This window comes from Eumetopias jubatus, unplaced genomic scaffold (assembly GCF_037043125.1).
Source record: "Eumetopias jubatus isolate StellerSeaLion01/CBP00866 unplaced genomic scaffold, mEumJub1_p1.0 scaffold_5, whole genome shotgun sequence".
In the NCBI taxonomy this organism is placed as follows: Eukaryota; Metazoa; Chordata; class Mammalia; order Carnivora; family Otariidae; genus Eumetopias; species Eumetopias jubatus.
In genome coordinates, this window is record NW_028274811.1 from 7598720 (window position 1) to 7670608 (window position 71889).

General features: G+C 44.1%; 4 protein-coding genes across 4 annotated transcripts in view; 3 read left to right on the forward strand and 1 right to left on the reverse strand.

Moving 5' to 3' along the window:
• LOC114200272 (olfactory receptor 2W3) overlaps nt 1-722 on the forward strand; it is a 945-nt gene extending 223 nt beyond the window's left edge. The window contains exon 1 of the mRNA XM_028092327.1: nt 1-722. This exon is cut by the window's left edge and continues 223 nt beyond it. Coding sequence (XP_027948128.1) covers nt 1-722 — 722 coding nt within the window.
• A 3673-nt stretch (nt 723-4395) lies between these two features.
• LOC114204148 (olfactory receptor 2AK2-like) lies at nt 4396-5316 on the reverse strand. The gene has a single exon (XM_028097335.2). It carries the CDS (start codon nt 5314-5316, stop codon nt 4396-4398), a length of 921 nt encoding a protein of 306 aa, XP_027953136.2.
• Nucleotides 5317-17012: 11696 nt separating this feature from the next.
• On the forward strand, nt 17013-18017 carry LOC148164258 (melanoma-associated antigen 8-like). Its single transcript, XM_088023565.1, has one exon. It carries the CDS (start codon nt 17013-17015, stop codon nt 18015-18017), a length of 1005 nt encoding a protein of 334 aa, XP_087879691.1.
• A 5769-nt stretch (nt 18018-23786) lies between these two features.
• Nucleotides 23787-24779, forward strand: LOC148164259 (melanoma-associated antigen 8-like). Its single transcript, XM_088023587.1, has one exon. The coding sequence runs from the start codon at nt 23787-23789 to the stop codon at nt 24777-24779; it is 993 nt and encodes a 330-aa protein (XP_087879713.1).
• The last annotated feature ends 47110 nt before the right edge of the window (nt 24780-71889 follow it).

Here is a 71889-nt window from a genome sequence, read left to right on the forward strand (position 1 = left end):
GCAGCTCCATCCCTCAGCTGCTCTATAACCTGAATGGGCGTGACAAGACCATCAGCTACACAGGCTGTGCCATCCAGCTCTTCCTATTTCTGGGTCTGGGAGGTGCAGAATGCTTGCTTCTGGCTGTCATGGCGTATGACCGGTTTGTTGCAGTCTGCAAACCCCTCCACTATGCGGTGATCATGAATCCACGCCTCTGCATGGGCTTGGTGTCAGTGGCCTGGGGCTGTGGGGTAGCCAAGTCCTTGGCCATGTCCCCAGTAACCCTGCACTTACCCCACTGTAGGCACCGCAGAGTGGACCACTTCCTGTGTGAAATGCCTGTCCTGATCCGGATGGCCTGTGTCAATACAGCTGCCATCGAGGGCACTGTCTTTGTCCTGGCAGTTGGCATTGTGTTGTCACCTCTGGTGTTCATCCTGGTGTCCTACAGTTACATTGTGAGGGCCGTGTTACACATTCAGTCATCTTCAGGGAGGCACAAAGCCTTCAACACCTGTGGCTCCCATCTCACAGTGGTCTCCCTTTTCTATGGAAACATCATCTACATGTACATGCAACCTGGAAACAGCTCCTCCCAGGACCAGGGAAAGTTCCTCACCCTCTTCTACAACATTGTCACGCCACTCCTGAACCCCCTGATCTACACCCTCAGAAACAAGGAGGTGAAGGGGGCCCTGAGGAGGCTGCTGCTGGGTAACAGAGAGGTAGGGAAGGATTAAGAGTGAGTGGGAGATAAGCATCTCCCTCTGTTTGTCAACTTCTTCAGAGGTTAGTGATGGCATCTGGAACTGTTGGATCAGACCTGCTCTTAACCTGTCTTTCCACATTTATATAACTTTTCCTAAACTTCTACAACTGTTTCAGTTACAAATTATGTTTTAATGAGTGAATTGCACAACACATAGCATTCAAAAACTCCCAAATGATCTGTAATACAGGTCTGAAGAATGAAGTATGATGAATAGTTATAAAGATTTTCACAACTTATACCAGAGTGCCAAATAGGATACTACTTTTCTTAATCAGAATTTTGCCTTTTTGTTGTTTGTTTTTAATTTATTAACAACTTTCTGGGTCTTTTGGTCAGAATGATCATGAACTGATAACTTCTCTTAGCTGACATCCATCAAACATGGGCTATTTTAACACATTGGGTATTTTTTTTTCAAATACTCATCCAAAGCCTTTCATCAAGTCATGCTTTTTTTTTTTTTTTCCTACCCCTTTGTCCCCAACCTTTAGCATTTCCCCCAAGTCTGGCTTAAATTGTAGGCAAAACAAGAAATTAACCTATACAAATGACATATGGGTCATTTTAGTCTTAATGCATCATTATTTTTTAGGTATGCTTTTATTTCATTAGTGAGAAAAACTTGATGTTTATTAATCTCCTGATGTGAGTCAGTTGCTCTTAAATCATTTAATCCTCTAGGCATTTGTCAGAAATCAGCATGATTTTCTTTGTCTTTATTTTACCTATGTGGTACTTGAGGCTTCACATTAAATCACTTTCTCATGAAGAAATGAACCAGAGATTCACTCCAAGTTTTGTCTGACTCCCAATTCCTGCTGTTTCTACTGCTCCATTAATTTTTAAAGAGCAAAAATCCTTAAACATTTAAGTAGTGTCAAAGCCCTTTAGGTCTAAAGAGCAGGACATACTGTCATTCCTTGCATAATACAGCACAGAGTGTAGGAGATTAAAAGGTTTTCCTGGACCCTTTTCATGTCCTGACCGGGTCTGAAAATTAAAGATATATTAATTAGAGAAAAGCATACAACTTTGTTTAATATAAGTTTACATGACATGGGAGACTTCATAAGGAGATAAAAACCCTGAAGAATGATTGTTACACTAGATTTGATGCAGAGTGGACAGTGATGGAGAAAGATGATAGGACAAGTGGGGATATAAGCAAAATGTAATAAACTGGGGTAAACCTAGCAAGGCCTGTGTCATCAGATTCCTCTCAGGGTCCCGGAATAAAGGTGTTCCTGTCCCCTAGGAATAGGGAGCAATCCCACATGAGGATTTTATGACTTGCTTCGGGGAGATCAGAAAGTCCTTCCTGTACATACCATTCACAATTCCTTCATCTCAAAATATTCAGTACACCAAATGATGCACTTTGAGGTAATGTGTACAAATCCCATCAAGGGCTTCTTCCACTTAATGTGCAAATGAATGATCTGTGATCTTGTTAACATGCAGATTCTGATCCAGTAGGTCTTAGGAGGGGCTTGAGATTCTGCATTTCTGCAAACCTCGCAGGGGGTGCTCTTGTTCACAGCTGGTCCTCAGACCACATTTTAACAACATAACATATAGATTACCCTCAGCTCTCTTTGCAAGTATTTGAAGGGTAGACACATTCTAGAATATGCTGAGATGGGATACATGGACCAAGAGGAGATAAGGTGGGGAAGGAATGAGGAAAAGAACCTGGTTAAGGGATGTCATCATTTCTATTCTCAGTGACTAAGCTTAATAGTCTCTCCTCTTTCACAATGGTCCTCTATCTTCATCCTCCCTTTCTAACCTCCTTATTCCTTCACCTTGCCTTACCTCAAATGGCACCAGCCCCAATGAGATCATTTAATTGCAGACAATCCAGGGCCTCCTGAAAGAAGGCATAACATGTTTCAAGGTGACCCTGATCTGAATGTTCAAAACTGCTGTTTTAAAGATGTAGAGATGTGAATGGGTTGATGAGAGTTACCTGTATGACAGGGTTTCCTCCAAAGAGTTATAAAACTCCACAACACCTCCTTAATGTACAGCCTATTGGGCAGTGCTCCCAGGGCTTCTACAAACCCATCTTCATTTTGAAAAGAAGTTGCTTTGATGCCCTGAGTAGACCTGAGGTACAGCCACATGGGCTCTGAAGTTGCCAGTGTTTCTATTTCTGGAAAAGTGTCACAGAGAGAACAAAGAAGATTTGCATAACTCTAACAAATAAAAGTAGTTCTATGGACTGTGGTGAGTAGTTTGGTTGTTTCCTCTGTTAAGAGCAAAATCCAACTGAATAAATTTTAAAGATCTTATTGCTTTATTCAGTGATTCATAAATTGGGCAGCATTCACTCTAACAGTTGGAAAGGAGCCCTGGAGAGCTCTACAAAATGAAAAGCTTTTATAGCAGAAGGGAGCAGGAACAGGGAAGTCATACTAGGCAAAGGTGAACTCATTATTGCAAGGTTGCTTTCCTTATAAAAACCAAACTTCTCACAATGGTCAACCTCACATTTCAAATTCTGTATCCATTAATTCGACTCATCTACTGGAGTCCACCAATTTACTCTTTCATTTTATTTGCCCTGTCCATCATGTTCCTACCTCAAGAAATTTTTATTTGCTACTTCTTTTGCCCAGAATATTTCCCCCCCAGAAGATTCTTTATGAAGTATCGATTTGAATTATTTACTCATCTCAGTTAAATCTTTGACCAAATATTTATAGTTGCCACTTCATGGATTATTTTATATAAAATTACAAAATTCTCTGACTTTCCTTTTTTTTTAGGATTTTATTTATTTATTTGACAGAGAGAGACACAGCGAGAGCAGGAACACAAGTGGGGGGAGTGGTAGAGGGAGAGGCAGGCCTCCCGCGGAGCGGGGAGCCTGATGCGGGGCTCGATCCCAGGACCCTGGGATCATGACCTGAGCCGAAGGCAGACGCTTAACCGACTGAGCCACCCAGGCGCCCCATAAATTCTCTGACTTTCCTTATCCCAATCTCCAGCTATTTTCCCATTAATTCCTCTTATTTTAAATATTACAGTTTTTTTCATATTTATTTTAATAATTTTATATCTCCCCACATTGAAATGCAAACTGAATGAGATCAAAGTTTTCTGTCAGTTCTTATCATTGTTTACTCCTAGATCACCAATGCCTATACCAGTGTCACAAATAGTTAAAACATTAAATCAGTTGTTGAATGAATGCATAAATGAGTGAATTATGTACTTTGCTCTACATTACAATATATATTTACATAGATCCTTTTGATGGTACGTGCTTGTATAGATTATATCTCCTTTTCATTGTGTTTCAGATATTAAGGAGGATATTACAAAATATTTGTTGTTGCATGTTGACATGCAAATACTGAGTTGACATGCATGAAATCTATTGCTTTAGAAGCTAAATAATGTTGACCATAACACAATTTTTCCAGCTTACAGATTGGAAATGCATTCAGTTTCAAAAACTATCTTTAAGCCATTCTGAAACCAGCAGGATTCATGGTATTTATCAATTTATTTATTTCATAAATATTTCTGAGAGTTTATACATTCCAAAACAGTATTCCAGGCAAAGTGATCTATGTTGTTTAATCTCAGTCAATAAGGATTTCCCAAAGTGATATCTCCTGTACAAATATCCATTATACCAACAGTCTTCTCATGGTCCCAATAACCTCTTTATTCCTCAGGCTGTAGATAAATGGGTTCAGAAGAGGTGTGATGATGGTGTAAAACACTGCCACTGCCTTGCCCTGTTCTGGGGAATGCAAGGAGTGTGGTCTGGTGTAGGTGGAGAGAGCAGTCACACAGAACAGGCTTGCCACAGTCAGGTGAGAGAAACAAGTGGAAACAGCCTTTGTCTGTCCTTTACCTGAGCTCACCTGGAACACCACAGTAAGTACACAGGCATAGGATGCTAGAATGGCCAAGAAAGGCAGCAGCAGAATAATAAGCCCACTCAGGAGGACTGTACACTCATACTGGGAAGTTTCCTGACAAACCAGTTGTAAGAGAGATGGAAGTTCACAGAAAAAGTGGTTGATGAGCCGTGATCTACAAAATGGAAGATGAAACACATACAATGTGTGTACTAGAGCATTGATAGATCGACTGGTCCATGCACATGTGACCATGATCCAACAGATCTTCTTGCTCATGAGTACAGGATAATGCAAAGGGTGACAGATGGCTACATATCGATCATAGGACATGAAACCAAGGAGAAGGGCTTCAGTCCCACCAAGGACTATGAGCACAAATGTTTGACTCTCACAGCCTAAAAATGTAATGGTCTTACTATTTGACAGAAAGTTAGTGGCCAGCTTGGGCACTGTGGTGGTGATGTTCATTATATCCATGAAGGAGAGCTGACTGAGTAGAAAATACATTGGAGTGTGGAGTCTGGTGTCCAGTTGAATGAGAAGGATCAGTATCATATTCCCCATCAGAGCCACTGCAAAGAGGATCACAAGGGCAACAAAGAGGAAAGTGTCCATTTGGCCATATTGGAAAAGACCAGAAAGTATAAAATCTGTTTTGATGCTTTGATTTCCTGTCTTCATAGTTTAATCTGAAATATCAGAGCAGATTGTATCTAAAGATTCCATGTAAAGACAATGACTGCACTTCAAGAGAAAAGAAAATGATTATTGTTAAATGCCTTGAATTGCCTCCACACCATTGCCCTAGCCAAGTAAAATATACAGACTGGACACTGCTTTCATTTTCTTTGCAAAATGATTGGAAAACAATGTATCTTATTCCAGTAACTTTCAGAGAATAAACCCTGGATGATGATGATAACTTAACCTATCTCTTTACACACAAGACAACTTGTAGAGAATGTACACATATTCAATTTCCCTTAGCTCTATTGATTATCAGATGTATTACTCACACTCAATTACCCAGTGAATTTATGACAGTATTAAAAGCACTCTGAATTTCTGTCCAGTTTGAAAAATACATGTTTTATCCTCTTTTTTTCCTTTAAATACAGAATTCTTAGGCCTTTTTAAGCACATACAAAGTTATCTAATCATTTTCCCTCACCTCTAACTCTAAAGGGTAATACTCTGGTAAGCATTAAAAACACTGAATGGGACACCTAGGTGGCTCAGTCAGTTAAGCAGCTGTCTTCGGCTCAGGTCATGATCCCAGGGTCCAGGGATGGAGTCCGCATCAGGCTCCTTGCTCAGTGGGGAGCCTGCTTCTCCCTCTGTTTGCTGCTCCCCCTGCTTGTGCTCTCTGTCTCTCTCTCTGACAAATAGATAAATAAAATCTTTTAAAAAATAAAAATAAAAACATTGAATGCTGTAAAAATATTTTCATAACGTTCAGGAAATTAATTTTAGGCTATGCCACATTACTGTATTATAAATAAAAAAATTCACTTTATGGATGAGGAAAAAGTACAAAGTTCATGTTAAGATGAGAAGACCTAAAAGATATCATGCATCTTTCCACCAAGAAAGAAATTCTCTAACACCCAGACACCTCCTCCAACTTCCAAAAGCATTTCCAGTTGTAGATAAAATTCTAAATGTCAGTTCCATTCACATTAATATAAAATAAATATATTGAGGACTGAGAACTTTTATGATAGGTTCATCAATAAAATTTAAAAACTACAATTCCCAACCTTAAAACAATTATAATTATCATGTAGCTCTGGTGCACTAAGTACTGTCTTGGAATTTCAAGTTGAAGTAAAAATATTAAAATAATATCATCTTAAAGTTTGTTTTAAAACCAAACTGGAAACGTGGCAAGAGAAAGGAAGCAATATTAAAGTTCATATTTACCATGCTGGATTTCAGAACAAATTATATGTTATTAGGTCCATAAAGGTTGAAAGTCAAAAATTCCTACCTAAAAAACTTTATCAAATAAGCAATTACATATAGTTATTTTCATCATAATAAAAGCTCATGATTCTTATCATAGTCCACACATATTTTTTAATTGTTTGTTTCCATGTTTCCCTTGAATTTTGAATTCTGCATTTATTAAAAATCTTTAGTGTAAATTTTATTTAAGGGAAAGTTATTAGGTAAATGATATCAGGAGATAGAAACTAAAGAAATGAATAGAAATGGAAGCCACACATATAGAAAATGTGTTAGCACCTCCATATTTTCAGTCAGTAATAAGGTAAATATAAAAATGGAATTATTAATAATAATCAGGACTTGCATGGAACTATACAATTTACAAAATATTTTACTTTAATGAAGGGGGGTATCCAAGGGGGACATGAACCATGAGAGACTATGGACTCCGAGAAACAAACTGAGGGTTTTAGAGGGGAGGGGGGGGAGTATGGTTTAGCCTGGTGATGGGTATTAAGGAGGGCATGTATTGCACTGAGCACTGGGTGTTTTATGAAAACAATGGATCTTGGATCACTACATCAAAAACTAATGATGTACTGTATGATGACTAACATAACATAATAAAATTAAAAACAAAACAAAACAAAAAAACTAAAAAGAACTGCATAAAATTCTCAACATGTTTTTTTTTTACTTCCTGAAATACTTTACCTGTTTTAAATATTTTCATTATTTCAAAAATATTGTTGGATATAAATTTGTGCTTAATATAATGCAAAATGTTATGGTTTAGGGAAGAAAGAAACAAAAATGTTCACTAGCCCCATCAAGGATACAAGGATGTTCCAGGGTCATGCTCTCATACGCAGAAGTACACACTGCTACCAGACTCTGGCCCTATCACACTGTGACAAGGTGGTCTTCATCCCCTTTGTCTTTTAAACCTGGGATGACTCATATGTGATATAAGACCAAATAAATCTCAAATACTTAACTCTATATTCTTTTCACATAAATCACTTATGCAATATGATGATAATATAGCCACCTAAGAAATAGTCCCAATTGAGAAAATGCATGTCAGATACATAATAGAATTCACACTACATAATCATCAAAGTGAAATGTATTTCTTTAAATAGGAATCGCATATTTTCCTTTTTAATATAAGTTGTAGGAAACTCATCAAAGCACTCTAATTTCTTTTTTTATTCTTAATTTAATTTTATTATGTTAGTCACCATACATTACATCATTAGTTTTTGATGTAGTGTTCCATGATTCATTGTTTTTGTATAACACCCAGTGCTCCATGCAGTACGTGCCCTCTTTAATACCCATCTCTGGGCTAACCCATCCCTCCAACTCCTTCCCTCTAAAACCCTGTTTGTTTCTCAGACTCCATATTCTCTCATGGTTCATCTCTCCCTCCAATTCTCCCCCCTTGATCTTTCCCTTCCTTCTCCTAATGTCCTCCATTCTATTCCTTATGTTCCACAAATAAGTGAAACTATATGATAATTGAATTTCTCTGCTTGACTTATTTCACTTAGTGTAATCTCCTCCAGTCCCATCCATGTTGATGTGAAAGTTGGGTATTCAACCTTTCTGATGGCTGAGTAAAATTCTACTGTATAAATGGACCATATCTTCCTTATCCATTCATCTGTTGAAGGACATCTTGACTCCTTCCACAGGTTGGCTATTGAGGACATTGCTGCTATGAACATTGGGGTGCATATGGCCCTTCTTTTCACTACATCTGTGTCTTTGGGGTAAATACCCAGGAGTGCAATTGCTGGGTCATAGGGTAGCTCTATTTTTTAATTTTTTGAGAACCTCCACACTGTTTTCCAAAGTGGCTGTACCAACTTGCATTCCCACCAACAGTGTAAGAGGGATCCCCTTTCTCCACAACCTCTCCAACATTTGTTGTTTCTTTCCCTGTCCATTTTTGCCATTCTCACTGGTGTAAGGTGGTATCTCAATGTGGCTTTGATTTGAATTTCCCTGATGGCTAATGACGATGAACATTTTTTCATGTGTCTGTTAGCCATTTGTATGTCTTCTTTGGAGAAGTGTCTGTTCTTATCTTCTGCCCACTTTTTGACTTGATTATTTTTTTGGGTGTTGAGTTTGAGAAGTTCTTTATAGATCTTGGATACCAGCCCTTTATCTATAGTGTCATTTGCAAATTTCTTTTAACTTACCTCAGAGGACTCAGCAGATTAAACACCTATCTGATAGCTGAGTGATTGTTACTGTGAAGATTCTCTCCCTCCACCAAGACATGTCTCTGAAACTAAAGAAGATATTTCCTACTATATACAGCAAATTTTTCCAACTACATATCCAGCCCAATGCAATCACATCACTGTTCATGGCTGACTTCCTCCCAGCTGGAGGGTAGACTCCCAACCTTACTTAACAAATGCCTGTTTTTCTACCACATGAGACACAGTTTGAATCCACACATTTGGGTGTCTGAACCCAAAAACTGTACCAAGAGAAAGTCAGGAGATCACTTTAGATACAGATAGCCCTTTAAATTCACACAAATAATAACAATATAGACATGGAACAGTATCTGGTTTCCTTTGATCAAGTCCTAGGAAGGGAATAAGAGCAGATGTGTCATGAGGAGAACAGATTTGATAAATCAGTATATCTGATGACATTCTTTCAGGCATACTAACACCTTGCTGACACATCTGTCCCTTGAATCTTGGACAAAACATCAAGACGGTGGGCTAGAATGTGCCAGCCCTCATTTCCCACAGACACTCCATAAAGAACAACATATGGACAAACATAGTTTTGTCAGAACTCCAGAAACCAGCTAAAAAGTGCAAAAGCCAAGTGAATCCTTAACCAAGAAAAAGCCCTTATTCAAAATGTTGGGAAATTTTGTGGAATTGTGCCTCCCCTTGCCATACCCCCAGCTGGAGCCATGTGGTTTAGTCAGGAGGACACTTCTTAATTCTCAGTTCCATCGTTTAGACAAAAGAAGAACGTACTTGCTTATAACGTACTGACTTGTGGAGGGCTTTCCATATGATTTCTGTCTCTCCCTGGCTCAGAACAGTGATGGGGAAAGTGGCATAGTTGGGAGGCCTCTGATGGCAGGGACAGTTGCAGTGGATCATTAAAGCAACAGTGAGCTACAATTTGTGGGGGAAGCAAGACATTAACAAAGAGACATTTAATACAAATCCAAGGCTTCTAAAAAAAATGCAAGGATGAGACTCTAAGGAAATTTAAAAGTGCCTTGTATGTGGGGAACTTGACCAAACACACAGAAGTCCACCTTTACTTCTTTTATAAGATTTGAAAGACCAAACCTGAAAATTATTATAAATACACATTAATGGGCCCACACATACAAAAATCTCATCTAGGATATCAGTAACGTAATGTGTTGTAGAAATCGTTTTTTTGTAATCCACATGTGTTGTGGACTAAATTGGGTCCCCTCTTAATTCATATGTTGAAATCCTAACCTCCATTATTTTATAGTGTCTGTATTTGGAAATAGTACTTCCAATAGGCAATTAAGTCAACATGGATCATATGGGTCACCTTCATCCAATATATGTGATTTCATATAAGTGGAGTTTAAGATACAGACACTTTTAGAGTTACAGCCATGTAAAGACAGACAGAGAAGATGGATGTCTACAAGCCAAGGAAAGGGTTCCCAACAAAATTCAACTCTGCCAACCCCTTGACATCCATCTTGTAGCCTCCAGAAAAGTGAGAAAATTAACTATTATTAATTACAACCCAGGTTGTGATACTTTGATATGGCAGCCCCAGCAAACAAATACACTATGGTAACGACAAATAAAGTATCAATAAACTACAGACAAAAGGAAATAGAAGGTAAATAAAAGCATCCCACTATTAAAAAATCAATAAAATGAAAATGAAGGCATTAAAAAAGGTAACGAGGGACAGCAATAGCTATAACAAGAAAACACTTAACAAAAAGGCATTGAGTTATTTTCCTACCAGTAATCATATTAAATGTCCCATTCAAAAGATAAAGATTGACAGAATGGAATGGATTTAAAAAGAGAAAATAACTATGCTGCCTACAGGATACTCTCCTTAGTTCTAAGGACAGAGATTGATAGATTGTTAATGAAACGAAAAAAAAAAAAGACTGTGCTGAAGTAGTAACCGATTGATTTATACTAATTTATATTTATACTAATTTCACACAAAAATAAAACTGTAAGAAAGGAAAAGGACACATAACAATAATAATGACACTTCACAATTATAAATATATGTATACCAAAACCCAGAGATATTAAATATATATAGAAATTTTGCCATAATTTCTAAGGGAACATGGAACATTTTCCAAGATAGAGCTTATATAAGACCAATAAACATTTATTAACATTTTAAGAAGGATAGAGTCATACAAACTAGCTTTTCTTATCATAATGAGATAAAATTAAAAATTTAATTTTGCTGAAGCAAATTTAAGATTGCTGAAGCAAATCTGGGAAATCGAGAATATACGTGAAAATTTAATTACATACTCATAAACAACAAACTGGTCAAAGAATTAAACACAAGGGAAATTATAAATTATCCTGACAAAAATGAAAATAACACAATGTACCAAAATTTATTAGATATAGGAAAAACAATGTTAAGAGGGAATTTAGAGTTGTAAAAGCTCACTTTTAAAAAGACTGCCAACTTAAGGCTCTATGGAGATGGCAGAGTGGGAGGATCCTGAACTCACTTAGTCCCAGAGACACACAAGATAACAAACACATCCATGCAACTACCTCTGAAAACAACCCAAAGATTGTCAGAACAAACTCTCTAGTTACTCATAGAGAGGAGGCCACATAAAAAATGTCAGGAGAAACGGAGATGCAGTTGGAAACCAAACTCTTCATGAGACTAACCACAAGCAGGAGGTACACTACAATCACGGAGAAGAGAGAATCAGAACCCTCGGCAAGCGCCTCAAGGATGGGTCACCCACATCAGGATCATGGGTCCCTGTAATATATGGCTTTGAAAAACAGTGGGGCTTAACTTTCTGAATTTTTACAATCAGCTGGGAATCACTTGGTATTTTAAAAGTTAGCAGGCTTAACTCTGAAAGATCATGAGGGCAAGAAGAAACTGAGTCCCTGTCCCTAAAGTGCTAGCATAAGAGCATATGAACAGCATTTTGAGCAGCACCTGGGACATAGTAAAGGAGATTTATTTACCACTTCCAGAACACGCTTGGGTGTATGTGTGTGTATGTGTGTGGGTGGATCTATAGCAGACTTCTCCAAGAACAAAAGAGCTGACCAGTGCCATTTCCTCCCAGACCCCAAGCCAAGATAGCAGCACATGTGCAGGAACAAGTGTAAACACTCTTCATCTATCTAGGTAGCACCATGAACTCCACTCCCACATTCTCCTGCAGATCCACACTACCCAATCCCTCCCATTACACAGGTGTCCATCCAAAGCATCTCCTACCACAAAACATGCTGCAAACAGCCCCAACAGTGAGATGCGACACTCCAAACTGACTCTTGCCCTGGGGAGAGGGACAGATACACATGCACACAGGTGTGTCCACAGTCCCAGCAGGCAAATATTGTCTAGTAGCACAGAAAATGTGGACTGCCAATCGGTGCAAGGGCAGCCCTAGCAGGTATGACTGCTATTACTGCCCACTTTGGGAGCCTCAAGGCACACGGCGAGGATATCATCCTTCAAGTAGCCCCTGCACATGAGCTTAGGGCAGGCATTTTGCTGACTGCTGACACCTTCCAACTTCTAGCACATGGTGGAGCAGGCTGGTCCCTTCACAGCACAGGGTCAAAAACCTTCTTGGTGTAACAAGCACAGTGGTCAAATGCAGCCAAACGGACTGAAGGAAACTATAGTCAGTCATGATAGTAAAGTGCACACAATCCACATAGAGACCTCCTTAGAGTACCTGGTTCTGGTGAACAGGGGCATTGTGCTGCTGGACACCACAGGACCTCTTCTTCAAAAAGCCATGACTGTTAAGGTCAAGAAATGTAGCTTATTTTCCAAATACATAGGAAACAAGCACAGAGGGTTACACATAATAATGAGGTGGAGGAATATGTCCCAAAAGAACAAGGACAAAACTGCATCAAATTGCTAAATGAACAGAAATAATCAATATGACTGTTATAAGATCAAAGTAATGGCTATAAGATACTCATAGGATTTGAGAAAAGACTATAGGCTCTCAGTGAGACAAAGACAGAACATATTGAAAAGAGACCCAGTCTTAGATAAAGAACTCAGTAACTGAAATAAAATACAGTAGGGCGCCTGGGTGGCTCAGATGGTTGAGCGTCTGCCTTTGGCTCAGGTCATGATCCCAGGGTCCTGGGATCGAGTCCCACATCAGGCTCCCTGCTCAGTGGGGAGCCTGCTTCTCCCTCTGCCTCTCTCTCTCTCTCTCTCTCTGACTCTCATGAATAAATAAATAAAACATTAAAAAAAATAAAACATTTTGAAAAAAATACAGTAGAGGGAAGCAATAGCATATACGATGAGGCAGAGGAATGGATCAGGGAGCTAAAGAAGGATTAATGGAAAACAACAAAGATGAACAGCAGAAAAGAAAGAAAATAAGAATAATAAAGTATGTGACAAGGTGAAGGGAACTCAGCATATCATCAAGATTAATAACATTCACTTTATAAAGAATCCTGAAGGAGAGAGAGAAAGAGGGGCAGAAAATTTATTTGAAGAAATAATAGCTGAAAATTTCATTAATTTGGGGAAGGAAAGAGGTATCCAGCTCCAGGAGGCACAAAGAAACCCTTCCCCCAAAAAATCAACTCAAGGAAGTGCAAACAAAGACACCTCATGGCAAAAAGTAGTGATAAAGAGAGAATTATTTAAAAAAGCACTAGAAAAGAAAAGTTACATATAAGGGAAATGACATAAAACTATCAGTAAATTTCTTAGAAACTTTGCAGGCCAGAGAGGTGTGGCATGTTACATTAAAAGTGCTGAAAGAAACAAGAAAACTTAAAAAAATATATTTATGCACACAATATAGGAGCACTGAAATACATAAAGCAACTCTTAAGAGTCATAAAGGAAGGTAATCACAGTAATACAATAGAGGACTTCCAAGACCTCATTCACATCAATGGATAGATTATCTAGCCAGAAAATCAACAAGGAAACAATGACTTTGAATAACACGATATACCAGATGGACCTACTGGATATATTCAGAACATTTCATTTAAAAAATATTGGAATACACAGTCTTTTCCAGTACATGAAGCATTCTCCAAAATGGATCCTATGTTAGGCCACAAAAAAGTCTCAAATTCAAAACGATTGAAATTGTATCATGCATTTTCCTCACCACAATAGTATGAAACTAGGAAGTAATTGCAAGAAAAAAAGATGGAAAGAGCGCAAATACATGGAGGCTAAATAACATTCTACCAAATATTGAATAGATGAAACAAGAAATAAAAAAGGAAATCAAAAAATATATGGAGAAAAATGAAAATAAACTACAATGATCCAAAATCTTTGGAATGCAGCAAAACTATTCTAAGAGGAGACATTATAACTATACAGGAATACATCACAGAGCAAGACAAATATCAAATAAAAAACATAACATTACACTTAAAGGAACCAGGAAAACAAAAATGAAAACCAAGCCAGTAGAAAGAAAAAAATAAAGATTACTCAAAAACAAATGAAATTTAAACTAAAAAGAAACAAAATCCAAGAAGACCAAATTAATGGTCTGTTTTTGGGAGCTGTTTTTGTTTGTTTGGTTTGTTTTTTTAAAAATTTTTATTGTTATGTTAATCACCATACATTACATCATTAGTTTCTAATGCAGTGTTCCATGATTCACTGTTTGGGCATAATACACAGTGCTCCACGCAGAACGTGCCCTCTTTAATACCCATCACCAGGCTAACCCATCCCCCACGGCCCTCCCCTCTAGAACCCTCAGTTTGTTTCTCAGAGTCCATCATCTCTCATGGTTCCTCTCCCCCTCCGATTTCCCCCCCTTCATTCTTCCCCTCCTGCTATCTTCTTTTTTTTTTTTTTTCTTAACATATGATGTATTATTTGTTTCAGAGGTACAGTTCTGTGATTCATCAGTCTTATACAATTCACAGCGCTCACCATAACACATACCCTCCCCAATGTCTATCACCCAGCCACCCCCTCCCTCCCACCCCCCACCACTCCAGCAACCCTCAGGCTCCTGGGATGCATGAGCCCACACAGTGCATGGCCACTTTGGCCTCAGGGCCTCCGAGACCCCATGGTGTTTGGATGGAGCACTGCCTCAAGTATGGGGTGGGGGGCAATGGCCCATGTGTTGCTGGGTGGAAAGGCGAGGACCAGAAGGAGGACTGCGGGAATGGGGACAGCGAACAGATTCGGTCCCGGGAGGCCCCAGGGCCAGATGGTCACCTAGGGCGTGCCCTGACTTCCCAGCCACGTCTCCTAGAGCCTGGGGTCTGGGTGGAAGGAGCAGGCTTCAGGGCTGCCCAGGCCTACCCCGGTCCTGCCAGGATGGAAGGGGAGGACCAGAGGGAGGACAGACTGGGCCGCAATACACTCAGGCCAGGGAGGAGGACCCTTGTGGAGAAGGAGCCCATGCCTCCTATCTGGAGGCCCACATGTGGCTGCTAGAGACTGAGGGCCTGTGGTGAGAAGGAGCGGGCCTGGGGTGTAGCGGGCCTGTGTGTGTGTGAGGGTGGAGGGCGGGGTCGGGGGGAGCGGGGCACAGGTCCGGTTGGGAGTCAGGGTGAGGACCCTGGGGGAGGACTGGCCGTACCCCCTCCACACCATCTCAGCAAAGAAGCAAAGTGCACCGGAGTCTGGCCGGGCCCGATTCAGGGAGGATCGGTCAGCGGGGGCCCAACCTGGCACCCATGCTCACTTGTCTCATGGGCCAGAAGGCGGGAGTCCTCGGGGAGCAAGGTCTTGGTCTCAGGGGCACATGGCTTCTGTCTCACGTTGGGGACCTGGAAGAAGGGCAGGCCCTCCAGGAAGAAAGAAGATTAGCGTCCTGGGGGCCTGAGGGCATCCCCACCCCAGGACAGAGGGGCCGGTCCCTCTTACCGGCCCTTTGGGATCTTGCCGGGGGGCTGAGGGTGGGGGATGGAGACGTGGCCGTGGACGAGGACGTGCTGGCTCCTCACCCTCCTCTCGGAGCTCTCAGGGAGGTGAGGACCATGCTGGGAGAGGTCGGGGTCAGGTCAACTGGGGGAGCCCATCTGGGAGACACACAGGAGTCCCTGCTCCTGCCGAGAGTCAATGTGGGGACACCCGAGGGAGGAGTGAGTGACTCCCCACCCACCCCTCAGGACAAGGAAGGGATGGCCCAGAAATCTGTGCAGCCCTTACCTGGCTGCCCTGGGAACCCTGGGTGCGGCCTGTCAGGCTGAGTCCCTCCTCCTCTCCAGATCCTTCCTCTCAGGATGGGGAGGGCCCGAGCCTGAGGGTCTGGACTCAGGTAGCAGAGGAGGCAGGTGCCCTGCCTCTGGGTCTGGCCCTGATGGTGGGGGGGAGATGAGAAATGAGGGGATGCCTCCCACAGCAGGATCCCTAGGGCCCAGGCCTACCCTGCCACTTCTGCCAGCCCTGGGGAGACGGGCGATCGGTGGGCCAAGTTACTGCTCCTGACTTTTCCTTCTGATGTCTCCCAGAGATGAGGCCTCGGCACCAGGAGGGTGGCCTCAGGTCAACACAGGGAGTTTTCCCAGGCCTTCCGTGGGGTCAAGGTATAGACGGAGAGGTGCGCCATCCCAGCACAGACGGAACCCGAGCTTGGCCATCCCTGGGATTCCGTGACGAGCCGTTAGACCTTTGGCAGGCGTGGGCAGAGGTGGGCCCCCTCGCTTACCTTCTGTGGAGTCTCAGGGCTTCGTGGTCTTGCTGTGGCCCTGTGGCCTCAGGCTGCAGGGGTGGGGCCCAGGCCCTGCAAGGGGAAATAGCAGTCCCCTAAGAGGCCAAGGAGGGGACCGCCCAGCTTGGACTGATGGCGACCTCACAGAGTCCGCCCCAGCCCTCCTTCCCCACTGAGGGCCGGGGGCCGTGCTGTGTCTGCACCCCGAAGTGACTCCTCCTTTGCTCCTCCAGCAGCTTCAAGAACTCAGAGTTGAGGCCTAGCTCTGAGGCAGGAGCCTCTAAGTTCCCAGAGCAGGGGAGGTGCAGGTGAGTGCGAGTGGTCAAGGTGAGGTACTTGCTCTGAGCATGGAGCCAGGGGCTCGCCCATCCCACCCAGAGGGGACCACTCAGCACCCAAGTCCGATGCAGTGCACTCTCAGCTCCGGGACTTCAGGCCTCTGCTGCCTGGGCTGGAACCTGAGGATTCATCGCACCTCTTTCTTCAGGTTCAGCGGGACACAAACGCCATGCCCCTGGGTCAGAGGAATGCGCTCTGGAAGCTGGAGGAAGACCCAGGCCCGGCCCAGGGCCTGGTGGAGGCACAGGTGTCGGGGGTTGGGGAGGAAGAGGCCCCCCGCGCCCCCGCCTCCTCCTCCACCTCAGCCTCCTCCCAGTCCACCGCCCCATCTGTCTCCTGCTCTGCCCTGTTTCTGGTCCCCTCAGAGGAGGGGTCTGCTGCTGGGTTCCAGAGTCCCCCCCAAAGCTCTCTGAGTGCCTGCCTCTCCCCCACTGCCCCGGCAGCCAGTGCCTGGAACCAGCCTGACCAGGGCTCTAGCAGCTCCGATGAGGAGGGGTCGAGCACCTGCGAGGAGCCCAAAGAACCCCAGCCAGGGCTCCAAAACATAATCCAGGGGAAGCTGGCCGACCTGGTGGAGTTCCTGCTCCTCAAGTATCACACCAAGGAGCCGACCAGCCAGGCAGAGATGCTGGAGATCGTCGGCAAAGATGACCAGGATGCCTTCCCTGTGATCTTGGGCCAGGCCTCCAAGTGCATGCGGCTGGTTTTTGGCATGGATGTGAAGGAAGTGGACCCCAACGACCACTCCTACATCCTGGTCCCCGTCCTGGGCCTCACCTATGATGGGATGCTGAGCGGTGAGCAGGGAGTGCCCAAGACCGGCCTCCTGGTTTTGGTCCTAGGGGTGATCCTCCAGCATGGCGACCGTGCCCCCGAGGAGGAGGTGTGGGAAACGCTGGGGGTCATGGGGGTGTATGCTGGCCAGGAGCATGACATCTATGGGGAGCGCAGGGATCTCCTCACCAATGTCTGGGTGCAGGAAGGGTACGTGGAGTACCGGCAGGTGCCCGGCAGTGACCCTGCCCGCTACGAGTTCCTGTGGGGTCCCAGGGCCCACGCCGAAACCGGCAAGTTGCAAATGCTAGAGTATTTGCTCCGGGTCAATCTCGGGCAGTCGGCTTCCTCCCTGGCCCTGTCTGAAGGGGCTGTGAGAGACGAGGAAGAGGGGCCCTGAGCCCCGGGGTCCGCCAGGCCCTTTCCAGGCTTTGCTGGGTTCGGCAGCTTCTCCTGCGGGGTGCTGGGCATGAAGTGAGGCCGCTTGCTGGTTCTTCCCTGCGTGTGTGTGTGTGTGTGTGTGTGTGTGTGTGCACAAGCGTGCATGAAGACAGAGTCCTGGGCGTTTGAAGGAGTGCAGGGCCATGGATGGTTGGGAGAAGAAAGCAGGGCAAGGAGCCTCCTGGGGTGGGGGGGTTGTTCCCTGGGATGACTTCCACATCCAGAGCTTGGTGTCTTTGAGGAAGCTCTCCTGTGGGGTTCCTTGCCATAAGTTTCATCCGCTTCGGCGGCTGATTGTGTGAGTGACATCCACCCCGCAGCATTTGTTCTTACCCAGTTCAAGAGTTAAGAGTTTTATCATGTTCTGGGGGCGCCTGCGTCCTCTGTTGGTTAAACATCTGCCATCGGCTCAGGTCATGAGCTCAGGATCCTGGGATCGAACTCCACGTTGGGCTCCCTGCTCAGTGGAGACTCTGCTTCTCTCTCTCCCCGTGTGTGCTTTCTCTTTCTCAAATAAATAAATAAATACCTTTAAGAAAAAGTTTTTTTTTCATGCCCTGGACACCAGCCTGGACACCTTGCCTACTTGTTTGGGCTCTGGACCGAAATCACAGGGCATTGGTCTAGGGATGGTTTGGAAAGGCATAAGAACAGAAGAAGCAAGGGACGGGGTTCAGAAGCTGGAGAGATAGAAGTTTGTTGGTTCTTGCATCTGATGCCTTCCCGACCATCATTGTGCAAATGCCAAAGGCAAGCACGTGCACACAACTGCTCCTGCATTGGTCTGGTTCTTCCAGAATGGAGGGGAAACCACCTCCCAGCAGAGAGGGAGCCCTGCTCACTGGCTCCTTGAGTCCCTGTCATGGGCTGAGCTCTGCTCTCTGGAAGGCCCTGTGCATGAGCAGTGAGGACACTTGGAGAAGCAGGACACGTCCCAGCCATAGGGGACTGAGTCTAACAGCCGCACTCCTGGCAGGAAGGTGGGGAGTGGTGCCCTGAGACCTACAGAAGAAGTGGAGCCAGGGTGAGGGGGTGTGGCTCCCGGGGCGAGCACTGCGGTGGATTAGCCCCCGGCCCAGCCCATGGAGGGGGGTGTGTGAGGTGACCAAAGGGTCTCCGTGATTGCTTCTGTGCAACTGGTCACCGGCAAGCTGGGTGGCGACACTGCCGGACTCCAGTGTCTGCCTCCGTGTCAGGGAAGGCGGGGGACAGGGTGCGAGCCTATGTGTGGGGTGCACAGGCTCGGGCTCAACAGGGTGCCGGGGGTGGGGCCCCCCTACCCTCCGGGGCGGGGTCCATGTGAGGAGCCCGGGGAGGACCGAGGGACCCCCGGCCTGCCCGGTCCCCTCTCCTGCCCCCACTTAGCCCACCCCGGAACCCATCTCCGCCCGACGTGCTGTCAGCCCTAGGGGACCCTTCCTATGGGGTCCGGATGTGACGAGGGCCGACTTCCGCCTCGGAGGCCTGAGAGACGACAGGACCTCCGTGAGTGGGAGCACGGATCTCGGTCGGGAGAGGCCAGGCGTGCAGGTAGACCCACCCGTGAGGGAGCACAGAGTGGGGGGGACTCCCAGGAGCCAGGTCGCCCATGCCGGCAGCCCCGAGAGACCCCGGCAAGTGATATCGTCGTCCCGCTGAGCCCCTCCCGCCGGGGCCCGGGGCACTGGACACGGGTCCCCAGATGGACGGGCCGGGCCCTCCCTGGGGCGGGTTCCGGGGCAGAGCGAGGACTGTGGGGGCCACTCTTCCCCGCTCAGGTCCAGCGCTCGGACCCTGCCGCGGCCCGGCCCTGAGGGCCCCCCGGGGGAGGGTGGCCACCGGTGGCGTCGTCCGGTGAAATGCGCCTCGGAGGTCTGAGGGAGCTTAGGACCTTGGTCGGAGGGGAAGGATGCCAGGTCGGGAAGCGGCAGGGGCACAGGCAGCCCCAGGGAGTCCGGGTGGGGATGGGGTGGGGATCGATCGGGGGCAGGACCGAGGGAGTCAGGAGCCCAGGACAGAGGGGACCTCACTGAGGTCGGGCCCCAGGGTGAGTCCGGAAAGGCCGCTGGGCGGGATGGGGCCAGGCGGCCAGCGCCGCCGGACCGGTGCATCCGGGTCTCCCGAGAGACCAGGGGCCTTGGCAGAAGGGGCAGGGTCTCCCTCGGGTGGGCAGAGGGGCGCGCTCCGGTCCTGCTGGGCTTCACGCTGAGGATGCAGAGGGAGGACTGAGGGACCCCGCACCCCAGCCCAGAGTCAGTCACAGAAGGTGTGAGGGAGGATGGGAGCAGGTGGTGAATCCGTGCTTCCGCATCCGGGTCTCAGAGACGCTGGGGGCATTGGCAGAAGGAGCAGGGCCTCCCTCAGCTGGGCGGAGGAGAGGGCCCAGCAGTAACCGGAGTCAAGGTAGGAACTCTGAGGAAGGACAGAGGAGGTCTCCCAGAGGTTGGGCCATAGCGTCTGTCTAGGAAGATCTCTGGGGTATGGGGATGCGTCGCGGGTCCGACTTCAGGTTCTGGGTCTCTGAGTCAGGAGGTCTGGTGTAAGGAGCAGGGCCTCTAGTTGGCAGGCGGCGGGCGGGGGCAGGAGGGCCCAGGTTCTGTCAGGAGTCAAGGTGAGAACCAGAGGGAAGAAGAGGAACCTTGGACCCAGTAGGGAATCAGTCCTGGGAGGCCTCTGGGGGAGACAACGGTGACCTGAGGCGTGTCCTGACTTCTGCTCTGGGTCCCAGAGACACTGAGCGCTTGTTGTGAGGAGTGGCCCTCAGGAGCAGGGATGAGGGCACCGGCCATCCAGGGAGTCCAGATGGGGAGCAGAGATAGGGCTAAGGGACCCGAAGGACCCATCTCGGGGAAGCCCTGGACTTTGTAGCCTGACGCGACGTCCCACAGTCCTTGCCCGTGGCTCTCAGGGCAGTGAGGGCTTTGGTCGGAGGGAAGGGGCCCGGAGACAGCAGAGACAGGGTCACCAGCGGTGCTGCGGCGCATGCTGGGCTCCCTGAGGGAGGGCTCAGGGAGGGACCTGGACTGCAGAACAGGGACAACGCACTGAAGCCTGCCCCTGCTGGCCGCCCTGGGAGGCCTGTTTGTGCCAAGTGCACAGGCGGTGTGCCAGGACGTCCACATCCAGGTCTGACAGAGCCTGGGGGCCTGGTTTGAAAAACGGGGGGTCATCACTGATATGAGGAATTCTTAATCTCAGGAAACAAACGGAGGGTTGCTGGAGTGGGAGGGATGGGGTGGCTGGGTGATAGACATTGGGGAGGCTATGTGCTATGGTGAGAGCTGTGAATTGTGCAAGACTGTGGAATCACAGATCTGTACCTCTGAAAGAAATAATGCAAGATATGTTAAGAAAAAAAATGAAGAAGATAGCAGGAGGGGAAGAATGAAGGGGGGGAAATCGGAGGGGGAGACGAACCATGAGAGACGATGGACTCTGAAAAACAAACTGAGGGTTCTAGAGGGGAGGGGGTTGGGGGATGGGTTAGCCTGGTGATGGGTATTAAAGAGGGCACGTTCTGCATGGAGCACTGGGTGTTATGCACAAACAATGAATCATGGAACACTGCATCAAAAAAAAAAAAAAAACTGGGGTCAGGAGCTAATGGGACTGGATGTGAGGACCCGGCGGGAGGGCATGAGTGACCCTGGACCCCAGAACAGAGTCGGTCCTGGGAGGCCCCTGAGCGGGAGGAGAACGAGTGGCGTGTCCAGACTTCCACATCCAGGTCTCAGAGAGGCTGGGGGCTGGGGTAAGAGGCAAATCCTCAGGTCAGCAGCAGGGAGGACTCAGTTCCTGCTGGAATCCAGGTGAGAACACTCAGAACTGAGGGGACCCCGGGCCCCAGGACAGAGTCATAGATGGGAGGCTCTTGAGCAGCTGTCCGCCTGAGTCGCACCCCCGAATTTGGTCTTGGATCTCTGGGATGTGCGGGGCGGTCAGAGGGGAAAGGACTCGGGACAGCAGAGGGCAGGAGCCCAGGTCTTGATGGATCCAGGAGGGATGCAGGCTGAGAGTTGAGGACCTTAGAGCCTGAAACAGACAATGATTTTGTTGCCCTTGGGCTCCTTCTTTGAAGTCCCCCAAGGTGGGGGAAGCAGCTGAAGTGTTTCCTGACTTCTGTACCCAGGGTCTGAGGGAGGTGAGCCTTGGTCTGAGGAGTGTGGCCTCAGGTCAGCAGAGGGTGGAGTCCCAAGACCCTGAGAGAGGACTGAGCAGACACCCACCCAGACATAGGGGTCCCAAATGAAGTCCTGCGAGGCCAGGCCAGGTGTCAAGAAAAGTAAATGTCCCACTTTCTCCTCTGGGTCTCAGTGGGATGGTGGCCTTGGCCTGCAGGATGCATCCTGTGGTTAGCAGAAGGGATAGTTCCAGGTCCTGCCAAAAGTAAACATGAGCACCTTGAGAACAAAGAGTAGACTCCCGCCCCAGGACAGAGGGGCCAACCCCGATCTCACTCTTGTGAGAGAGAGAGTAATTGTGAATTAGGTGGGATGCAGGGGGAGGGTTTGGATTGCTGCCTCCTCACTCTCCTCTCGGAGCTCTCAGGGAGGTGAGGACCATGCTGGGAGAGGTTGGGGTCAGGTCATCTGAGGAAGCCCACCTGGGAGACACACAGGAGTCCCTGCTCCTGCCGAGAGTCAATGTGGGGACCCCCGAGGGAGGAGTGAGTGGCTCCCAACCCACCCCTCAGGTCAAGGAAGGGATGGCCCAGAAATCTGGCCAGCCCCTACCAGGCAGCCCTGGGAACGCTGGGCAGGGCCTGTCAGGCTGAGCCCTCCTCCTTCCCAGATCCCTGGTCTCAGGGAAGGGAGGGTCTGGGCCTGAGGGTCTGGACTTAGGTCAGCTGTGGAGGCAGGTGCCTTAGCTCTGGCTCTGGCTCTGGCCCTGGCAGGGGGGAAGGTGAGAAATGAGGGGATGCCTCCCACAGCAGGTTCCTTAGGGCCCAGGCCTACTCTTCCACTTCTGTCAGCCGTGGGGAGATGGGGGATCGGTGGGCCGACTGATTTCTCCAGACTATTCCTTCTGGTGTCTCCCAGAGATGAGGACTTGGCACTAGGAGCGTAGCCTCAGGTCAACACAGGGAGTTTTCCCAGGCCTTCCGTGGGGTCAAGGTATAGACGGAGAGGTGCGCCATCCCAGCACAGACGGAACCCGAGCTTGGCCATCCCTGGGATTCCGTGACGAGCCCTTAGACCTTTGGCAGGCGTGGGCAGAGGTGGGCCCCCTCGCTTACCTTCTGTGGAGTCTCAGGGCTTCGTGGTCTTGCTGTGACCCTGTGGCCTCAGGCTGCGGGGGTGGGGCCCAGGCCCTGCCAGGGGAAATAGCAGTCCCCTGAGAGGCCAAGGAGGGGACCGCCCAGCTTGGATTGATGGCGACCTCACAGAGTCCGACCCAGCCCTCCTGTGTGCACTAGGCTTCTGCGGCCATGCTCTGTTTGCACCCTGAGGTGCCCCCTCCTTCCCTCCTCCAGGGGCTCCAAGAACTCAGAGTCCAGGCCTCTGTCTGAGGCAGGAGTCTCTAAGGTCAGAGACCAGGGGAGGTGCAGGTGAGTGCCAGTGTTCAAGGTGAGGTACATGCTCTGAGCATGGAGCCAGGGGCTCGCCCATCCCAACCCAGAGGGGACCCCTCAGCACCCAAGTCCGATGCAGCGCACTGTCAGCTGCGGGACTTCAGGCCTCTGCTGCCTGGCCTGCACCCTGAGGACCCGTCCCACATCTTTCTGCAGGTTCAGCCCGACACAAACGCCATGCCCCTGGGTCATAGGAGTGAGCTCTGGAAGCTGGAGGAAGACCCAGGCCCGGCCCAGGGCCTGGTGGAGGCACACCTGTCCGGGGCTGGGGAGGAGGGGGCCCCACAGGCCCCCTCCTCCTCTTCCTCCTCCTCCTCCTCCCCTTCCTCCTCCTGCTCTGTCCTGTTCCTGATTCCCCTGGGGGAGGGGTCTGCTACTGGGTCCCTGAGTCCTCCCCAGAGCCCTCAGAGTGCCTGCCCCTCCCCCACTGCCCAGGCAGCCAGGGCCTGGAGCCAGCCTGACCAGGGCTCCAGCAGCCTAGATGAGGAGGGGTCGAGCACCTGGGAGGAGCCCGAAGTCACCCAACCCTCTCTCCAGGACAAACTCCACGTGAAAGTGGCTGCCCTGGTGGGGTTCCTGTTCCTCAAATACCGCAACAAGCAGCCAACCCGCCAGGCAGAGATGCTGGAGATCGTCAGCAAAGATTACCAGGACGACTTCCCGGTGATCTTGGGCCAAGCCTCTGAGTACATGCGGCTGGTCTTTGGCATGGACATAAAGGAAGTGGACCCCAGCGACCACTCCTACGTCCTGGTCAACGTCCTGGGTCTCACCTGTGATGGGATGCTGAGTGGTAAGCATGGCATGCCCAAGACCAGCCTCCTGGGGCTGCTACTGGGGGTGATCCTCGTGGAGGATGACTGTGCCCCTGAGGGGGAGGTGTGGGAAGTGCTGGGGGTCATGGGGGTGTATGCTGGCAAAGAGCACATCATCTATGGGGAGCCCAGGGAGCTCCTCACCAAAATCTGGGTGCAGGAAGGGTACCTGGAGTACCGGCAGGTGCCTGGCAGCGACCCTGCCCGCTACGAGTTCCTGTGGGGTCCCAGGGCCCACGCCGAAACCAGCAAGTTTCAAGTGCTGGAGTATTTGCTCCGGGTCAGACGCGGGCAGCTGGCTTCCTCCCTGGCCCTGTCTGAAGGGGCTGTGAGCGATGAGAAAGAGGGGGCCTGAGTCCCAGTGGTGGCCAGGCCCTTTCCAGGCTTTGGTGGGGTCAGCAGCTTCTCCTGCGGGGTGCTGGGCATGAAGTGAGGCCACATTTTGGTTGTTCCCTGTGTGTGTGTGAAGAGAGAGCCCCGGGAGCTCTAAGTAGGGCCGGGCCAGGGAGGATTGAGGGAAGAAAGCAGGATGAAGAGCCAGCCTCTCTGGGGGCCTGTTCTCTGCGGTGACTCTGACATCCAGAGCTTGGTTTTCTTGAGGAAGCTCTCAAATGTTGTTCCTTGGAGTAGAAGTTTTAACCAGCTTTGGCGGGTACATGTGTGCGTGACTCCATCCCACAGCATTTGTACTTACCCAGTTCAAGAGTTTTAAGAGTTTTGTCATGTTCTGGAAATAAGGTGGGAGATCTTCCCTCCTTGTTTGGGTTCTGGAATGAAATCACAGGGCATTGGCATAGGAATTTGTTGGAAAGGTGGAAGAATGGAGCAGTCAAGTGACGGGGTCAGGAAATAGGGAAATAAAAGATGATTCATTTTTGCTTCTTACTCTTTCTTGTCTGTCATTCTGCAAAAGTAACATAGATGTGTGCGCCTTCATTCACTTAGTTCTTCAAGAAAGGAGGAGAAATGACATCTCCCCACAGAGGGAGCCCTGCTCATTGGCTCATTGGCTTCTTGATTCCCAGACATGGGCTGAGCTCTGCTCTCTGGAAGGCCCTGTGTGTGAACAGTGAGGACATTAGGAGAAGCAGGACACGTCCCACCCTTAGGGGACTGTCTAGCAGCTGCACTTGTGGCAGGAAAGTGGGGAGAGGTGCCCTGAGACCTGCAGAAGAAGTGGAAGAAGGGTGAGGGAGTGCAGCTCCCGGGGCAAGCACTGCAGTGGAAGTGCCCCTGGCCTGGGTGGCTCGGGGTGTCGGGTCACCGTGCTTCCTTCTGTGCAGCTGATCACCATGAACCTGGGGGGTGACAGTGGCCCTCCTTGGAGACAGTGTACCTTAGAGGTGGCAGCAAAGTCTGAAATGGATAATTGCTCTGAGAAATTCCCTCTGGATCATGGACAAACCAGAGAGAAATCTCCTCCTGGGGCAGGAAAAGAAGGTATCCTGCACTCTCATCCCAAGGCAGTTGAACACAGTGCACAGACTAGGTGTTTTATATCCGTCATCTGCAAGTATTTCTGGAGGAATACAGTGATATTTCTTTGAAGTGGAGCCCAGAAGACTCTAGACTGGCACTCTTGTCCTAACCATGCAAAGCCAGAACCCACTGCATTAAAAAGTCATTTTAGTTTGATTATCTGGAGTGTAATTTGGACAGCTGTAAGTAAGCAAGGTCTAGGTTTTGGTGGGGGGAGAAATGAGTGAAAGGAGTGGTTTGGTGGAAGAGCAGCTGGGAGAGAGGGAAGGAGCTGGTCTTTGACTCACATTCTGGGAGCTCTGTATTGTGTCCAGCTGGGACAATTCCCTCACAGCTGAATGCCACACATATTCTCATATATCTCACGTATATCCTCTGATTTAGAAAATGGATTGAGTTTTACTTATGAAGCACCCTCTTTGGCTGATTAGCTATTCCATGTCCTATTGAGCTGCACATTCTCTAACATGACCTGGGTAACAAAAAAAATACCCCAGAGGAGAGAGTGGAAGGCTCTGGGATCAAAACAACATTTGAAATCACTGCCGTTCATCAAAGTTCCAATATGTGCCAGGCACTGTGCAAGGTGCTTTCCATAGATTACATGCATTCCTGCAGTCCTGCAAGACGGGGCTTATCAAACTCACTTAACTTACTCGCTTCAGAAAGAACCTGAGGCTCCTAGGACTTAGTCATTTTCCCAGGATCACATGGCTAGTGAGTGACAGGGCAGAGACTAGAACCCAGGTCTGAATTCATGTAGAGTCTATGCTGTGCCCACTCACTGCAGCCTGTGGCCAACCTTCTGAGTCCTACATCATTCCTGAGGACAGCATGCTGTCTTCCAGGTGACAAAAAGAAGGATGCTGTGGCTAAGGTACTAAAAAACCTGTTGCTAAGGAAGGAAGGTGACAATGAGAATCAAACAGGTTTTGGGTACTGTCTGTGGGCTTTATTAACGTAGAGTTCTTCCTGAACCTCAGAGTTCTTTGAAAACTGACTGCCCAGGCGCTGGCATTTTTTCCAGACCTGGCACTTTCCCGAATTACAGCAGCCTTTCCCTGGTATTCCCCTGTGTGCTCCTCTGTCTAACTCTTGTACCTGGCCTGCTAATGAGCTCATCACTGGTCCCCATGGAACAGCTAGGAATCACCTTCTCTCCCCCAACATAGAACCTTACTCTCTGTAGTAATCCTCTGGTCACTAAATGAATCGTTTGAAAATTAGATGTCATCCTGTATTTGAAAGTATCTGTCACACAGGAGATGCTTGAAAAGTTCAAAGAATTCCAAGGCAAACTGACCTCAAAAACTCCTCCCCTGGGATGCCTGGGTGGCTCAGTCAGTTAAGCATCTGCCTTTGGCTCAGGTCATGATCCCAGGGTCCTGGGCTTGAGTCCCACATCAGGCTCCCTGCTCAGTGGGGAGCCTGCTTCTCCCTCTGCCCACTGCTCCCCCTGCTTGTGCAATCTCTTTCTCTCTCTCTCTCACTGACAAATAAATAAAATCTTAAAAAAAGAAACACTTCCCAGCAATAAAGTCAGTCATAACAAATTATAATATTTGCATTTGGTTAAGCCCCTACTGTGTAACAATACATGGGAGAAACTTTAATGTTCATCCATAGTGTGTCTTGCTTTCCTTCCAGGATACAGGGGACACCACCTTGCCAGTCCCCTTGTAGTTAGGGAGGGTTGTGTGATGACCCTTTGCCATGGAGATGTGAGCAGAAGCATTGTTTCTCACATCCAGGCGTTTGCGAGCCAGTATGTCCATTCCATGCTGTCTCCCTTGATTCACCAGCAAACATGGTGACCCCGTGTTGAGATAGGGGAGCCACAAGATGAAAGCAACCTGGACCCAGGGTCTAGGAAAAGCAGAGGGCCCCTGCCAAACTGTATCAGAATTTGTGTGCCCAAAGATGCACTTCTGTTGTGTTAGCCCTTCAAATGTCACAGTTTGTTGCATCAGTTAACAGTTACTTTCATGCAGCCGCCTTTTTTGTTGTTAGGCTTCTCTAGCAATTTTACTTAAGAAGGTAGTAGTACATATCTTCCTATTGCAAAAAATTTCTAAAAATACAGATGAGTCACAATATCCCCTTTTCAAAGTTCCTCCACAATTCAGCCTCCTCCTCAGAAGTCACCGTGACTAACAATCTAGTGTGTGTTATTTTTATTTTTTTAATTTAAAACATTTTCTTTTCTTTGAGAGAGAGAAAGAGTGTGTGAGTGGAGGGAGGGGCAAAGGGAGAGAGAGAGAGAGAGAGACTCTCAAGCAGGCTCCATGCAGAGCCCAACTCGGAGCTTGGTCTCAGGACCCCGAGATCATGACTTGAACCGAAATCAAGAGTCGGACGCTTAACCAGCTGAGCCACCCAGGCGCCCCTAGTGTGTGTTATTCTAAAGGTGACTATGGCTTTTTCATAGATATGCTCTACAAATATATTGTTTTTATTCAACCTAACCCATAATACAGTGCATATTGATCTGCCACTAGCTTTTGTCACTTAATAAAATGGATGCAGGATCTTCCCATAACAGCACATATAGATCTACCTCACTTTTGAAAGTATTCCCCGGAATGTTAAAGTTTGTATATACCATAATTAATCACATAAACAATTTTTTCCTGGTGGAAACAAGTTGTTTTCCCTTTATCGTATGATTAATAAAATGAAAACAACATCTTTGACTATGAATCCTTGGGTAGATATGAATGTTTTCTAATAAGATATACATACTAACATAGACATTGGGTTAGAGTGGAGAGGGTGTGAATTGTTTAACATTTCATAAATGCGTCTGAAATTTTATTCCACAAGTGCTATACCAGTTTGCGTTCTCATAAAAATTGGAAATGATTTAAGATTCTGCAATATCAACAAGACATTTCCCCCTCTACTTTGAGAAAGAGGGACTTGGCCAGAATGATCAGCAGCCGGGGAGGAGACCAGCCAGGACACCCTCAGCTAGTGAGGGGCACTGAGAGCATCCTGGGGAAAGTGATGGCTAGAGTCCATGAGAGAAAACGAGTACGAAACCAAGTCCAGAGAGCCCCAGGCAGGCTGGCAGTCAGGGCTCTGAATCTAGAGTTCAGCTTAGGGGGAAAGGGACCAAAAGGAGAGACGGTGGAGAGGCGGAGGGATTCAGGAGAAAGAACGTGGATGGGCTGGGGAAGCCTCTGAATCCTTATCACCAGCTGGAAGTTGTGGGATGGTCTGACAGGGCAGGTCTGTTGCATGAATGGATCAGCAGCATGCCAGACACCCCACTACTGTAGAGTCCCCCTACCTCTGTCAGGAAGAGTACATTTGTCTCCCTGCCCCTGAATTCAGGTGAGCGACATCTCTTGACTACTCTAGTGGTCCAGGGTCCCAGGGCTGGGAGCTGTCGTGATGCCTGCTGGAGTCAGGGGGCTTTCCCCCTGGGTGGAGTGCAACCCCACATAGAGGGTGGGGCTATGTGAGTGAGGGGTGGGTGACCGAGGAAGGACAGCTGAGATAGGCCAGGAATACCCAGGAGCAGTGGAAGGGAGCGTGCTGCTAGCTGCAGGCAGGGTGAAATTGGAAGGAGAAAGCCCTGGGGCTAATCACCTCAGACTCTGCAGATAAAGGGCTGGGCACGGACACACTTGAAAGCTGTCCAAATGGTGTCCACGGCTCAGACTGCCTTCCCGGGCTCCTGAGGTCGTGGCATAGCAGGGGCGGGGGTCCTGTCCTGTGGCTAGGACGGCTGGCCTGTGTTGCCACCAGTTTGCAGGGTAGGCGGAAAACCTGTGGAGATGGCTTTTTCTTATTCAACTGATAAGAAAGTGTGGGCTCCAGTGCAGGACAAGGAGCATAAATGGGTTGGGGAAATCTGATAGACCATGTTTCCTAGGAAGGAAGCACCACGGACCATCCTGTTGAGAGCATCCCCACCTCCAAGATGGTGTTTGGACCTGGGGAGGAGACGTCCATGGTGACACCCTCAATAATAGTTTCCCATAGGAATTCTGAAGTTACTTGAGCAGTTGGAGAACTGTGGGTTTCAACCGTGGAGGTGGAAGGCCCAGGCAGGGGGCAGGCTCCACATTTTGAATCAGGGAATGGCACCCTCCAGCAACTTGATTCATCCAGCAAACATTTACTGAACATATGCTGAGAAAGAATATCAAGTAAACAAAACAAAATAACATGACAAAGCACTTAATTCAGCCTGAATGGGAGGATGGTGAGAGATGTGATGTACAAGAGTTTTAGGAAGTTAGGAACTTTGAGATGGCAGGTAAAGTCTATAATGACCCTGAATTCCGAGATTTCTCCATTGGCAGAAGCTTTTGCTCTCATCTGAGATTGAGTATCAGGGAGGAAGAAGTGGTAGTAAGTTAATGAGCAAAGGTGTGGAGGATGCAGTCAGTGTGAGCCATGTAAGCAGTGAGCTTCTGCCAGCTGTCCAGGTGGGGCTGTCCAGTGGGTAGTAGGAAACATGGGTCTAACAGGAGAGGAGCTTGGGCTGGGCATTTTTAGGTTGCATCAGTAGGGGTAATTTGAGACCTTAGGTTTAGGTTTAAAAAAGTGTTGCATGGATAGTGGCCTACATGCTCTAGTAGGCCATCTTCTCTCCAGCAAACACAGTTGGAAACTAAAGGCACATATTAAATTTAGGAAAGACTTTAATGGGAGAAAATATCCAACCGGAAAATCAATTACAGAAAATTTTTATAAAATATATATTCTGTGTATTTGTGGCTCCTATGTATAGTTTTACAATAATGACCTTTCAATTTCACATCTGCTGTGTCAGATCACTTTTAAGGAATTTACTCTTGACAGCCTTTGGCAAAACTGAGCTTACTCTCTGCCTCCCCCAATATCCAGACACTATCTTTTCAAGTCTGGTGTGTGAGTTTTAGGCAGTTGGCAGCTCTTCAGTAACAAAAGTCGCTCATAATAAACAGATCAGGGGTCTGGAAGCACCCTTCGACTCAGATATCTAGAGGCTGGGATTCCATGATGTGTCATTTATCTAGTGGACAGTGGTCATCAAAATTTTAGGTGTAGGACCTCTTATTTCCTTCCACAGAAGAATCCCTTCCACAGAAATCCACTTCATGAACATGAGCAAGGTAGAGCACTCTTGTTGAATGGTTGAAGTGAGGACTATAATCCTAAAGTCCTTCCTAAACCCTCAAAGAAGTGGACCTTGCCACCCAGACACAGAATGCTGGGGTCCTCCTGATCACAGATGGGAAAGCTGTGTGCCAGAAGACCCTTCTTCAGACATGGACTCCCTCATGCTCCTGCACAGACACCTATCTGTGTGGACTCCAGTGCGCCCAATGCACTGACGGTGCTTTTGCTGTCTGGGTTTCCAGCGCTGCCAACAGCAAAAGGTGCCCTAACCACTATGCTCTCAGCATAACTTATCATCCCATTTATTTTCCAAACTCCTCATTGGCCACTGCTCCCCTACTCCCACTCCAATCCAGACACACATTGGCACACATTATCTTTCTACCCACTTGACTATTCTCTATTCTCAGCACGGAATTAGCTGCCCTCCCTCTAACTCACCAAACCTTCTTTCCAAACCTGCCTTAAATTCTCATTTGAAAAGAGGCCCTTACTAGTGCTTTACCTGGTAGCTCTCCACTCCAAGAAACACAGTGGGCCTTCTTTACCTTCTTTTTCATGCTTCCTTCTTTTAAACGTATCCTCAGATCACATTCAAGCACCCTCAACGAGAGTATGGAACTTGGCTCATTTTATTTACACCTATTGCTTCCGCTTCCCCAGAACACTGCAAAGATGTTTTGTTTATTTCTGTCATTTACCCAGAGAGGAGTGTTGAGTCTCCACATGTAATTGTTGATGTGACTATTTCTTCTTTCAGCTCAATCAGATTCTGTTTCTTATATTTTGAAGCTCTGTTTTTAGGTGTACACACTTAAGATTGTTGTATTTTCTTGGTGAATTGACTCTTTTATCATTATGTGATGTTCCTTTCTATCCATGGTAAATTTCCTTCTTATAAAGTCAACTTTTTCTGATATTAATATAGTCACTCTAGTTTTCTATTTTTCTTATTTTTTTAATTTTCAAACTAAAATTGTTTTTTCTTTTGGTATACGGCTAAAAGTGTTATATAGATTCATGTACTCACAACCAAGATACAAAACTGTTTCATCACGCTCCCCCCCAAAAAACCTCTCATGTGCTATTCATTGTAGTCATACTTTCCCCTGATACCTAACCTTGACAGCCACTCATGTGTTTTCTATCACTGTAGTTTTGTCTTTTTCAAAAATGCTATAGAAGTAGAAGAACAGAGCATGTAATTTATCGAGCCTGGTTTCTTTCACTCAGGAAATTGCATTTGAGGCTCATCCAAGTTGTATGTATCAATAGTTTATTACTTTTCTGTTGCTGAGTAGTAACCCATTGTACGGGTGTACCACAGTTTGTTTATCCATTCATCCATAGAAGGACATTTGGGTAAAAACAAACAGATTTTAGCAAATATGAATAGCTGCTATAAACATTCACAGGTATGTTTTTGTGTGAACATAGGTTCTTATTTCTTCCAGGAGTGGCATTGGTGAGTCATATAGTGTCTATATGTTTAGAAGAAATGACCAAATTATTTTCCAGAGAGGCTGTACCATTTTACATTCTGACCAGTAATATATGAGAGTTCAAGTTGCTCTTTATCCTTGTTAACATTTAGTAATGTCAGTAATTTTTAAAATTTCAGTCACCCTCAAATGTGTGTTGTGTTACCTCATCTTAATTTTAATTTGCATTTCTCTTCATTGATGTAGAACAATTTCCATGTGCGTATTTGTCATCCATATGCCCACTTTGGTGATGTGTCTATCAAGATCATTTACCCATTTTTAAAAGCCAAGATGTCCATTGACAAATGAATAAATAAAGAAGATGTGGTATATAAATATACAATGGAATATTATTCAGTCATCAGAAAGGATGAATACCTACCATTTACATCAGTGTGGATGGAACTGGAGGGTATTATGCTAAGTGGAATAAGTCAATCAGAGAAGGATAATTATAATATGGTTTCACTCATATGTGGAATATAAGAAACAGTGCAGAGGATCATAGGGGAAGGGAGGGAAAAACAGAATGGAAAGAAATCAGAGAGAGAGACAAACCATGAGAGACTCTTAACTATAGGAAACAAACTAAGGGTTGCTGGAGGGGAGGTGGGGGACATGGGGTAATTGGGTGATGGGCATTAAGGAGAGCACATGATGTGATGAGCACTGGGTGTTATATGCAACTGATGAATTATTGAACTCTACATCTGAAACTAATTATGTACTGTATGTTGGTTAATTGAATTTTTTAAAAAAGACATTCAAAAGCCATGAAAAAAATTAAAAATGGGTCATTTGTTTGCTAATTTTTGAGTTTTGAAAAACTTTTATGTATTCTGGATACAAGTCTCTTGTTGGATATATGATTTGCAAATACTTTTTAACAGTCTGTAGCTTGACTTTTTATTCTGTTTTTCTCAGAGCAAAAGTTTTTAATTTTGAGGAAGTCTAACTCCGGATCATGAGATTTTCTCCTATGTTTTCCTTAAAAATTTTATAGTTTTCACTTAGCATTTAGATCGATGATACATTTTAACTTGATTTTGTACTATAAAGTGTTAGGTTTAAGTAGAGGTTCTTTTTGTTTCTTTTTTTAAAAATATGGGTGTCCAATTGTTCTATTACCATTTATTGAAAAGACCAACATTTCTCAATTGAACTGTCTTACTCCTTCATAAAAAACTCTACTGGTCCTCTTTGTGTGGGTCTATTTCTGGACTCTAATCAGTTCTACCAATCTATGGTATATCCTTTAGCTAATACCACACCATCTTGATTATTATAGCTTTATCTTAGAATCAAGTAGTGTGATTCTTCTGACCTTATTCTACTTTTTCATAGTTGTTTTAGCTATTCTATTTCCTTTGCCTTTCCATAAACTTGTTGAATCAGCTAGTTTATATCCAAAAACATCCTGCTGGAATTTTGATTGGATTGTTTTGACTGTATAGATCAATTTAGTGAGAATTGACATCTTCACTATGTGAGTCTACCAGTCCATGAACACAGTATATCTCTGTACTTACTACTTAAGTCTCGATTCCTTTTATCAGCATTTTGTGTTTTCAGCATACAGATCCTGTGCATATCTTATTAGATTTATACCTAAGTATTGCATTTTTGGAGATATTGAAAGTAAGATTTTAATTTTGGGTTTCCAATTTTTTAAATTTTAGTTTTATGTAAATACAATTAATTTTTGTGTATTATCTTGTATCCCGCAACCTTGCTGAACTTATCGTTTCCTTGTGATATTCCCTAAGTGCCTCCCAGGCTATCTGATATGAAAAGATCCACTGAGTGCCTGCCAATTCAGCAAATGTGCTCCATGCCTTCCTAAGCTGGCTAGAGGTTCTTACTACTCACTACTAGCAGTTCTTCCAGGTGCCACAATGCCAAGTGCCTCACCCTCTGAAAAGACCATGGACTGGGACGTCTGGGTGGCTCAGTTGGTTAAGCGTCTGCCTTTGGCTTAGGTCATGATTCCAGGATCCTGGTATCAAGTCCCACATCGGACTCCCTGCTCCATGGGAATCCTGCTTCTCCCTCTGCCTGCTGCTCCGCCTGCTTGTGCGCTCACTCATGCTCACTCTCTCTCTCTGATAAATAATAATAATAAAAAGACCATGGACTGGCCAGACAGAGACCTGTCCACTCAGCCTAAGCCCTTTGACCCCAGGAGGTAGAGGTTAGAGTCACGATACATTGTTTGCACCAGAGAGGTGACTTAGTGCAGCTGTGTCCAGTACCCACTGTGTGCTAAACTCTGGTGCCTAAGAAGGCTGCTAGATGTTGGGGGGAGGCAGAGTCAAGGCTGCCCTTTGACTAAGGCAAAGTCCTGGGGTATTCCATTCCCATCCATTCTGGACCCACTGCAGCCACAGCCTCCACTTTAGTCAGCTTCCATGCAAAATAGTGGGAAGAGAAAAGTGGTAAAAGAAAAGAGGAAGGAAGAGTAGACCTGATCTCTAGGCTGCAGAAATAGGCCAACTATACAGAAGCATTAGGGAAGGAAATGAAAAGCAATCCCTTTGTATGTAAGAGGGGAGCTGATAGTCTCTGCTGTGGTTGTATTTCAAATGCAGAAAACTGATTAAATAGCATTCTGAAGGTGCTGCAAAGGTGAAAGTAAGGATCTCTGAAAATCAGAGAGACAGCAGGAAAGCCAGAACTGGACAGTTAGCCCAGACCTGGTTCTCTAAAAAGAACACACGCCCCCAAGTTGGGGAAAACATTACTGTTGGGGTAATATCATCCTGCAGGGCACCCACTTGCTTAAGGCCCCATTTGCCTTCTTAGGACTACCTGCAATGCAGCAAGACTTCAGGCATTAATGGATGGGTTTCTCCACACCCCCTACCCACATCACGTGCTCTTGAAGGTTTCTTCTCTCCCTTCATCCAACAGCTAGACACGAGTCACCCCCTAAATAATCAGAAACAAAGACTGCAAATACAAGATAGACTATTAAGGAGAAAAAAAAAACAAAACAAAACAGCGGTCTTTGATCCAAGCACCAGACAGAATGACTTCAATGCATACTTCCCACTTTGAATGTAAAGACACTCAACTCTGAGGAGAGGAGGAAATAAGATTAAGAAACCAAGACACTCAGTTAGAGGGTGCAGAGCCTCAGACCTGTGTGGAATAGTAATTGCCTAACCCTCTCCTACTCCCATTCTTGCCTGACTTTCCCCTATCTCCTGCCAAGTCTGCAATCCTCACTGCCTATGATGCCTGTAAAGCAAACCCCAGAGGATGAACTGGAGACTTTGAGGAATGATGAGGATTAAAGGGAGAGTCAGGCCTTGATTACAGTAGACTATAAAGAACTGGCTGAAATCACTCCCTGAGAAAAACCTTGTTTTTTTAAACAGGAAGGAAGGGGAGGGAGGAAAGAAGAAAGGGAGGTAAGGAGGAAGGAGAAAAGGGAGGAAAGAAGGGAGGGAAGGAAAAGAAATTACTTATAAATTCAAGAAGCAAATAATTGACAGGGCTTATTTGGGGGGGGGTGTTGGTGGGCGAAAAGAAGGGGAAGCAGAAGAAAGTAAGAAGGTTAATGAAAAACCATCCAGTGACAGAAGCCTTGGACAAAGGGTTAGGAAATTCACGTTCTAGTCACTGCTCTACCACTGACTTACTAAGTTACAAGTGCAATCCCTTCTCTGGGTCTCAGTCTCTTCACCTTTGCACCGGGGGTATGTGGAGACAGTGCTGCCACCAAGGTTCCTGCATGCTTTGCGGTCATGGGAGAAAGGTAGACCTGCTAACATAGAATTAGGCTATCAGTGGGGATATATAACATTTACTCAAATTAGTAATGGAGTCAGTAAATACAAATGTCAGCTGTTTATGAGAGGTTTCTAATACTCCCAACCACCCACTACTTTACATAAATCTCATCATATTGCTCATATTATGCTGCAACTTGCCCTTTTAAAAAACAGCTTTATTGAGATACAATTCACATACCATAAAATTCACGCATTTAAAGTGTACAATTCAGTGGTTTTTAGTACATTTACAGTTATGCAACCATCACCACAGTCAACTTTAGAACATTCCCATCAACCCAATAAGAAACCCTGTATCCATTAGTATTCACTCCCCATTTCCTCCCAATCCCACCCCCCAGCCATAGATACTTACCTAGTCTACTTTCTGTTTCTACAAGTTTGTCTATTACAGACCTTCCAGATCAATGGAATCATACAATATGTGGCCTTTCATGTCTGTCTTCTTTCACTTAGCATGTTTTCAAGAGCTTCATCCATCCATGTTATAGCCTGTATCATTACTTCACTTTGTATGGTCAAGTAATAGTCCATTGTATGGATATGCCACACATAGTGTTTACCTATTCACCCACTGATGAGCATTTAGGTTGTTTCCAACTTCTGGGTATTGTAAATAATGCTACTGGAAGTATGCACATTCAAATTTTGTGTGAACATATATTTTCATTTCCCTTGATTATATACCCAGGAGTAGAATTGTTGGGTCAAACAATGACTCAATGTTTACCTTTTTGAACAACTGCCAAACCGTTTTCCACAGTGGATGCACCCTTACACATTCCCATCAGCAGGGCATGAGTGTCCCAATTTCTCCACGCCCTTGCCAACAATTGTTATTACCTGCCTTTTAGATTCTAGCTATCCTAATGGGTGTGAAGTGGTATCTAACTGTAGTTTTGATTTGCATTTTACTAGTAATCAACAATCTTGAGCTTCTTTTCATGTAGTTATTGGTCATTCATACGTATTCTTTGGAGAGATATCTATTTAAATATTTTGCCCATGTTTTAAATTGCGATGTTTGTCCTTTTATTTTTGAGTTGTAAGAATTCTTTTTTTTAATATTTTTCATTTTTTGTTTTGTTTTGTTTATTTGAGAGAGAGAGAGAATGAGCACGAGAGGGGGAGGGACAGAGTGAAAGGGAGAAACAGGCTCTCCACTGAGTGGGGAGACCAATGTGAGGCTCGATCCCAGGATCCTGGGATCATGACCGAGCCGAAGGCAGACACTTAACGGACTGAGCCACGCAGGCACCCCAAATTCTTTATATACTCTGGGTACCAGTGCCTTATAAAATATAGAATTTAAAAATATAATTTTCCAGGATACAGTTTTCTCCTCTACCGATTGCCTTGGCAATAACAGGTAAATTTCCTTACCATCCTATTTATCTGGCAGGCTTATTACTGTTTATCATTTTACTGATAGTTTAGTGAGTTCGTAAGCAGGGGACTTTCTATTAAGCCTCCTATTAATCTCACATTAGACTTCCTACTTTAAGCAGGCTCTAGACTTTATCTTCAATCTTTTGTACTTTCCATCCTATGTACTTCCATCAAGATGGAAGCTCCAGGCTTCCAAGATTTTCCAGAAACCCCAGGGATGAAAGCTGACTTTGAAACTCTCTCACTTCCCAGGATTCCCACTCCAATTTCATTTATGGCTTCTGTCAATTCCATACTTGAATGCCAAAAAGTGATGCATTAAGAAGCTTTGATTTACTGGGGCACCTGGGTGGCTCAGTTGGTTAAGCATCCGACTCTTGATTTTGGCTCAGGTCATGATCTCAGGGTCCTGGGATCAAGCCCCGCGTTGGTCTCCATGCTCAGCAGGGAGTCTGCTAGAGAATTCTCTCTCTCACTCTCTCTCTGCCCCTTCCACCCCTCTCTCCTCCAAAAATAAATCTTTTTTATTTTATTTTTTATTTATAAAATATTATCCTTTATTTATTTTTATTTTTTTAATTATGTTACGTTAGTCACCATACCATACATCTGTTTTTGATGTAGTGATCCATGATTCATTGTTTGTGTATAACACCCAGTGCTCTATGCAATACGTGTCCCCCTTAATACCCATCACCAGGCTAACCCATCCCCCCACCTCCCCTCCCTTCAAGGAGAAGATTTGATTTACTTACTTGACACAAAGAGAAGCTTTGATTTACTTACTTGACACTTTAGTTATTTTCATGAGGAAGGTATTCAGAATATTAAGAAAATGTATGTTGTAAAAAAATGGAAGTCTGCATTCACTTTTTAATTTTTTTTATTTTGAGGTAATTATAGATTGAAGGAAGCTGCAAAGATAGTACAGAGAGGTCCTGTGTACCCTTTACCCAGTTTCACCGAGGGGTTACTATAGCACCATATCAAAACCAAGAAACTGACACCGATACAATGTATTAGTATAGTTATATCAATGTAGCACGACTATAGATTTGTGCATCCACCACCACAATCATGATACAGAATTATCCCATCATTACAAAGACTTCCCTTGTGCTACCTCAATCTCTCCATAATCATACTCATCCCTCTCCCCTCACAATTCCTAGCCCATGAAAACCAACTGTCTGTTCTCCATTTCTAGAGCTTTATTATTTCAAGAAAGTTTATCATGGAACTATACAGTATGAGACCTTTGGAGATTGGATGTTTTCATTATGAATAATACCCTTTGGGTCATACAAATTGTTGCATATATCAAAAGTTTGCTCATTTTTATTGCTGAGTAGTAGTCCATGATATGTAAGCAGCACAGTTTCTCTAACCATTTCTTTAGTAAAGGACATCTTGGTTGTTTGCGATTTTTTTACTATTACAAATAAAAGTACAGTGATATTCTTGTTTACTTTCAATTTACTTATATCATTATATTTGCAATGAGTTCCTTATACATACCATATAGTTGGGTCATTTTTTAAATCTACTCTTTCACTATTTGTCATTCAACTGATGTATTTAGACCATTTGGTCTAATGTAATTATGGAAATGTTGGGGCTTAAGTCTGACATTTATTTTTTTAAATAGAATTTGTTTTTCAGAGCAGTTTTAAATTCACAGCAAAACTGAGAGGAAGGTACAGGGATTTCCCATATACTTCCTGCCCTGACACATGGATAGTCTTCTGCTTTACCAATGTCCCCCACCAGAGTGGTACATTTGTTACAATTGATTGACCTACATTGACACATCATTATCATCCAAAATTCATAATTTACATTAGAGTTGACTCTTGCTGTTGTACATTCTATGGGTTTGGGCAAATGTATAATCACATGTATCTGCCATTATAATATCATTCAGAGTAGTTTCACTGCCCTGAAAACACTCTGTGCTCTGCTTATTCATGCTTTCTTTGCACTAACCCCTGGCAACAACTGACCCTTTTACAGTCTCCATAGTTGTACCTTTTCCAGAACGTCATATAGTTAGAATCATACAGTATGTAGCCTTTTCATATTGACTTCTTTGACTTAGCGATATGCATTGAAGTTCTTTTCATGGCTCAATAGCTTATTTATTTTCAGTGTTAAATTTTGGTGTACCATTGTCTGGATGTACCCGTTTGTTTATCCATTCACCTACTGAAGTATACCTTGGTTGCTTCCAAGTTTTGGCAATTATTAATAAAGCTCCTATAAACATTCATGTGCAGGTATTTGTATGGACGTGTTTTCAACTCCTTTGGGTAAATGCCAAAGAGTGCAATTGCTGTATTGTATGGTTAAGAGCATAGTTTTGTAAGAAACCTCTAAACTGCATTCCAAAGCGGATGTACTATCTTGCATTTCCACTAGGAATGAATGAGAGTTTCTGTTGCTTCACATTCTCGACAGCACTTGGTGTTGTGAGTGTTTTCGATTTTGACTATTCTAACAGGTGTGCAGTAGTATCTCGTTGTTTTAATTTGCATTTCTCTGAGGACTTATGATGTGGAGCATCTTTTCATATGCTTATTTGCCCTCCATATATCTTTGTTGCTGAGTGCTCTGTTTAGATCGTTGAAACATTTTTAATCAGGTTCTTTCTTTTCTTATTGTTGAATTTTAAGAGTTCTTTGTATATTTTGGATAACAGTATTTTATCAGGTAATGTCTTTGCAAAGATTTTCTTCCAGTCTAAGGCTTGTCTTTCCATTCTCTTGGCAATATCTTTTGTAGAGCAATTTTTTTTTATTTTAGTGAAGTCCAGCTTATCAATTATTTCTTTCATGGATGGTGCCCTTGGTGTTGTTTCTAGAGTCATCTCCAAACTTAAGGTCATCTAGATTTTCTCCTGTATTATCTTCTAGAAATTCTATGTTCTTGTGCTTTACATTTTGGTCTATGATCCACTTTGATTTAATTATGGTGAAATGTGTAAGGTCTGTGTCTAGGTTCATTTTTGTATGTGCATGTCCAATTTCCCATCACCATTTATTGAAAAGATTGCTTTTCTTCATTATATTGATTTTGATCCTGTGTCAAAAATCAGTTGACTCTATTTATGTAGGGCTCTTCATTGTGTGCCATTCATCTATTTGTCTATTTTCTCACTAATACTAAACTGCTTTGATTATTGTAGCTCTATAACTTTCCTTAAAAGATTTTATTTATTTGAGAGAGAGAGAGAGCACAAGGAGGGGGGAGGGACAGAGGGAGAGGGAGAAGCAGACTCCCCTCTGAGCAGGGAGCCTGAGGTGAGGTTCCATCGCAGAATCCTGAGATCATGACCTGAGCAGAAGGCAAATACCTAATTGGCTGACCCACCTAGGTGCCCCTGTAGCTCTATAACTTTTGAAGTCCGGTAGTGTCAGGTCTCAAACTTTGTGCTTTTCCTTCAATATTGTGTTGACTATTCTGGGTCTTTTTTCTTTCAATTTAAACTTTAAAATCAGTTTTTGTCATATCCACAAAATAACTTTGTGGGATTTTGATTGGGATTGCATCAAATCTATAGATCAACTTGGGAAGAACTGACATCTTGACAATATGGAGTCTTCCTGTCCATGAACATGAAATATTTCTCCATTAATTTAGTTTTTCTTTAATTTTGTTCATCAGAGTTTTGTGGTTTTCCTCATATGAACTTTGTAAGCATTGTTTTTGAACTTCTACCTATTTCATCTTGGGTAGTACTAATGTGAATTGTATTGTGTTTTAAATTTCTAACTCCATTTTTTTCACTACTGGTATATAGGAAAGCAATTAACTTTTGTATACTAACTTGAATCCTGTAACCTTGCTAAAACTGCTTATTCCAGAATTGTTAATATTTTATACATAGAGATCATGTCATCTGTGAACAAAGACAGTTTTATTTCTTCTTTCCCAATCTGTATCTCTTTTACTTCCCCCTTTTTGTCTCATTGCATTAACTGGAATTTCCAGTATAATATTGAAAAGCAATGTTGAGAGGGTACATTCTTGCCTTGTTCCTGATTTTAGTGGGAAAACTTTGAGTTTCTCACTATTTTGTATGCTGTGAGCTCCAGGGTTTTTGTAGATTTTTTTTTTTTTTAATCAAGTTGAGGATGGAAGTTCCCCACTTTACTGAGAGTTTTTTTTTTTTTTTAATCATGAATGGGTATTGGATTTTGTCAAATGGTTTTTCTGTATTTAGGATATGATCATGTGATTTTTCTTAATTCTAGTCTATTCTATATTGCATAGAACTAGATTGAGATGGATTGTTTCTTTCCATGTGACTTCCTTGAGAGTAGTGCATTCACTAGTGCCAAAGGCCTATTGGACACTAAACGGATGGAGGGGATCAGTCCCTGAGCTCATGGAGGTAGCATTCTGAAAGAAAGAACAGCACAGCGAAGCAATGTCAATGTTTCCTGGGACGAGTGTTTGAGCTCAGGGGATGGACAGAGGGGCCTGGGCGATGGACTAGTTTGTAGAGGAAGATGTTCTCTGAGGAGTTCCTGTGGCAACCCTAAGTGACAAGGCTCATGGAGATTGGGAGCAGCACTCCAGGGGAGAGAGCTAGTGAAATGGGGTGACATGCAGACGTGGGGAGCTAGAGGGTGCGGTAGAACAAGGAACATGTGTCCACAGGAGGTCTCAGCAGGACCAGTGCGGGATACAGGGGATTGCTTAGTTTTCACTCAGTCCTCCACAGGGAGATCAGCTGAATGTGCAGAGAGGAGCAAAGCTGGGCAGATGGGTGTTTACTGGAAGGGAGTCCAGGAGGGCGTTTTGGTTTGGGCATGAGCGAGTAGGAGAGTGGGGCCATTTGTGAAGCTGAACTGGGCAGATCATCTCTGGATTTGTGTAGCATTGTCCCACAGGGTTTTCTTCATTTTCACAGTGGAAAGCAGAGGTCTGCAGAGGCTTCTACAAGTTGCAGCACAGCTATACAACCTTGAGGCTCATTGCGTGTTCTGACACTCTGAGAACCCTGTTTCAGGCAAGTCTCCTTAGGAAATGGCTGCAGCTGCACCTGGAACAGCCCCTCCAGCTCACCACCCTGCAGTCAGGTCCTCCCACTGCTGCCACACTGAGGGGCGCAGTATGAGCAAGTTTAAAGCGTCTTCAGTTTTCCCCTGTGGAATTGAAATGCCTGAATTTGGGATTGTAGTCTAAGGACCTCACTACCATTTCAGGAAACCCACACCTTGATGGAAATGTTCAGGATAAATTTTGGCAACAGAGTTTCCCAAAGAAATGTTTTAATTTGCCCTGAATGAATGGACTCCCCCATCTGTGGGGTCAGTCATGTTGGACTGTAGAGAGAGTTCTGGAAGAAACAGTTTGAAATGCCTGATCCGTACTTTCGGGGGTTCAAGGATACTCTTTTCATCCTGTCTTATTGTGGTGGTCTGAAAAATCACCATACTCCAGCAGTTCTGTGTGATGTGGGTTCCCCAGTGCAAGAGGAGAGGCTCGTTTGGCTAAACAGAGCAGGAGGTTGCCAGTCAGGAAGCAAGCACCTGGGGCTTGCAGCCCAGAGAAGGCTGGATCGGGGCTGGGAATGGTCCTGGGGGTATGCCTGAAGGGAGAACCCTTCATGAGACCCCTGGCCCTGTGTTCAGTGGTGAGTGGTCTGCTTCCCCTAGGGAGTGCCAGGGTGGGTGTGAGAGGACCCCACACCTGCCCCAGGCTGATGCAGAGAGAGGGAGAGACTGGCCATTGGGGCTTGCAGGTGAGCTGACTACCAGGCTATGCTCCCTTTGTGACCCCACTGTGACGGTTTGGAAGAGGGTAAAGTTCATTCCCAAGCTGGCATTTGCAAAAGTGAGTAGGGAGGGGAACTTGTGTCTAATTTCACACTAGTCAGCCCACCAGCTCGGGGCTCACCTTTCCTATGTGGCCGGGGCTCCCTCAGCAGGTCCTGGGAGGACGATATCTAGGGTGAGGACACTAGGAGGAGGGGCCACCTTGACTTGAGTTTTGAGCAAGCCCAACAGCAGTGCCAGCCATCTCAGTAAGCCCACCCTTCTTCCACCCACATAAACAAAAGTTCTCAAATGATATCCATTTACACTTTTCCTAAAATCTTCCCCTCCCAACTAGACTTCTGGCCCTTACAAAGGCCTCATCCATGCACAGAAATAAATTCAGCACACAACATGTTTTTAGCTGTCATGTGCCCTCATCTCTGGTTTCTGGTAAGAATGACAGGAAGATGTGACATTCCCCACAGGTGCACTGTAACCTCACGGCTGTTTGGCCAGACTTCAGTTTGCTTCTAGTTGGGCACATAACTGGGGCTTCTCGTACTAGCCACGCTCTTGTAGACCCACCACCTGCTCATACACCAGAATGAAGACGATCCAGAGTCACATGACATAACACCCCAAATAGATAAGATGGATAATCAAGAACATTCACCATGCCAAAGTCCAGAAAAATGTCATCTTGAACATGCCACACAATCCAAAGATCGCTAAGATCAATGATGACCTAGATGTTGGGATTTCCAATGGGTTTGAAAGGAACCATTATAAAAATGCTTCAACAAGCTATTGCAGTTGTGACTGAATCAAATGAAAGTAAGTCTCAGGACAGAAAGATATAAAAAAGAATGTAATTAACATTTAGAACTGAAAAATATAACTAAAATTTTGGCAACGCAGTAAATTGGCTCAGTAGGACAATGTAGATAACAGAGGAAAGAGTCAGTACCTTGAAGGAAGAACAACAGAAAGTATCTCATATGAACAATGGAGAGGGAAAAAAATCTACAAAAACAAAAATCTATTCATGTCACAAGAATCCCAGAATGAGAAAAAAAGGAAAGTAGGGATTAAAACGTATTTGAAAGAAATGTAAAGGAAAAAAAGAAGACTATTTTAAGAAAACATGGCTGATCATCTCCCAAAGTTGACAAAAGACATGAGCCTAAACTTTAAGAAAATAAACAAAACCCAAACAGAGGGAACCCAAGGCAGTTGTCAAGACACATGGTATGGACTAAATTTGGTCCCCCATCCCATTCACTTCTTTCAGTTCTAACCCCTATGAAACTGGACCTGGCACCTTGGGAGGAACATAGGTTGAGTTAGGTCACAAGGTTAGGACTCTCATGATGGGGTTAGCATGGTTATGAGAAGAGACACAGAGAGCTTGCACACTCCATGCACACCTACAAAGAAAGGTTATGTGAGCACAAAGCCAGAAGGTGGTTATCAACAAACCTCCAGGAGGATGGGCTTTCTCAGAACCTGACCACATTGGTGCCTTACGTTGGACTTCTACCCAGCAGAAATGTGAGAAAATACATTACGGATGTTTAGCCATTTTCTAAACTTAGCATTTGGTGCATTTTTACACAAGACAAGAAAGGAGGATTCATAAGGTATAACACTGGACCTTATCAAGATTAAAACCTTCTGTTGTAAAGATCTTGTTAGGAGGATGAAAAGACAAGCTATAGACTAGGTGAATATATTTTCAAACCACTTATCTGACAAAGAACTTCTATCTATAATATATAAAAAATTAAAACCCACAACCGGGGGAGAGGAAAAAAAAAACTATCCAAATAGCAAATGGGCAAAAGTCATGAACAGACATTTCAGCAAAGAGAACATGCAGATGGCAAATAAGCACAAGAAAAACTATACATTAGTTGCCATGAGGGAAATGTAAAGGAAAACCTGATTGAGTAATCACTACTACCTACTTGTTAGGAAAGCTCGGATATATAATATATATATATATCAGAGCAAATAAGCTCGGATATATATATATAATATAAAACAGAGTAAAATAATATAAAACAGAGTATATAAAACATAAATATAAAACAGAGTAAATACAAAACAGAGTAAAAACATCAAATGTTGGAAAGAGCCAGATCTCCTACATTGCTGGTGGGAATGTAAATGGAACAGTCACTCTGGTAAGACAGTTTGATTGGTTATGCAAAAGCAAAACATAAATGCGACAACCCAGGAATCACTGTCCTGGACCTTTATCCTCGAGAATGAAAATTTAAGATCCCACAAAACGATATGCCAAATATTCACTGTGGGATTATTTGTAGTCTCTAAATCCTGGAAAAAAAAATATCCCTCCAAAGGGGAGCAGATGAACAAACTGTGGCATTTCCAAACTAGGGAGCCCAACTCAGTGATAAAAAGTCATAAAGTTAGGATGACACAAAACGGGAATGGATTCCAGGCGTATTATCCCGAATGAAACCAAACAACATCACCGGTCACAGCTGTAGGAGTTCCCTCATGTAACAAAATGCCAATATATCCAAAATGTAAAACACAGGGGTGAATGCCATGGGCAGGGATGGCTGGGGCAGGGATGGGTGGCATGAAGGAGATCTTTGTGCTGATAGAGTAGTTCCATACCTGGATTGTGCTGTTGAATATACAAATGTCCATGACAAAGTGACAGACCTAGACATGTCCCTCATACCACACTGTCAGTTTCCTGGTGCGAATAGTGTTCTGCGGTGATGTAGGATGTTACCTTGGGGCAAAATGAGCCAAGAGTGCCTCTGCGATGGGACATTTCTGTACTATCTGAATCTCTAAATGGACCTAAATCCCTCCCTACCTATAGGATCGCTCTACCTGTCAACACACCTCAGCATAGTTCCCTAAAGCTATCAGTCCCACCTTACCTTGGCCCCTTGAAGCTCCAAGCTTCCCCAGGACCCCAATGTGTGGGTGTTAAGCAGCAGTGTAGGAGGCAGGAGGAACCTGGTGCTGGTCTGTGACTGGGCAGGTGCTGTACCTAAGGGGCAGAGAAGGCCAGGTGTGGGACAGGAGAGGCAGGACACAGACTGCTCTCCTGAATCTGCTGTTCTGAGTTTGGGAAGGAACTGACGGGGCAAGGACCTGGCTCACAGGCCCCCCTCCCTCCTCTGGACAGCATCTGTCCCCTGCTCTTGTAGGTCCCCTCCCCAACCCTGCCATCGCCTGCATCCTGCTCACACAGCCATCCCCCCAAAGTTGCCCACACTTTACAGGTGAAGGAATGGTGGCTCAAGGAGTGAATTGCTCTGCTACACACCCCCAAAGTGGGGTCCCAGCACCTCCAAGATCCTGCTGTGTCCAGAAACATGTGTCTGGTAAGTGGGGTCTGAGCAGGTGGCCACTAGAGGTTAGCAGCTCTGGGATCACACTGTGATCCACTTCCCCCTCAAATCCAAGTGACCTGGACTCCACCAGCCTTCCCACTGCCTCCTGAAAGCAGCAGCCCTCCTATAAGTTCAGACACCATCCATCTTAGAGATACTAACCTGTCTCATCCCAAGTCCCCCTCATTTTGACCTTCCCCAAGAGACGGCTTTTTCATGGCTCTAATCAGTTTATGCCCTGGTGCTATGAGCAGAGTGCCTTGAGCTCCCCCAAGGAACCATGGCTCTAGGCTCTCTTCCACCTCCACTACAGCCACAGGCAGACCCCAGCTCATTGGTATCCCCAAGGCACTTGAGCTCCCACATCCTACCTTGAGGTAAGGGGACAATCTCTAGGGAGAAGACAAACCTGGAAGCTTACTCTCTTCCTTCCTTCTGTCCAATTAATGGCAGAATCTCAGCTCTGCATATTAGAGGTAGACACCTTCCTCCATATCCACAGACACCTGAGTATTCCATATGCACCTGTTCCTACCTGTCTCCTTCTCTTCTTTACTCTGTCCATCCACCCCTCCACATGGAGCAGCAAGTAGTAATCTGTGTCTCCCCCAACTTCTGCAGTGCTTCTGTGGCTCAGAGCAGAGAGCCCACTCTCCAGGCTCCTTACTCCAGTCCATACCTACCTCACAAACAGGAAATCTTCCAGAGGCAGGGAATGGTCCCCTGCTTCTGACCTCCCTCCAGCCTGGTTCCCTCATCTTGTCACATTTACACTTCAGAGGTCTGCATCACACAGGGACATGCAGTCAGAAAATAGTAGCTCTGGTGACCAGAGTTTGGAAGCTTCATGCCAGGGTCCAAACACAAATTTGCCACAGCATGTGTGATGGCACTAGGGACAAAAATCATTTTTGCAGAAATACCTACATATGGACATTACAGCTTATTTTTTCCTTCCTTCAGAATGGGGATGACCTCAGCAGCTGACCTTGATTTCTAGAAAATAGGATGTCTGAAAGTGTTGATGCGGAGAGGAAGGATGTGTTCAGGGTCAGCTCTGCATAATTCACTGACACTTTCTCAGAGCTGTGGAGGCCACTGCCCACCGAACTGGAGAATGTGATGACTTATAAGGCACAGTAGTGAGAGTAACCCAGGCTATACATCACAGTCACCCAGGGGTTGTTTCTTGTACTTATTCTGAAATAATGTTTTTAAGTTATTTAGGCCTCTGAAAAATATTAAAACACTCACTCCTGGAGATGACCAAACATTTCCAAGGTCCGCATTTATGGCGTCTTGGATGGGAGTGTGCAGGGACATCACCACTTGGATGCCATTGCCTGGGAGGCAAAAGCTTCCAGCAAGTCCTTGATGTACCCGAAAAATCTTTCCACCTCATAGACCTGAGCCTGCTTCTCACCCCACGACTTGATTTGTTTTTCTATGGTCTCCACCACTCCTTCCAGGATGGAGCACCTCTTCTTCATCGGGAGGACCTTTGCCAATGAGTCCTCTGTATTCAGGGCCTGGGGCCTCTTCTACAATTCCCTCCAGTCCCCATCTCATCTCCTGTTATGAGTTCTGTTTCAAACCCCCACCTCATCTCCTGCTATGAGTTCCTTTTCAAACTCTCCAAACTTTTTGTTTGACTCTGCTTTTTGGCTTGGTATCCTTTCCTCTTGAGGAGAATTCCCAAAAAGACGAGGGCTACCCAGGTGACAAGCCACAGTGACCTTAAGCTGAAGTCTATCCCAGGGCACTGGGGTCACCTTAGTTAAAGGCCTTCCAGTCAGTTTAGTGTTCTAGGGACTTCTTGGCCCAGTGCAGAGCTGAGTTGGTGGAGTCATGACCAGAGGGCTCCCAGCCAACTTGTGTTCTGGGGACCCAATTGTCCTGTGCTCTATGGGGTGGAGGGGTTTGCGTCAGAGGTCTCCTGCTCAGGCTGACGTCTGAGAGACTCGGCCCAGTGCCAAGCTGAATCAGAAGGCTTGGCGTCCCAGATCTCCCAGTGGGCCTGGTGTTCTAGCGACTCATTTGCCAGCTGTCTCCTCAGTTGAAGGGCCCCCACTTGGAGGGAGTCCAATCATCCTGTTGTCCAAGTGAGTCCTTTGCCCACTGCCAACCTGAGTTGGAGTGTCTGAAGGTTCCTGTTTGGCCCAGTGTTGTGAGGACTCAATTGCCCTCTGCTCTGTTGGGCTGAAGAGCTCCCAGAGAGAGGACTCCCACTCAGCCCAGTGTCCAGGGCACTCCTTTGCCCAGTGTGCAGCTAGCTTGGTGGTGTCATGGTCTCAGGGCATCTATTGGGCCTGGTGTTCTGGGGAATTCGTTGCCATTTTCTCTACAGCAGTAGAAGACTCCCCTTCTTTGTCCTAGGTTCCAGGTGGCTCCTTTCTCTGGTGCTGAGTTGGGTTGGGGGGCTTTTGGACTCAAGGCTCCTGCTGGGTCCACTGTCCAGATAATATATTTGTCCACCTCCAGGTCTGGTTGGAGGGGTTTTGGTCAGAGGGCTCCGCAAAATCCTGTGTTTGAGAACCTGATTGCCTTATGCTTTTCTGGGTTGGATAGCTTTTCTTCTGAGGGCTCCTTCGCAGTCTAGAGTCCAGGTGATTCATTTGCCCGTGCCAGACTGTGTTGGAGAGCTCCTAGCCTAAGTGCTCCTGGTGTTCTGGGGACCTGATTACCCTGTGCTTGGCAGGGATGGTGTCCTCATGATCTCAGGGTACTTGTGTTCAGCCTGGTGTCCAAGCGATTCTTGTGCCCAGTGCTTGGCTACGTTGGAGGGCTCCTCTTCAGAGGACTCTCCCTCAGCCTGGTGTCAAGGGTCCTCATTTGGGCAGTGCAGAGCTCGGTTGGAGGTTTCATATTCTCAAGACACCCAGGAAGCCTGATTTTCTGAGGATTCAATTGCGCTGTTCTTTGTTGCATTGGTGGCCATGCACTTGGCCCAGGGTCTTGGTGATTCCTTTGCCTTGTACAAAGCTGAGATGGAGGGTACATGGTCCTAAGGCTCCTGGTCACCCTTCTGTGCAGATAACTTGATTGCCTTGTGCCAAGCTCGGTGGGAGGGGCTTTGGTCAAAAGGCTCCTGGCAAGTCTGGTTTTCTGGGGACTTGATTGCCCTATGGCTCGCCCACAATTAGACAACAAAAAGAAATAAAAGGAATCCAAACGAGGAAGAAGTAAAATTTTCACTGTTTGCAGATGACATGGTACTCTATACAGAAAACCCTGATGATCCCAGCAAATAACTACTAGAACTGATCAAAGAATTCAGGAAAGTCCCAGGGTACAATATCAAGGTGCAGAAATCTGTGCATTTGTATACGCTACAAATGATGCAGAGCAAAGAAAAAATAAGAAAACAATGCTATTTGCAATTGCACTCAAAATAATAAGATACCTAAGAATAAACCTAACCAAAGAAGTGAAAGACTTGTACTCTGAAAACTACAAAATAGGGATGAAATAAATTGAGGATGACAGGAAGAAATGGAAAGATTTTCATGCTCATGGGTTGGAAGAACAAAGATTGTGAAAATGTCTATACTACCCAAAGCTATCCACACATTTAATGCAATCGCTATCAAAATACCAACAGCACATTTCACAGAGATAGAACAGGCAATCCTAAAATTTGTATGGAACCACAAAACATCCGTAATAGCTAAAGCAATACTGAAAAAAAAAAAAAGGAAATGGGAGGCAGCACGATTCCAATCTTCAAAACATATCATAAAGTTGTAGTAATCAACACAGTATGGTACTGTCATAAAAACAGACACATAGATCAAAGGAACGGAACAGAAAACCCAGCAATAGACTCACATTTACAGTAAAGAAACAGTGGCATGTGTGATTGACTTACATATTATATATAAATATATATATTAATCTTATTCAGCCAAAATACAGAACGTGATCTTACAATTTGCAGTGGCATGATTGAAACTACAAAGTATTATGCTAAGTGAAACAGAGAAAGACAAATAACCTATGATTTCGCTCATATGTGAATTGAAGAATCATAGGAGCAAAGGGGGAAATACGAGAGGCAAACCAGTAAAAAGACCCTTAACTCCTAGAACAAGCTGATGGTCAGGAGGGCAGGGTGTGGGGGACGGGTTAATTAGGGGATGGGGATTAAGGAGTGCGCTAGTGATGAGCACCAGGTGTTGTATGCAAGTGTTGAATCACTACATTGTATACCTGAAACTAATGCTTTACCTTAAGTGGAATTAAAATAAAATCTTATGAAAAAGTTAAGTGTTTACAAGTGATCTAATTTTAGGTGCATTGGACAATTTGTAGCAAGTGTAGAATGCTTTTAAGATAATTCCGTTCAATGACACTGAAGTGTGTATTGGAATTCACTTTTCTTTTAATTGTTTCAAATGGTTCTCAGTGTATATGCTTGAAAATAGTTATAACTTTTTTTAAATCTGTATCAGTGACCAGTCCTGCTCTTGATTAATTAAAAAAAGCAATGTAACTTAATTCTCCTTGGAAAAAATTAACATAGAGATATATCCCTAACTATCACACACACGTATATAACATAAACATAAACTGCAAAACACTGAATTTAGCACATTTGAAAGTGGAGAATTCCTGGATTCAAGGTGATCCCTATCTTAGCTAAGGTTTTGTGAGATTTCATTTCCACCCACATTAGACAGACACATTATAGAACTGTCCTGACTCTGTCATGTTTTGATGACCTTCAGGAAAGGGTTCTTCTCTCTTCTCCATGCCACCAGTGGTCCCTATCTTAACAATAACCATCCTTAAAACATCAACTTTGCTGCTTAGAGATTGTCAGATTCAGTTGAATTATAAATAGAAAATGCCTAGTAACCATCAGAGTTCTAAAGCGCGTTGTTCCTAATGTACCATTGGTAACCTTATGATACTCACGAATATGTTGGGTTTCATTGTAATCAGTTCCCATTCACATAAAAGTGATTTACCACACCAGAGTAGCCATTTTCTTAATAAGCGTACCAATGATTGGGGCTCCTGGGTGGCTCAGTGGGTTAAGCATCTGACTCTTGATTTCAGTTCAGGTGATGTGAGATGGAGTCCCAACGCTGGGCTCCAAGTCAGGTGTGGAACCTGAATAAGGTTATCTCTCCCTCTCTCTCTGGCCCTCCCCCCACCCTCTAAAAAATAAAATAATAATAATAAAAGTGTACAGATGCTTATATTCCCATATATAATTTAAAAAGCAGTATCATTTAAACAGATGCCAACAACTTTGCATAAAATCGTATGTTGTCAGCATCAGACACCCATAGATTTCCATTTAAGTAATCCAGGATGAGGTTCCCAGGCCTATTCCCCTGTTTTATTGTATTATTTAACCCTTCCCTTATTTAAAGCTAGCCCAGGAAAACAGTCTTTCCATTTTCCCAAATATAAGCCAAACGTATTCAATAACCATGCTATGAAAATAATTCTGTTTCAAAAAGTAAATAAATAAATAAAAGGGGGACAACAAGGTGATATAAATTCACTCTTTTTGGCTTTCAATCCAGCCTTCATTGATTTAGAATACTATTAATAGTGAATTTTTTTTTCAGGGGCCTGGTGAAACCAGAAATGCCCTTCACTCTTTCTGTGCTGGGAACACGTTCAAGTTTAGATCACAGAGGCTGCCAGTCTTTCATGATGAGCACCACTGGGCAGGACTGGGGTTCCAGGGCAGTGACGGTCCTTCACCAGAAATATTCTGCATGCTCAGGGAGGGGATTTCTCATCCACGCACTGGGTCCCACTCAAATTTCATACCTTAAGGGTGCAGATATGCCAAGGGGTCCCCTGAGGTGTGCTGTTGTCTCAGAAACACACCACCAGGCTCTAACAAGCTGAGTGTAAACATGTGAAAATGGGATGAAAGTAAGTGCACCACTTCCTTTGATGTGGTTAAAGTCTCCTCTGTGCAGATGCCTCCGGCTTCCCTTTCTTTTTCAAGCTTTCCCCATATCACTCTTCCTAACAGATTATAGCACACGACACAGGTTTTGTGTATTCATTTTAAATGTTTCTATGATCATGGATCGTAACTGAAAATCTGCTTTAGCCAAGTGTTTTCTGTTTAGCCATTCTGACAGTGTGAGGTGGTATCTGATTGTGGTTTTGATTTGTATTTCTCTGACCCTGAGTGATGTGAGCGTTTTTTCATGTCTGTTCACTATTTGTATACACACAGCAGAATATTACTCAATCATCAAAAAATTTCGTCTTGCCATTTGCAATCACATGGATGGAACTAGAGGGCATTAGGCTAAGTGTAATAAGTCATTCAGAAGAAGAAAATTCCACATGATTTCACTCATGTGTAATTTAAGAAACAAAACAGATGGACAGAGGCCAAGGGAACGGAAAATAAATAAGAGGAAATCAGAGAGCGAAGCAAACCATAAGAGATTCTTACCTGTAGGAAACAAACTGAGGATTTCTGGAGGGGAGGTGGGGGCATGAATTAACTGGGTGGTGGGCATTAAGGAGGGCTCCTGATGGAATGAGCACTGGGTGTTATGCGCAACTGTTGAATCACTGAATTCTACCTCTGAAACTAATAATACAGCATATGCTAATTAAATTGAATTTATTTTTTTTACTGCTGTTGAATTTTCTCTCAGATTTGAAGTTCACTGGGGACCTTGTAATGTAGGTAGCCCCTAAGGATGGAGATGTTAGAATGTTGCTGGACAATATTGCTCTACCTTGACAATGAACCTCCACCTGTTTTCTAAAGATGGATATTAGGGGGAAGTGATCTTGTGAAGACACAATGAAGGAAAGTTGAGGAACTGCCTTCATTTTTACTTTAAGGAGAAATAAGTGCATTTTTAAGTTCTTGGGATGAATCTGAGGTGAGCCTTACCACCTAAGTATTTCTTTGCAATACCTGTGTATTTTGTAGCTTAAATTGCACTTGTAATTCATTCTTATTTTGTTTCAAAAAATGTGATTCATATAGTAAGTGTTCTACAATGTATGTTCATACCTTCCTAGACACACCACTAAAACCTTGATGTTGCAGTGCATTAGGGAGATCAAAGCATGCAAAGCAAACAAAATAAATGGGATTGGAGACTCCAAGAATCTACACTAAAATGCCAGCCATGGGAAGCAGACAGTGGTAGGGGAGTGTGGAGTGACCAGAAAAGGACAGAGAGAGTGTTGGGTCTGGGCCTGAGTCTTGAGGAGTGGATATTGCACAGATTAGCTGGGAAAAAGAGAGTCAGGGGAGCCTAGGAGGGAGAAGGGCTTTCATGGCTCTCAAGGATTATGATGATTCATTTAAGGCAAAGGAAGATTATTTACAGTCTCTGTATTGAGATGTGTGGTCATACATGCTCTCCCACCAGGCCCTACCCTCCCATATTTGAAAACTTCTGTTCTTCAATTAAAGTAATTCCTCCTCTGTGAAATCTTCCGTGATTATGACAACCAGAGTTTACTTTAACTTCCACTTTCCCGGTTTACCTACAAGTGCATGTGTAAAAGGATTTTCAGGTGGCAGAGGGTTTCCATTTTGCCAATTCTGGTTTATTCATTTATTTTTAAAAATTGAGATATAATTGACATGTAACATTCTATTCCTTTCAGGTGTACCACGGAGTGATATATGTATATATAGCGAAATAATCACCACTTAAATCTGGTTCACATCTCTCCCCACAGTTACACGTTTCTTTGTGAATAGAACTTTCAAGATGTTGTGTTGTAGCAATGTTCCTATATACAGTAAAAGATGATTAACACTAATCACCATTAATTATAGTCCTCATGAAATCAGTTTTATACATTATGCACAAATTAACTTCTGTCTTTAAGGTACATATGTTTGTTAAGTGTTGAAGCATTGTTCACAACTTAGCTTCTGTCTTTAAGGCACATGTGTTTGTTAAGGGCAGAAGCAGGCCGTTGGTTCTCTTCTCATTCAGAATCGTTTTGGCTTGTGGTAGCTTTTTACCTTCAGTGAAAATAACCCTCTGGTACCTGGCATGGTCCTTCACACATGGGTAAGAGCATCGTCAGCAGATAATGGCAGGGCTTGGTCCCTGTGGAAGCAGGCAGCTGCTGAGCAGAGAGGCATGGGGTGATGAAAACTAAGGCAGAATGATCACTCTGATTGTGAAGCAAGATTTGAGGCTGGCAAGCCCTGCAGTTCTTACTGTGAAAAGGAGGGTGACCTGAAAGCCACTGCTGAGTGACTGTGAGTCTGGCAAAGAAGAGAATGAGTCTGGGCTCTCTGACAAAGTTTATTCTAGACTGATAATCAATCCTTGGTTTGCTTGCATAGTAGGGAATTACGAGTCCAGCAAAGAAAGTGTATGCTCATTTACTCCATAAGTATTTCTTTAATAGTGTCTACGTTGGCCAAGAATGCATTAGGCTGTAGAATGCAAGGGATAGGTCCAGAATCCAGATCCTGACATACCCACAGGAACCTCAAACCCAGAGGCACAGATTCAAATTTGAGCCTTGTCTGTATCACATTGGAGAACATGCACTGGTTTATTCATCTCTGTATCCGTGTTCACCACAGTTGTGAGTATGTGTTGTACACCAAGTGTTGGCATTGTGAGCTCAGTTCTCTTAGTCTGGGAGAATGCCCAGAATGAGTTGGGAGGGGACGGAGTTTGCTGTTGAGTAGACGCTCAGATGCTGCAAGAGAGGCCTGGTAATATGCTGACAAGGGAGTCATGGTGTTTCTAATGGTTAGCAGAAGGGAGAATATCATGGTCAATCCCATAATTGAGGATAATTGTTATACTGCTCTATGGATGGTAGCTAGATACTGACTGTGGAGGGTCACTCAGTTGAGGGCTGACTTACCCTCACACAGTTCCAGTGGTTGTCAGCAAGATTAGATAACAACCCTCCCAAAAGCTGGTGTTACAGTGAGAAGAAATGCCAGGTTTCTATCAACCCCTTATAGGGATGACCAATAGCTTCAGGGTTGTATTATGTCCATATTGTGTATGTGACCTCTGTTATTTAACTAAAGTAAAAAAAAAAAAAAGATGTAGCTTCTAAATTAGTTTGAAAATTTATTTAAATCACTCTCCATCTTTAAATTATTGTGTTAGTATCCAGAATATATAAGTAACTTCTACAACTCAACACCCAAACATCAAATAATCAATCCCATCAAAATTTGACCAGAAGACAAAAAAAGATATTTTACAAAGAAGCCATCCAGATGGCAAACAGACACATGAAAAGATGTTTACCATCACTCATCATCAGGGAAATACACATCAAATCCACATTGAGATACTACCTCACACTTCTCAGAACAGCTAAAACAAACAGCACAGGAAACAACTGATGTTGGCAAGGATTTGGAGAAAGTGGAACATTCTTACACTCCTGATGGGATTGCAAACTGGTGTAGCCACTTTGGAAAACAGTATGGAGGCTTCTCAAAAGTTAATAATAGTACTACCATAAAATGCAGTCTTCACACTACTGGGTATTTACCTAAAAAAATACAAAAAAAAAAAAAAAAATCAAAGGGTTACATGCACCCAAATGTTTATAGCAGCATTATCTTTTTTCTTGGAGGATTTTTCTTATCTGCAATAGCCAGATTATGGAATCAGGTTTTATATCCATCAAATGATGAATGGATAAGGAAGAGGTGGTATATTTACACAATGGAATATTACTCAGCCATCAGGAAGAATGAAATCTTGCCATTTGCAGTGGCATGGATGGATCTAGAGAATATAATGCTGAGCCAAATAATTCAGAGAAGGAAAAATACCCTATGATTTCACTCATATGGCGAATATAAGAAAGAAAACAAACAAGCAAAGAAAATGAGAGACACAATCCAAGAAACAGACTGAACTAGAGAACAAACAGATGGTTCCCAGAGGGCAGGTGAGTGGGAGATGGGAGAAAGAGAAAAGAGATGAAGAGCACACTTCTGATGAGCAGTGAGTAAGGAACAGAATTACCGAATCACTGTACTGTACCACTGAAAGTAATGTAACACTTAATGCAAAGGCTTATGGCTGACATTTCAATTCAATTCCGTGCAGGGCCATTACCAGGTTGGTGGCACTTTACCCGTTTGTTTTCAAAGGTCGGACTAGATGTAATTAAAACAGCCAGAGGTTTTATGTGGCTGTATTTACATCTAGCCAGATTACATCTGAAAAACATTTAGAAACCAATAGGAAAATTGAGTTAGAGACCGGTTTGAGGCACAAATCCAGCCCCTGTCTGTTCCTGAACCATGTATCCCAACCTATAAGTAGAGTGTGCCTGGTTGTGTTAGGGATGCTGAGCAAACACTGGGGTGCTGTCGAGGCTTCCTCCTTGTAGGCTTCAAGGGTCTGGCACCTCGCTGTCTATGGGGACTGACTGGGTAGTGGAGCAGGTGACATGGCCTGAGTTCAAGACAGCAGAGCATCCCGGGCTTGTGGAGCTTCTCTGCACATCTATAGGGCATGGGTGATGGATCTCTGCCTTGGGGACATTGAGTTCTTTGTTGCCAGGACTAAGATCTTTTCCCACTGAACAAACTCAGAAATCCAGTGGTTAAAATGTATGTGCAGAGTTAAGATGGTAGAGGTGAAGGGGGGGCCCTAAGTTTGTCTGGTTCCTTGAATACAACTAGAAGTTTATCAAATCATTCTCAAGACCTGAGATATCAATCAGAGATGGGGCAAAACAAGTGCTGCAAGTCTACAAATAGAAAAGCAATCACGGTTTGAAATTGAGGAGGTTGGGAGACTTGAATCCAGTGTGATATAGCTGAGGATATGGTGGAGGGGAGGGAGACTACTAGAGGAGACTACTGCAAAGTATCATAACCAGCAGAGCACAAAATCAGAACTTTTACGTGTTGGCTACATGAGGGAAGTTCTTGGCTTAAAGGTGCTCAGGTGGTGAAGCAAGTAGGAATCCCAGGTGTAACAGCTTACCCTTAGGATCCCTGGGGTGACAAGAACAGGTGGTGCCTTGGTGCAGCAGAGTTCCCAGGCACAGGAGGCAAAAAGCTGGCTGAACCAGGGAGCCTAGGGGCCTGTTTTCTGCTCTGTGTTGTCAAAGACTGAATGGCTGCATGGTCATCCAATCACTCTCCTGGCAGAGGCTCAGAAAATGTAGAAGCCTGACAAGACCCCCTCCCTCCCTCGGAACAGAAAGGGTCCGCACCCAAGGAGTCTATCAGATTTGAGGTAAACTCATTTCTTCACCTAAAATTTTTTAAAAAAATCTTGCACAAAGGCAGGGTTGAACACAGACTTCTGCTGAATGGCAGGGAGACAAGAATGATTGCTTTTCAGAGAGGGCTCACAGAAGAGTGGGAGTATGAATTTTCAGCACCAGGGTGAGAGAGGGGGCCATGCCACATTCATCCTGCCCAACAGAGCTGAAAGCCTATAGGGAGCAAAACAGCAACACCTACTGGAGGCTGCAGCAGTTTACACCTAGGATTGCCTCCCTGTGCATTGGAGGGATTGTTCCCCTAGGACAAGTCCACCTCAAAATTAGCTGTTGTTGTTATTGCTCTTTCATGTCTTTCCTTTTTCTGGATCAAATGAGGAGCTGGAGAATTCTTCCCAAAAGAAAGAAGAGGAAGTAGTACTCACTGGTAGGGATTTAATCAATATATAATATTGTACGATCTCTGAAATAGAATTGAAAACAATGCTTATAAACATATTAGCTGGGCTTCAAACTAGCATTGAAAGTACTAGAAATTCCCTTACTGTAGACATAAAAGTACAAAAATCTACGAGGCCAACATTGAAAATGTTGTTCCTGAGATGGAGTCTAAGTTGAGGCTATACAAGGTGGATGAATAAGGCAGAAGAATGAATCAGTGATATAGAAGATGAAATCATGGAAAATAAGAAAGCTGAAGAGAGAAAGAAAACTATTAGATCCCGAAGGGATACTGAGTACTCTGCAAGTCCATGAAGTGAACTGACATCCGTATTATACGTGTCCTAGGAGATGAGCACCCCGAGAAAGAGGCAGAAGGTTTATTTGACCAAATTATAGGAGAGAACTTCCCTAATCTGGGGAAGAAGACAGGCATTCAAGGTCAGAAGGCACAGGAACCCCTCTCCAAATCAATAAATGTAGGTCAACACCTCAATATAAAGTTTGCAAACTGCAAAGATAAAGAGAAAATCCTGAAAGCAGCTCAGGACAAGAGGTCCTTCACTTCCAAGGGTAGACCCATGAGGCTGGCAGCAGACCTGCACAGAGAGAGCTAGCAGGCGAGAAAGGACTGGTATGGTGTATTCAGTGTGCTAAATGGGAAACATATGCAGCCAAGAATAGTGTATCCGGCAAGGCTGTCTTTCAGAATAGGAGATATAAAGAGCCCCCACGATAAACAAAAACAAAAGGAATTTGTGAACACTAAACCAGCCCTGGAAGAAATATTAAAGGGTTTCCTTTGAGTGGAAAGGGCACCCAAAAGTAGTAAAGACCAAAAACGAACAGAGACAATCTACAGAAACAGTTGTAGGTAATATAATAGCACTATCTTCATGCCTTTCAGTAATTACTAGGAATGTAAACGGATAAAATGCTCCAGTCAACAGATATGTGGTATCAGAATGGATAAAAAACAAGGCCCATCAATATGCTGTCTACAGAAGACTCATTTTAAACGCGAACACCACCAGATGAATGTGATGGGTGGAGAACCACTCATCATGTTAGTGGACATGAGAAGAAAGGTGGAGTAGCCATCCTTATATTAGACACACTAGATTCTAAACCAGACTGTAATAATGATAAAGAGGACAGTATATCATAATAAGGGGGTCTAGACCACAAAAAGATCTAACAATTTTAAATATTGATGCCCCTAACATGGGAACACCAAAATATATATACAATTAATAACAAAATTAAAGAAACACTTTGGAAATAATACAATAATAGGAGGGGACTTTAACACCCCACTCACAGAAATGCACACATCATCTAAGCCGATCACCAAGGAAACAGGGCTTTGCATGACATACTGGACCAGATGGACTTAACAGAAATTTTGAGAGTATTTCATCCTCATACAATTAGTAGCAGTAGTAGTAGTAGTAGTAGCAGTAGTAGTAGTAGCAGTAGTAGTAGTAGCAGTAGTAGTAGTAGTAGTAGCAGTAGTAGCAGTAGTAGTAGTAGTAGTAGTAGCAGTAGTAGCAGTAATAGTAGTAGTAGTAGTAGTAGCAGTAGTAGTAGCAGTAGTAGCAGTAGTAGTTGTAGTAGTATTTCAACTGCTGAGCGAGGTCAGACAGCTTTTGGTCTCAGGGCATGTGTTTCAAGGACTGACACTGTGTCAACGATGTGGTGAGTCCATCTCCCAGTACTTACTTGTTTCATAAAATTCCCTCTCTGCCAGGAGTCTGGAGACATTGTACACATTTTGCAAATTTGGGTCAGATAGATATTCAAGTCATTCATGGTTCCTGTGCTGAGCTGTGTTGGAGGGCTCCAGAGTAGTAGTATGCACAGTGAACCCTCAGGAAGTGGACTCAGTGTTCCTGTGCTGAGCTGTATTGAGAACCCAGAGGTGTGGGGCCCAGGTGGTAGAGAATTCATGGTGCTCTGATTTCTAGTGTCCAACTCCCGTATGAAAAATGGGAATGTGTCCCTGAGCAGCCAGGCCATACTCACAGTGCGAAACTGGTCTAGGAGTTGCCAGGTGCATGACAGGAGGTGTGGGCAGGAGGCTTGCCATGGGCAGAGAAGAGAAGTGGGCAGAGAATTTGAGGAATAGCAGGAAGAGCTGTGGCTGAGGGCCATTTCTGTCCTTAGTGCAGCTTCAGTCTTCGCCATGCTTTATAACAGCACTGGGGCATCCCAATGCCTTCTTGTGATGTCACAACTATGTCCTGGTCAATCACCGGGACATTCTCAGGTTGGCCCCATGTGGGTGGCCAGTCACCAGGAAGGTCAGATTGCCAATGACCTATGGCTGTCTCAGTGACCCTGCTGACATTGTCAGGAAACCACGTTTTAAAAGAAAGCAGGTTAACTTTCCTTCAAGATGAAAAATTCATATTTGGGATGTATTCATAGTGAAGTTCATGGTGAGGCAGAAAGGCTTAGCTAGTAGAAAGCTAAATGTGTCACTCAGGGTCACCATTCACTAAATGCTGACACCGATATTAATGAAGACATGGGCCATTAGACCTCAGGAAACGTCACACTTCAGGGGTAAGTCGACAACATGGCACTCGAGGAGATGCTACTCTCCCTTTTTCCATCAGATCTTAAGTATAAGTGTAGAAAATGGTAGATCTTATGTTTGGTTCATCTTCGCACAATAAACCTAAACCTAGAAAGGATAAAGCTTTGTCACAAGTCTGCTTGACAAAACGATATTCAGCTCTCATAGAAATGAGATGACAAAATCCAGCCTGTCATTAAGTTCACAGTCTTCATGTCCAGAATCCAGTGAGAAAGTTCTAGGGGGAGGAGTTAAGTTTTATCTCCTCCCTTGAATACAGCTACATAGTTATCAGATCATTCTTAACACCCAGGAAATCAATCAAGTATCTGAGAAAACAGATGCTGCAAGTCTACAAGTAGAAACGTGACCACCATTTGGAAGGTAGGGGGTGTGGAGACGTGAATCTCATGTGATATAGCTGAGGATACAGCTGAGGGGAGGGAGTCGGCTTGAGGAGGATACTGCAAAGTTTTATCAGCAGCGGAGCACAAAATGGTAACATTTAGAAGTTTGCTATTTTGGGTGTGTTCCCGGCTTAAAGGTGCTTAGTTGGGGAAGCTAGGTGGAATTCTGGGTCTGACAAAGTGGTCTCAGGATCCCTGGAGTCTCAAGAAAATGGGAGGTGCCTCAGTGGGACAGAGTTCCCAGACTTCCAAAAGTTAAAAATAGAGCTACCTTATGACCCAGCTTTAGGAACGGGAAACCTGCCTGAGAACAGTGAGTCTAGGTGCTCTCTTTCTGCTCTGTGTTGCCTTAAACTGCTATCCGCTGCATAGTTGTGCAATTGCTTTCCTGACATAGGGCGGCAAAAGGCAGCAGCATGGGAGATCCTCCATGAGAGGAACCACACGGTTCCATGCTGAACATTTGGAGTTTGGGAACTCAGTCCCACGCCTGAGCTAAAAACGCTTGGATACAGGCAGGGTGAACATAGGGTTTTGACAGTAACCGGGGAAACAGAGAGATTGATTACAAAGAATGAGAGTTGGACTTCTTTGCTGATTTGGATGCCTTATATTTCTTTTTGTTGTCTGATTGCTGAGGCTAGGACTTCCTGTACTACGTTGAACAGCAGTGGTGAGAGTGGACATACCTGCCGTGTTCTTGGACATAGGGGAAAATATCTGTTTTTCCCTTTTGAAGGTGATATTTACTTTGGGTCTTTCCTATATGGCCTTTATGATGTTATGTTCCCTCTGTCTCTATATGGAGGAGTTTTTATTTGTTTGGTTTTGTTTTAAGAAAGGATGCTGTATTTTGTGGAATGCTTTTTCTGCATCTCTTGAGGGTCCTGTGGTTCTTGTCCTTTATTTTTAATGTGGTGTTTCGCAGTGATTTGCAGAGGTTGAACCACCCTTGCAGCCCAGGAATAAATTCCACTTGGCCATGGTAAATAATCTTTTAAATGTGTTGGATCCTATTGGCAGATTCTTGGTGAGAATATATGCACCCTGTTCAACAGGGATATTGGTCTGTAATTCTTTTTAGTGGCAGTGCTTGTCTGGTTTTGGGATCAAGGTAATGCTGGCCTCATAGAATGAGTTTGGTATTTTCCTTCCATTTCTATTCTTTCTGAAATAGTTTCAGAAATATAGGTATTAATTCTTCTTTAAATGTTTGATAGAATTCCCCTAGGAAGCCATCTGGCCCTGGACACTCGTGTGTTGGGAGACTTTTGATTATTAATTGAATATTTTTTACTGGTTTTGGGTCTGTTCAGGTTTTCTATAACTTTCTGATTCAGTTTTGGTAGTTTATATGTTTCTAGGAAGGTATCCATTTCTTCCAGATTGCCCAATTTGTTGATATATAATTGCTCATATTTTCTTATAACTGTTTGAATTTATTCAGTGTTCATTTTGATCTCTCCTCTTTCATGTAGGTGTTTATTTATTTGGATCCTTTCTCTTTTCTTTTTGACATGTCTGACTTGAGCTTTATCAATCTTATTAATTCTTTCAAAGAACCAGCTCCTAATTTCATTGATCTGTCCTACTGTTTTTTGTTTTGTTTTAATTTCTTCATCATTGATTTCTGTGCTAATGTTTATTATTTCTCATTTCCTGCTGGGTTTAGACTTTATTTCTTATTCTTCCTCCATGTTCTTTGGGTGTAAGCTTGGGTTGTGCATTTGATACTTTTCTTGTTTCTTGAGGGAGGCCTGTGTTGTTATATACTTCCCTCAAGAACTGTCATTGCCGCATCCCAATCATTCTCACCTCTCATGGTTTCCTCTCCATTTTCTTCCATATTTTCATTTTCTTCCACGTATTTTTTTAATTCTTTAATTGTGTTTGACCCATTAATTCTGCAGTAGGATGCTTTTTAACCTCCATGTGTTTGTGGTCCTTCTAATTTTTGTGTGTTTGACTTCAAGTTTCATCGCATTATGGTCTGAAAATATGCATGGCACGATCTCAATCTTTTTCAAGAAGTTGAGGCCTGATTTATGACCCAGTGTGTAATCCATTCTGGAGATTGTTCCATGTGTACACAAGAAGAATGTACTTTCTGCTGCTTTAGGATGAAATGCTCTGAATATATCTACTACGTGCAGCTGGTCCAGTGTGTCATTCAAAGCACTTGTTTCCTTGGTTACCTTCTGCTGAGATAATTCATCCATTGCTATGAGTGGGGTGTTAATGTCCACTAGTATTATTGTATTATCAGTGAGGTTCTCTAAGGGTATTATTAATTAACTTATACATTTGACTGCTCCTCAGTTATGGTCATAAATATTTACATTTGTTAGATCTTCTGGTTGGATAGACCCCTTTAGGGTGATATATTGTCCTTCTACATATCTTATAGTCTTTCTTTTAAAATCTGTTTTTCCTGGCATAAGGACACCAGCTTTCTTTTGATGTCCATTAGCATGATAATTGGTTCCAACCCCCTCATTTTTTTAAATTTTTATTGCAATGTTAATCACCATACATCATTAGTTTTTTTTTTTTAAGGTTTTATTTATTTATTGGACAGAGAGAGACAGTGAGAGCAGGAACACAAGCAGGGGGAGTGGGAGAGGGAGAAGCAGGCTTCCTGCTGAGCAGGGAGCCTGATGTGGGACTCGATCCCAGGACCCTGGGATCATGACCTGAGCCGAAGGCAGACGCTTAACGACTGAGCCACCCAGGCGCCCCATCATTAGTTTTTGATGTAGTGTTCCATGATTCATTGTTCGTGCATAACACCCAGTGCTCCACGCAGAACGTGCCCTCTTTAATACCCATCACCAGGCTAACCCATCCCCCCAACACCCTCCCCTCTAGAAACCTCAGTTTGTTTTTCAGAGTCCATTGTCTCTCACGGATCGTCTCCCCTCCTACTTACTCCCCTTCATTCTTCCCCTCCTGCTATCTTCTTCTTTTTTTTTTTTCTTAACATATATTGCATTATTTGTTTCAGAAGTACCGATCTGTGATTCAACAGTCTTGCACAATTCACAGCGCTCACCATAGCACATACACTCCACAATATCTGTCACCAGCCACCCCATCCCTCTCACCCCCCACCACTCCAGCAACCCTCAGTTTGTTTCCCGATGTTAAAAATTCCTCATATCAGCGAGGTCATATGATACATGTCTTTCTCTGATTGACTTATTTCACTCAGCATAACACCCTCCAGTTCCATCCATGTCATTGCAAATGGCAAGATCTCATTTCTTTTGATGGCTGCATAATATTCCATTGTGTATAGATACCACATTTCTTTATCCATTCATCTGGTGAAGGACATCTTGGCTCTATCCACAGTTTGGCTATTGTGGACATTGCTGCTATAAACATTGGGGTGCACGTACCCCTTCGGATCCCTACATTTGTATCTTTGGGGTAAATACCCAGTAGTGCAATTGCTGGGTCGTAAGGTAGCTCTATTTTCAACTGTTTGAGGAACCTCCATACTGTTTTCCAGAGTAGTTGCACCAGCTTGCATTCTCACCAACAATGTAGGAGGGTTCCCCTTTCTCCACATCCCCGCCAACATCTGTCGTTTCCTGACATGTTAATTCTAGCCATTCTGACGGGTGTGAGGTGGTATCTCATTGAGGTTTTGATTTGTATTTCCCTGATGCCGAGCGATGTTGAGCACTTTTACATGTGTCTGTTGGCCATTTGGACGTCTTCTTTGGGAAAATGTCTGTTCATGTCTTCTGCCCATTTCTTGATTGGATTATTTGTTCTTTGGGTGTTGAGTTTGATAAGATCTTTATAGATTTTGGATACTAGCCCTTTATCTGATATGTCATTTGCAAATATTTTCTCCCATTCTGTCGGTTGTCTTTTGGTTTTATGGACTATTTCTTTTGCTGTGCAAAAGCTTTTTATCTTGATGAAATCCCAATAGTTCATTTTTGCCCTTGCCTCCCTTGCCTTTGGCGATGTTTCTAGGAAGAAGTTGCTGCAGCTGAGGTCGTAGAGGTTGTTACCTGTGTTCTCCTTTAGAATTTTGATGGACTCCTGTCTAACTTTTAGGTTTTTCAACCATTTGGAGTCTATTTTTGTGTGTGGTGTAAGGAAATGGTCCAGTTTCATTCTTCTGCATGTGGCTGTCCAATTTTCCCAACACCATTTGTTGAAGAGACTGTCTTTATTCCATTGGACATTCTTTCATGCTTTGTCAAAGATGAGTTGACCATAGAGTTGAGGGTCCATTTCTGGGCTCTCAATTCTGTTCCATTGATCTATGTGTCTGTTTTTGTGGCAGTACCATACTGTCTTAATGATGACAGCTTTGTAATAGAGCCGGAAGTCTGGAATTGTGATGCCGCCAGCTTTGCTTGACTTTTTCAATATTCCTCTGGCTATTCGGGGTCTCTTCTGGTTCCATACAGATTTTAGGATTATTTGTTCCATTTCTTTGAAAAAAGTGGATGGTATTTTGATGGGGATTGCATTGAATGTGTAGATAGCTCTAGGTAGCATTGACGTCTTCACAATGTTTGTTCTTCCAATCCATGAGCATGGAACGTTTTTCCCTTTCTTTGTGTCTTCTTCAATTTCTTTTACGAGTATTTTATAGTTTTCTGAGTACAGATCCTTTGCCTCTTTGGTTAAATTTATTCCTAGGTAACTTATGGTTTTGTGTGCAATTGTAAATAGGATTGACTCCTTGATTTGTCTCTCTTCTGTCTTGTTGTTGGTGTATAGGAATGCCACTGATTTCTGTGCATTGATTTTATAGCCTGCTACTTAACTGAATTCGTGTATGAGTTCTAGCAGTCTTGGGGTGGAGTCTTTTGGGTTTTCCACATACAGTATCCTATCATCTGCAAAGAGTGAGAGTTTGACTTCTTCTTTGCCGATTTGGATGCCTTTGATTTCTTTTTGTTGTCTGATTGCTGTGGCTAGGACTTCTAATACTATGTTGAATAGCAGTGGTGAGAGTGGACATCCCTGCCGCGTTCCTGACCTTAGGGGAAAAGCTCTCAGCATTTCCCCATTGAGAATGATATTCGCTGTAGGTTTTTCATAGATGGCTTTTATGATATTGAGGTATGTACCCTCTATCCCTATACTCTGAAGAGTTTTGATCAAGAAAGGATGCTGTACTTTGTCAAACGCTTTTTCTGAATCTATTGAGAGGATCATATGACTCTTGTTCTTTCTTTTGTTAATGTATTGTATCACGTTGATTGATTTGCGGATGTTGAACCAACCTTGCAGCCCAGGGAGAAATCCCACTTGATCATGGTGAATAATCCTTTTCATGTACTTTTGGATTCTATTGGCTAGTATTTTGGTGAGAAATTTTGCATCCATGTTCATCAAGGAATTGGTCTGTTATTCTCCTTTTTGATGGGGTCTTTGTCTGGTTTTGGGATCAAGGTAATGGTGGCCTCATAAAATGAGTTTGGAAGTTTTCCTTCCATTTCTATTTTTTGGAACAGTTTCAGGAGAATAGGTATTAATTCTTCTTTAAATGCTTGATAGAATTCCCCTGGGAAGCCAACTGACCCTGGGCTTTTGTTTGTTGGGGGATTTTTGATGACTGCTTCAATTTCCTTAGTGGTTATAGGTCTGTTCAGGTTTTCTGTTTCTTCTTTGTTCAGCTTTGGTAGTTGATACATCTCTAGGAATGCACCCATTTCTTCCAGGTTATCTAATTTGCTGGCATAGAGTTGTTCATAATATGTTCTTAGAATTGTTTGTATTTCTTTGTTGTTGGTTGTGATCTCTCCTCTTTCATTCATGATTTTGTTGATTTGGGTCATTTCTCTTTTCTTTTTGATAAGTCTGGCCAGCGGTTTATCAATCTTGTTAATTCTTTCAAAGAACCAGCTCCTAGTGTCGTTGATCTGTTGTACTGTTCTTTTGATTTCTATTTCATTGATTTCTGCTCTGATCTTTATTATTTCTCTTCTCCTGTTGGGTTTAGGCTTTACTGGCTGTTCTTTCTCCAGCTCCTTTAGGTGTTAGGTTGTATATTTGAGACCTTTCTTGTTTCTTTAGAAAGGCTTGTATTGCTATATACTTTCCTCTCAGGACTGCCTTTGCTGTATCCCAAAGATTTTGAACAGTTGTGTTTACATTTTCATTGGTTTCCATGAATTTTTTAAATTCTTCTTTAATTTCCTGGTTGACCCATTCATTCTTCAGTAGGATGCTCTTTAGCCTCCATGTAGCTGAGTTCTTTCCGTCTTTCCTCTTGTGATTGAGTTGTAGTATCAAAGCCTGGGGTCTGAAAATATGCAAGGAATAATCCCAAACTTTTGGTATCAGTTGGGACCTGATTTGTGACCTAGGATATGATCAATTCTGGAGAATGTTCCATGGGCACTAGAGAAGAATGTGTATTCCGTTGCTTTGGAATGTAATGTTCTGAATATGTCTGTGAAGTCCATTTGGTCCAGTGTGTCATTTAAAGTCTTTATTTCCTTGTTGATCTTTTGCTTAGATGATCTGTCCATTTCAGTCAGGGGGGTGTTAAAGTCCCCCACTAGTATTGTATTGTTGTCAATGTGTTTCTTTGCTTTTGTTATTAATTGCCTTATAAAAGTGGCTGCTCCCATGTTAGGGGCATAGATATTTACAATTGTTAGATCTTCTTGTTGGATAGACCCTTTAAGTAAGATATAGTGTCCTTCTTCATCTCTTATTACAGTTTTTGTTTTAAAATCTAATTTGTCTGATATAAGAATTGCCACCTCAATTTTCTTTTGGTGTCCATTAGCATGGTAAATGGTTTTTCACACCCTCACTTTCAATCTGGGGGTGTCTTTGGGTCTATAATGAGTCTCTTGCAGACAGCATATTGATGAGTCTTGTTTTTTAATCCAATCTGATAGCCTGTGTCTTTTGATTGGGGCATTGAGCCCATTTACATTCTGGGTAACTATTGAAAGATATGAATTTAGTGCCATTGCATGCCTGTAAGGAGACTGTGACTGTATATTTCTGTGTTCCTTTCTGATCTATGCTGCTTTTAGGCTCTCTCTTTGCTTAGAGGTCCCCTTTCAATATTTCTTTTAGGGCTGGTTTTGTGTTTGCAAATTCCTCTAGTTTTTGTTTGTCCTGGAAGCTTTTTCCCTCTCCTTCTATTTTCAATGACAGCCTTGCTGGATATAGTATTCTTGGCTGCATATTTTTCTCGTTTATTGCTCTGAAGTTATCATGCCAGTCCTTTCTGGCCTGCCTGGTCTCTGTGGATAGGTCTGTTGCCAATCTAATGTTTCTACCATTGTAGCTTACATATCTCTTTTCCGGAGCTGCTTTCAGGATTTTCTCTTTGTCTCTGAGACTCGTAAGTTTTACTATTAGATGTCGGGGTGTTGACGTATTTTTATTGATTTTGAGAGGGCTTCTCTGTGCCTCCTGGATTTTGATGCCTGTTTCCTTCCTCACATTAGGGAAGTTCTCTGCTATAATTTGCTCCAATATTCCTTCTGCCCCTCTCTCTTTCTTCTTCTTCTGGGATCCCAATTATTCTAATGTTGTTTCATCTTATCATATCGCTTATCTCTCGAATTCTGCCCTCGTGATCCTGTAGTTGTTTCTCTCTCTTTTTCCCAGCCTCTTTATTTTCCATCATTTGGTCTTCTATATCGCTGATTCTCTCTTCTGCCTCATTTATCCTAGCAGTTAGTGCCCCCATTTTTGTTTGCACCTCATTAATAGCCTTTTTATTTCGACTTCGTTAGATTTTAGTTCTTTTATTTCTCCAGAAAGCGTTTCTCTAATAACTTCCATGCTTTTTTCAAGCCCAGCTAGTATCTTCAAAGTCATGATTCTCAACTCTAGGTCCGACATCGTACTAATGTCCATATTGAGTAGGTCCCTGGCAGACGGTACTACCTCTTGTTCTTTTTGCTGAGGTGATTTTTTCGTCTTGTCATTTTGTCCAGAGGATAACAGATAAATGAGAGAACAAAATGCTAACAGGTTAACAACGTCACCAGCAAATATATGGTATACAAATCAGAAAAGACCTGAAACCAGGCGAAAAGAAAGGGAAAGAAAGAAAAAAGAAAGAGAAAAAAAGAAAAAGAAAAAGATAAAAACAAACAAAAACAGAACAAAACAAAAAATAAAACAGAATATGATCAACTATGATCAGGCTAGTCATAGATCAGTGCCACACACCAGATTTTGGGTGTATTTTGGTCTGTTAGAAGAAAGTGCCTCCTAAAATTTTAAAGGAAGAAAGACTTATATATGTACAAAATAAGGGTTGATAGAATGAAGGGATGGAAGATGACTGTGAAGATGAAAGTTATAAAAGTTTTTATAAACGGAATTTATAAGAAATTGTTTCAAAGAAGAAAGAAGAAGATTTAAAAAAAGAAAAAAGAAAAGAAAAAGAAATGGGAGAGAATGTGATCAGGTAGGAGACTAGAACAAAGCCATACACTAGTGATTTAGGGTATATTTTCATCTGTTAGAAGAAACTGTATATTAAAATCTTAAAGAGAGAAGAACTTATATATATATATATATATATGCCCAAAATAAGGTTATCTACTATGAAGGGATAAAATAGGACTCTAAAAATGAAAAATAAAAAGTGTTTTTTTTTAAAAAAGGGATTGTTAAGATGTTGGTTGAAAAAGGGAAAAAGAAAAATTAAAAAAAAACAGTTAAAAAATTAACTTTGAAAAACTAATGAATTATAGTAAAAAAGCCATGAATTCTATGTGCAGTATTCCCCTAGCGCTGGAGTTCTCCTGTTCTCCTTGATCGGTAAACTTGGTCTTGGCTTGCTGGCTCTTCATGCTGATCTTCTGGGGGAGGGGCCTGTTGCCGTGGTTCCCAAATGTCTTTGCCGGAGGTGGAATTGCCCCGCCCTTGTCAGTCCGTGCTAAGCAAGCTGCTTGGGTTTGCTCTCAGGAGCTTTTGTTCCCTGCAAGCTCTCGGTACAGCTTTGGAGGACCAGGGTGAAAATGGTGGCCTCCCACTCTCTGCCCAGAGGAGCTGAGAACTCAGGACCCCGCTCCTCATTGCGCCCCCAGAGAAAAGCAGTCAATCATTCCCGTGTCCCTGGTCTCCAGCTGTACTCCGCGCTCACCCGGCCTATGACCAAGCGTTTCTATCTCTGGCACCCGACCCCGTGTGGAGTCTCCAAACCCAGCAGATCCCTGCGGTGTGCTCCCGCGCTGCTCCTCCTGCGGGAGGAAGGGAAGTCTCCCCAGCTCTGCTGCTTGTTGGGTCCCTGCTGGAGGCGCAGTCCCCGAGTGTCCCAGGGATCACAGTTTATGGCCACCCCAAGCTGCGAGCCCGTGCCTCGGCTCCGTCTCTGTAGCCGGCTTCCCTGCTCCGATACCTGGGAGCTCTGCTGCACTTAGGCACCACCGGTCTTTCTGTGACCCCGAGGGTCCTGAGTCCACACTGTCCCACGAGGTTTCCACCCCCCGCTTAGCCACTGGAGTGACGTCCCTCAGCGGAACCGACTTCTAAAAGTTCCAATTTTGTGCTCCACGGCTCTATCACTTGCCAGAAGCGGCCGACGGAGGCCTCCTCCCCCGCCGTCTATCCTCCTGAATATCGCCTCTGATTCACTTCTCCGCACGTCCTACCTTCCAGAAAGTGGTCGCTTTTCTGTTCAGAGTTGTTGCTACTCTCTTCTTCGATCTCCTGTTGAGTTCGTAGGCATTCAGAATGGTTTGATCCCTATTCAGCTGAATTCCTGAGACCAGACGAAATCCAGGTCTCCTACTCCTCTGCCATCTTGCTCCGCCCCCTCCAACCCCCTCATTTTAAGTCTAGAGGTGTCTTTGTATCTAAAATGAATCTCTTATAGGCAGTATATTGATGAGTCTTTTTTTTTGTATATCTTTCTTTTTTATCCATTCTGACACCGTCTATCTTTTGATTGGACCATTTTATTCACTTATATTTAGAGTAATTATTGAAAAATATGAATTTAGTGCCATTGTTTTACTTGTAAATTTGCTGTACCTGTGGATTGTCTCTGTTCCTTTCTGGTCTTTGTTACTTTCGGGATCTCTTTCTGGTCTATGTGTCCCCTTTAATATTTCTTGCAGGGCTGGGGTAGTGTACATGAATTCCTTTAATTTTGTTTGTCTGAAAGACAGCCTAGCTGGATATAGTATTCTTGGCTGCATATTTTTCCAATGTAGCACATTGAATATGCCAGTCCTTTCTGGCCTGCCAGGTCTCTGTGGACAGGTCTGCTGCCAGCCTTATCTGTCAACCTTTGTAGTTTCAGAACATCTTGTCCCAAGCTGCTTTTAGGATTTTCTCTTTATCTTTGAAATTTGCAAGTTTCACTATAGTATGTCGTGGTATTGCCTTATTTTTGTTGATTTTGAGGGGCGTTCTCTGTGTCTCTTGGCCTTGAATGCCTGTTTCCTTTCTTGGTTTAAAGATGTT

Bases quoted from the DNA above. Each gene is read 5' to 3' on its own strand.
- LOC114204148 (XM_028097335.2), bottom strand. From the start codon at position 5,316: ATGAAGACAGGAAATCAAAGCATCAAAACAGATTTTATACTTTCTGGT.
- LOC148164258 (XM_088023565.1), top strand. From the start codon at position 17,013: ATGCCCCTGGGTCAGAGGAATGCGCTCTGGAAGCTGGAGGAAGACCCA.
- LOC148164259 (XM_088023587.1), top strand. From the start codon at position 23,787: ATGCCCCTGGGTCATAGGAGTGAGCTCTGGAAGCTGGAGGAAGACCCA.